Here is a 72089-nt window from a genome sequence, read left to right as displayed (position 1 = left end):
TCTGTCCCCGGGGAAAAAATGTTAAACAACAAAAAAACGGATTTCACTTTAAAATTAATGATAGAAGTTCATATTTTGATTGGTTTAATGGCTTTTTTTGAAAATAAGTTTTTAAAATAAATAAGCTTGTGATGGTAGTTAAAAATGATGTTGGGGGATCAAATTGCTCTAATTTAAAAATGCCCGCTTCATTAATTGATCAAATTTTGTGGTTAAACAAAAAGGAAAAATTGTTTTAAAATTTTAATTTTTTTACAAAATAATAAATTAAAAAAATTTTGTTTTAACATCTGAAAAATTTTGCAAAATCAACTGAAAAAATGAATTTATCTATTTAGATATAAAAAGGGTTTTGCTTTGGGGGCAGGGAAAATCAAGCTAAAAAATAATGCGGGGGTTTTCTTTAAAAACCCCCTTAATCGAAGGTGGTAAAGGGGGTAAACACTAAAATTTAAATTTAAAAAATTAAATTTATTTTTTTTTGGGTTTTTGAAACTAATTTTTTTACCTCCAAATTTAAATTTTTAAAAAAAAAATGCAGCTGACGATGATGTGAATTAATTTTTAGAGCTAATGCTGCTGATGCTGGTTTGATTTAAAAATAACAAAATTTTTTCAAAGGGTTTTTCCCCGTTTAAAATTTTAAAGAATTTGGGGTTTTATCTTTTTGCTTTCTGAAAAATTTAAAAAAAAAAGATGGGCTTTCCTTAGGGGAAAAGTTTTCGCAATCAAATGATACACGACAGAGGGCTAACTTTTTGAATTTAAAAGTGGGGGAAAAAAAACCCCAAACATGATTTTTTTTAAATTTTTTTCGACCCGATAAAGTAAAAGCACCAAAAAACGGAATCCACATTTTAAATTTGAAACATTTAAATTGATTTCAGCAGATGATAATTCTTGTTTTTTTAGCTCTTTTCGTCTTTAGTTGGTAATGGTGTTTTTTTTTCCCAAAACAGAATAAAAACCAAATTTATCAAGAATATATAAGATGTTAATTTAATTTTTTATTATAAAAAAAAATAATAAGACCCACTGGAAGTCTGCAAAAAAGGGTCAAAATTTTAAAAAATTTTGGGGTTTGTTTTATTTTAACTTGGAAATAAAAAGGAAGCAATAAAAGAAGTCCTTAAAAACCCTTACTTAAAAAAGCTAAAATTTAAAATTTTGGCCAGCACACAAGTTTCCTGTTTATGCAATTTTTATTGTAAGAGGGAAAAAGTTGAAATAAATACCATTTTGGAAAAGAACTTGTTAATTTTTTAATTTAAAAAAATTTTAAAAAAAATAATGTCCCTCAAATTTTAAAATTTAATAAAAAATTAACCTTTCAGATGGACAAAAGAAAATATTTTTCCCCAAACCTACAACAACAAAAATTCCCCATACTTTTAATTTTTAAAAAAAAACCAATTTTCGTGGAAAATTTTCCCTTTTCTATTAACAAAAACACAAAAATTTTTTTAAATTTAAAAAAACGTTTTCAAATTTTTTAAAAAGGGGTTAGAAATTTTTAATTCAAAAAAACAAAAAGTTTCCCGTCAAAGGCCAAAATTTGGGGGATTTTTAGGAGCTTTGGCTGGGGTTGTTAGGAAAAAACAAATTTTCCTTTTTTGGCCAAAAAAAAAAACAAAAAAAAAAAAAAGCTCCCAAAAAAATTTTTTTCCCCCCAGGGTTTGGGGGCTTTGGGCCTTTGGGGTCGCCAGCGGCGTTAGTTTTAAAAAAAAATTTGGGAATGGTTTTAAATTTTAGTTTGCTAATTTTAAGAGAAATTGGAAAATCACCATATTTACACCCAAAACAAAGAAAACAAATTTGTGGACCTGGAATGATTAAATTAACCAAAAACAAAAACAAGCGGTGGGGTTTTTAGGTTTGGTGCTTAATTTAGGAATACCCCTTTTTATTTCATCTTTTTTTAATTGGGGAAAAGGGGCTACCGTTGATTCTCAACGGAACCTAAAAAAGACGAATTCCTTAGTAAAAAAAAATAAAATTTTTAAACAAACCCATTTCAACTTTTAAATAGAAAAATGGGTAAAACAATTAAAAAATTAAAAACTTTAGGGGTTTTAATTTTGTAGAAATAATTTACCAAGATGAAACTTCGGAGAACCCGGTTTTACCAAAATTAAAAGGGAAAAGGACATGTGGGAAATTTTAAATTTGGGCGACTCTGTTGGTCCTGGAACACAATTTGGGTTTTTTTACTTTAAAAAAATTGTACTTCGATAAAACCCGGGTTTTTTGAAAATGCTTTTTATTTCGATCGTTTGGGCTTCCTCCACCCAAAAAAAGTAATTAAGTTATACCAAATGTTAAAAAAATTCAAAAATGTTCAATATCAAGACAAAACAAGTAGCTTTGCGGATATTTTTGTTTATTTTTCATTAAAAGGTTACAAAATAAAGAAACCCTTGTATGATTTATTGTATAAAAAAAACTAAAAATTAATAATCCAAAGGAGTAAAAGGGAAAAAACTATTAAAAAATTATTTTAATAAAAAAGGGGCATTTATTTTTTTCTGAAATTTAAAATGGAATTAAATTAAAAATTTTAAAGGGAAAAATTCAAAAATATAAATTTAAAAATAAAAAAATAGAAAAACAAATAGAAAGGCAATTTTTTAAAAAAAAACCCCCCATTGTTTTTTAAAAATGTTTTAAATCCAAAAAATTACTGAGGGGGGATTATTTTTAAAGGAAAAATGTAAATGCTATCCTGGGTTTTTTTTTAAAAAGGGAATAATGTAAAATTAATTTTTTTGATTTTTAAATTTTTTTGTTGAGCAATTTAAAATTTGGAAAAGGGGAAAACTAAAATTAAACCCCCCAAAAAAAAAAAAGAAAATTTTAATTCTTCAAAGTTACGATGTAAAAAAAAACCAAAAAAAATGAATCTATTTCTATTTAAATTTTGGGTAAAAAAATTTAAAATTTAAAAGGGTGTTTTTTTATATTAAAAAATTTTTTTTTAAAACCCTTAAAAATATTTTAGTTAACAATTTATGGTTCTATAATTTAAAAAATTTTTTAAAAAAATTTAATAAAAAAAATTAATTAATTTAAGAATAAGGGGGGGTAATGTATCAATACCATTATCAAGGGAAATATCTTTTTTTCCCTCCCTAAAATGTTTAAAAATTTTTTTTATAAAAAATGGAAAATTTTTGTTTATCAGAACGGGAAAACTTTAAAAGGTTGATTACTTTTGGGGTTTAATTAAACAAAGTAAAACTTTGTTTTTTTTTATGAACTATTGTTTTTTTTAAAAACAAGTTTTTTAATTCCCTTTTTTAAAATTTTTTTTTTTTAACTTCTTTTTTTAATAAAAAATTTTAAAACATTTTACTTTTTTAATCCAAAAAATTTAACCCCAAATTTCTTCACCACGCTTTTTATTTTTAAAATTTTTCCCAAATTTCTTTTTTGTTTTAATCAAAATAAAATTTGAATTTCAAAACGTAATTACTATTATCAAATAAATTTTCCTTATAAAAATCTTTAATTATCTTTTTTGGGTTTTTTTTTATAACATAATGAATCATGTCAGTAAACATTAATTTTCCCAAAATTTCCTCGTATTTTCCTTAATTTTAATTATAATTTTAAAATCAAAATTAAATAAAATTTTTATAAATCTAGAAAAGCACATTCGAAATAACAAGGGCTTTTTAATTTAAAAAACTTTCTTTTTTTCTATGAAAACCAAAAAGGGTTAAAAGTTAAACATCGTTGAACTAACAAATGAAAAGGGTTTTGGGTATGTTTTTAAAAAAATATTTTTTTCCTGAGTTAATTTAAATTAAACCCCCCCCCCCCCCCCCCCCCTTGGGGTAAATTCTCCATCGTCTTACCGAAAAAAAAGTTTTTCATTAACTTAAAAAAGTCCCTTTTTTAGTGAATTTTTTTCTTTTGTCTTTTTTGGTATTAAAATTTAATTTTTACTTTTTTAAAACCCGGCTTTCATCAAAAATTTTTATTTTATGTAAATTTTTTTACTTTTAACCCCAATTGTGTATTAGTTCAAAATTTTTTTTAATGAACTACATTTAATTTTTTTTTTTCATTTAAAATTGGAACCAACTTCTTTTAAAATTACTTTTTTCCCCATTTTAAAAATTTTGTTTTTAATATTTTTACCAATTTAAACGGAAAAACCCTTGATCGGTTTTTTTAAATTTTTTTAGGAGCTAAAGGATAAAAAATTTTTGGGTTTTGTAATTTTTTTTGGGGTATTTTAAAATTCACAATTTAAATAAAAAGTTAGTTTTTAAACCTTTTTCAATTAATTTCTTTAAATTTTTTTCGGATATAAAAATTTTAAAATTTTTCCCTGGGTAAAGGGTTTTTACATACCCCCCCGTAAAAAAATTATTGGCGTCAAAGGGAAATAAAGTATTTAAATTTCTTCTTTTAATTTTAATTTTCATATATTTATTGTTTTCTTTACTGTTTCTGTTTGAAAATAACTTATTCCCCCTCTCCCCGTCCCTTTTCAGTTTAAAAAAATACATAACAATATCAGTTATTAAAACTAACTTTTAAATTTCCCGTCATTTTTTTTCATTGGGATCCCAAACTAACCCCCGGACTACTAAAAAAAGGCCCAAGGTCAATTTGTAGTACTCAAACAAGTTTTCAAAAATTTTAAAATACATCACAAAAAGTAATAGTCATTTTTAAATATAGATCATGATATTCTCCCTTTTTTTTTTATTTTAAATTTATTCCAAACTTTTTTAGCATGTCGTATTCGTTGTAAAAAATATTATTTTTCTTTTAAAATTGAATAAAAACTTCTTTAAAGGTAATCTGTTTCTTTGAATTTTTTTTAAAAATCCATGTAATATATGGAAAACCCCTTTTTGTTTTTAAAAAATTTTAAGGTTTTCGCAAAAAATTCTTGAGAAAAATTTAAATTCTGGAATATTTTTTACTAGGTTATCCAATGTTGGACAAAAACTAAAATGAACAATAAAGACCAATCAAATCATAAATCCCAAAATCTTTTCCCAAGTTAGGAAAAAAAATTAATTTCTTTTTTGAATTTCCCTTTTGTTGATAAAAATGACCGTCATAACCCTTTAAAATTTTGTAAAATAACAGGAAATTTTGTTTAGTTTAAAATTTTAAAACATTCTGGTGAGCACTTCCCAAATTTTTTTCCCGTTTTTACAGTGACACGACTGGACTTCCCTTCTATATAGTCTTTTCACAGATATGACATAACTTTTGTTTTTTAAATTCGCTTTTCATCTTTTTTAGTCAATTCTTAGTTCTTTGTTAAAATTATCTCTAAATATTTCTTTACAATATTCCTCTACCTCAAAATTTTTTCAATAAATTACAAACTGCATTAGGAACTCTATATATCTGGGTTGGTTTAGTATATTTATCGGTCATAACAACAAACAATTTATAGCGTAACCACAATCTATATGATTTTGATATGGTTCAGTAAATGAAGGATTCAGTTGATGGTTAAAGCAGTTAATAAACTTTTTTAGTTATTGATTCAAAATCAGCATATATTACAAAAGGTTACTGCTAATTCCTTTATGTTAATTTTTATATTGTACTTTTACTTCCATCTTTTTGGCATTTTTACACCTTGGATACCATTAATAGCTAAACATTTTGGAATATGTTCATTTAATATTCTTTCTTGTGAAAAATTCTGTATAAATGATTTACAAAATGTTTTTTTTGTTGTCGTTGGTTTTATTAAACATTAATTATTAAAGTTCTTTTATCCAAATTAATGTTGGATGGGGTCTCTGGTGATTTTTCAGTTCGCAGTTTATTTTATCATTAGTAATTAGAACATGTTCACGGGTTCTTCGTATTGATATTTTGATATGTTCAATGGGATAAATACTATTTTCTTCTTATCCAAATATATTATATGATATTTAATTTAAAACTTCTATTTTAGGTATTGAATTTAATTGTAACAGGAAATTATATTTCCAGTATTAATCAAGTGCGTTTATTTGTTTTTTTATATTTTGAAATTTTTGGAGGATTTTTTTTTTCATACAGGAATTTGTAAAGGCTAAATGACACCATCCTAAACATTCTTTTCATCATTCTTTATATTTATTAATCCTTTCATGAATTTTGTAATGGTTTTGGTAATTCTAAATAACTTGATGCAGCCATTGGACTTTAATTATATCTATTTAATATATGAGCACAAATGACTCTTATTCTCAGCCACTTCCTTCTGAAATCCAATTACCAATTCTATTTATTATTTTCATCAAAGAGCTTGATGTAAAGTTTTTTTTATTTCATTTTTTGTTATAATTTCTAAGACTTTGATTGAAAATAAGCTGATTGATATATTGTATCAGTTTTATCCATTTTTGCAAAAGATATTTTTTAAACAACGTTTATTTTTATGGCCTTTAAATGTTTTAAGTTCAGATTTAAGTATTTCATAAGAGTCGTTTTACTATAGTTTAATATAATTGATTCTTTGGATCTTGTCTATATGTAATTTTAATTTCAAATTTCTTATAATTTGTTTTTGTAGATCTCTCGTTTTCTTATTTATTATATTAGAAAAAACATAATTCACTAAGGAATAAAAAGGATTAAAATATATTAAATTAAATAAAGTTTTAAATTATTTTAAGATGGAATTAAAATATTTAAAATTTTTTTCTGTTTCCGCTGGTTTTGATATTCCACTTTTTTATTTACTTGGTTTTTTCTTTGCAAGCTCATTGTTATTAACCCTGAATTAATATTAAGGTCTGTGGATGCTGCTAAGTGCTTTTATATGTTTTTTATTCAGTAGTGTCACAATCGGTTGCAATATACTTTTGTAGGATTGTTCGAATATTATTTGGTCTGGGACCAATCACATAAATTCATTCAGCATTTTCTTCTTCAGTTAAATTAGACAACCACAGTCCATTCAAATAAAGTTCTTTTCCGAAGATCCAAGGATCTATATCATTTTGTAATTTATCAAATACTGATTTTTTTATTCATCGCTAACTATTTGATTTAACGATATTTAATAAACATTTCTTCTTTTAAGATTTTTCTTAATGAATTTTCATCTGGTAGTCATTATTTCTCCTTAAGTGCTAGATTAATTTTGGTATAAGCATTCTATCTACTTTCTATTAAACATCTATTTAACTATACTTATAGAAAAAAATCTCTAAAAACGCATGTAAAAATTTAATACAAGCTCTTCTTCTTTTTTACTTTTATATCCGTTAAGTTTTAAATTTTTTTTTTCCCTTCTTTTGCATTTCAAGAGGGTTGAATAATTTTTTTCTTTCTGCATTTCTAATGTTTTGTAAAAATATCCTGTAATACTTTATTTGGATCTTCTTTAATTTACTTTTCCAATCAGTGCTTTTGGTTATAAGTTGTTTTATTTTATGATGATGTGATTTTAAAAAAATTTTCTGTCGTCAAGTTTTACGTCTGTTAGTAATTATGGTAATTACTGATGGATACAGCAGCAGCAACTGCTAAAAATATAGGAATAGTTGGAACAAGTGCTAATGCAGCTGAACAACCAAAAAACTCCTGCTGTAATTATAATCCAGGTACTTTACTCTCCCTCAAATTTTATAACTTTTTCGTATGCAGCAGATAGTTTTGTTAAGTGATAATTAATTGATCTATTGTTTTATTCCATTTATTTTAAGGAAATTAGATTTTTATAGCGCATTTAGATAATTAAACTTTTTATTTCTATATTAAATTTGTTAAGATCGTAAATGGTACCACAAATATTAAATTTTTCACTATATCTTTCCTTTTTACTAAAGCTTGTTTTTTCTTATAGTCTAGTCTAATAACTTTTTCAATTCTAAAAACTTCTTGTGTAGTAGGTAAAAGTTCTTGTCCGTAAAATGATCCTTGAACTATTTTCAATCATTTAAATCTTTATTAGAGGTATGTTTCTGGGATTTTATTATTAATTTTTTAAATTGTTAATATTTCCTCTGTCCAATAGGTGTATATCCTTTTTCAAAGTCTTTTAAAGTTGCTTAAACGAACTCGTATCACCAATTTTAAAGGTTGCTTTGCTCTTTGATATCTTTATATCACCATATTAATTAAAGTAAAAAAGTACATTTATTTCAAGTTTTTACTAGCTTCGGTTGGGTGTCTTTTATATACTATAATGTTTTGTTTTGTTATTATTTATCAACCATATCCTGCCAAATTATTTATATAAGTATATGTATTATTTGATGTAAAAATATTTCCACATTATTCTTTTTAACTCTATTTAATCTTTCATAAACTATTGCTTTTCCTTCATTAAATGTATGGTACATATTAATTGTATTTTTTTCTATAAATGATTCAAACTTTTTTTATTATAAAATTCTTTTCCTTCGTATAACCATAAATTTACTGGTAATCGGTCCTTTTTAAAAATTATTTTTTCAATTGTTGTTCAGTAACAGATTCTCCAGTTTTATTCTTTAATGGAATAACCCAAGCATATTTACTAATTATATCAAAAAACGGTTACCAAGTACTTTACTCCTTTTTATATTTTGATAAAGCTTGCTTGCAACTTAATCAGCTGACCATAGTATCATCATTATCATTTAACGATCACTCCTTCGGTTCCTGAATTTTCTTTTAATTGGTTTGTGTAATTCCTTGTCTTGCTAATTCTTCGCTCCAGCGGTAGTCAGAGTTACCGGCTCGGCAGTGATTTCGGGGGTATACTCTACCACCTTTTCCGTTTTTTTTTTTGTCTGGGTGTTTAACCCTTTGGGAACTGTTGTTCCTGTCCAACCCAAGTTTGGTATTTCGTTTTGTTAGCTGGTTTTTACAACTAAATGTTTTGCAATCTTTTCTCTAAATGTTTTTGATTAGGTTTTATTTTATTTGGAAAGCATTTTTTTGTCACATTCACTTTTACTTGTCTTGAGTCATAGCAAAAATTCATGGTCCTTACTACTGCTCCAGTTCATTGACAGGGGGTCCATTATATAGGGTTTCATGCGGCCCACAAATATTATATCATGGAAAGATGTTAAACCTTTCTTAGGTAATTAATGGTAATACATTGCTTTGTGAATAACTAAATTACCCTGTTCTTTTACAAACTTTGTATTTCATCTTTCAACAAGATGAACAGGTAGCTTTTATTCATTTTTCTCCCATTTTTTGTTATAACATAATGAGGGTTTATATTATCAGTAAATCTTCTTTCTTTCAAACAATATATTTTATTTTGTAAACTCATCTATATCAAATGTATTTAAAATTATTTAAAGACTAATAATGTAGTTATTAATTGAAAATAAGATCAAAGACCAGAGGCTTTGCCTCCGGGGGTCGTAGACCCACCTTACATTTTATTAATAAATATAATCTGCCAAAAGTTTGCCAAAAGTTTGTCAAGTTGGCAGACATTGTCACATTGCTGCCACTTGGCAGAAAAATGGCAGACTTTTGATTGGTTGAATTTGTGTTTGCCAACGTTCTGCCAAAAGTTTGTCAAGTTGGCAGCGACTGCCACATTGCTGCCACTTGGCAGGATTTTGGCAAATATTTGGTGGAAGTGTTTAAAATTATCTTTAATCATATTTTACTATAGTTTTCATAAAGTACTATGAAAAGTTGTTTATTTTTTGGTTTTAAATTGTCCGGCATTGGATTTTTTAGAATAGGGTCAAGGGGTCAGGGGGGTCAAAATCGGGCTCGCTGCGGTATTTCTAATACTACTACTCATAATAAACATGTAATATCGTACCGCAGACAAACTGTCGAAAACTCCTAATAAACATGTAATATCGTACTCCACTCATACTGAAGAAAACTCATGATTAACATGTAATACCTCAGTCATACTGGCAAAAACTTATAATAAACATGTTATACCGTACCCCAGTCACATTGTAGAAAACCCATAATAAACATGTAATATCGTACTCCAGTCATACTGTAGAAAACTCATAATAAACATGATATATCGTACCCCAGGCACACTGTAGAAAACTCATAATAAACATGTAATATCGTACCCCAGTCATATTGTCGAAAACTCATAATAAACATGTAATATCGTACCCCAGTCACACTGTAGAAAAGTCATAATAAACATGTAATATCGTACCCCAATCATACTGTCGAAAACTCCTAATAAACATGTAATATCGTACTCCACTCATACTGTAGAAAACTTATGAAACTGCAGTCATACTGTCGAAAACGTATAATAAACATGTTATACCGTACCCCAGTCACACTATAGAAAACTCATAAAAAACATGTAATATGATACTCCAGTCATACTGTAGAAAACACATGATAAACATGTAATATCGTACCCCAGTCATACTGTAGAAAACACATGATAAACATGTAATATCGTACCCCAGTCATACTGTAGAAAATCCATGATAAATATGTAATATCGTACCCCAGTCACACTGTAGAAAACACATGATAAACATGTAGTATCGTACCCCAGTCATACTGTAGAAAAGTCGTGATAAACATGTAATATCGTACCCCAGTCATACTGTAGAAAACCCATGATAAACATGTAATATCGTACCCCAGTCATACTGTAGAAAACCCATGATAAACAAGTAATATCGTACCCCAGTCATACTGTAGAAAACCCATGATAAACATGTAATATCGTACCCCAGTCATATTATCGAAATCTCATAATAAGCATAATCGTACCCTAGTCATACTGTAGAAAACTCATAATAAACATGTAATATCGTACCCCGGTCACACTGTAGAAAACTCATGATAAACATGTAATATCATACCCCAGTCATAGGATACGGTTGACGGCTAACACCTATGTCCCTCCGGGGGCCTGGTGGGGGCCTGAATAGATATCTGATAGGGCCTAGCCAGCTGGATAACGAGTTGCGTCGCCGCTCACTGCGCGGGCTCCCAAGGTCGCCCGCTGCTCATTTAATAGCTCCTTCATAATAAATAGATGTAGGAAGCGGACAGATATTGATCAACAACACTTCCACTGTTTTATTTTTCAAGAGAAACTAAAAAAATATAGATTGTAATTTCAACTATTATTACCCATACAACTGGAAACTAAAATTAAAGGACTGCACTAAAATAAACTAAATTTTATAAAACAACCCAAGAAAAACTAAACAAATAGAGAAATCTAGATAGTAATTTCAACTGTTATTGCCCATACAACTGGGAACTTAAATTAAAGAATAGAACAGTCTTCACTTAAAGAAACTAAACAATTTAGATAGAATCTTTACTTTATTGAAATATTCCATTATCCTTTGTTTGTGTCTTCTCCTTAGTCAGTGATGTCTGGTGTGCTGATTGCATTTTGAATGTTTGACATTAGAGTGCCGAGTGTTTCAGCTGAGAAAAACATGTTTAGAGCACCACAACATTTTCACAAGGAATGTATAATGTCATACATTTTGTATATTCCTGGGTTGTTTTGTTTTTTCCATCACAGGCTGAACCGAAAGATCAGTGTCTGTAATGCTGGCTAAAGATGCATGACACCTTATTTTTCTTTATTTTCGTTTCCTATGAAATTAATACCTTTTAAAAAATATATAAAACTCACTACCTTAGGACTGCTACTTTAAATTTTAATATCAATACTTTAAAATGTATGCAGATCGCTGTCTGTAAACTGCTACCTTAAAAATAATACAGCTATCTTAAGATGAATTAAGGTTATTTTATTTAGTAAAAAGGACATACAGTTTTGTTTTAACAGTGCTACGCCTTTAAAAACGAAAGTTCACCTTTAAAACTCTTGAATAATAAAGTGAATACAGAATGGATAGAACTGTTAATTCTAAATTAATTTTGTATTATAACATTATCGGATGGTGGAAGTGCTTGATGCATTATTTTGGTAGTGCTCAACTAAAGTATATTATACTTACTTCATTTGAAAATTCGGATGCGGTGACTTTGTGTTTACATTTAAATTTGGAATATTTGAATGGCACTTTTCTGCGTGCCAGTTCATTCATTTCATTATTACGGCTTGATGTTACAAGATTCATGAATACAGGGTGAGGGTCCCTGTCTATAAGGGCCACGCCAACCTAAACAAATACATACAAAGAATCGCTGCTTACATTCTGCTTTCTTTCAAATTTTACCCGACGTCATCCGCCGTTTCATTGACGTTATCAACCGTTTGAATCGTAACAATTGAGCGTTTTAATATTGTTGTGTTACGCGGACGTAACTATTTCACAGACATTGACTGAGATTAATTTGTTTGGCTAATAACTTAATGAAATTATAATCATTTAGAAAAATAGAAAGCACCAGTAAATTGCAGTAATGTAATGTCTAAACTAGATCACCGTAAAAGAGTTTTATTTCGGCAAGAAACTTTTACTGCCGTAATCCAGAGCAAACGTATATGAATGGTTGATTATTGTAAGTAACACTTTTGACATTTAAAGCTTACAAGTAGCAAACTGATTCACATAAAGTATGTGAAAAAAGGATCAGAACCAAAAGCTAAAGCTGTTATTGGTCCTGTCTTATTTCATTTCCGTTAAAAACACGATGTGTAAATATGTATGTTTGTGTCTGAAAAAAAACAACAGATAAGGTATCTGAATTTACTGAATTTGGTTTCATACAATTTTATACGGAAATGACACTCATTTACAGAATTGAAGACAATATAAAAACATAATATATTTTACCCTACGGTGGAAGATAACACAAAGCTGACGTAATTATGGTTACATATTGAGATTTGGCCTCCATTAATCAGAAAAGTAATGTCACTTTTAGCCAAGATATGAAATCCTATTATTTGTACTTATATATTTATATAACTACGGGATCGCATCTAGAGAAACGTGGCTGCCGATACTGACCTCAGGGTCACAAATACAGCCACAGTCATGTGTAATAAGAAATACGTATGATTGCAGACTAGGTTTTTATGACGTAAACTCATAATAGCACGTCGTGCAAAAAAAATCGCTATCGAATAAAAGAAATCATATTTTGCTGCGTTGTGTCATTTCCCATCTCCCTCCTACATTTGAGCTAGATGCATGTCAGAACATTGACCATCAAAAGTTTGGCTCTACCTCTGGACTTCAACAGCGTTTCATTTGCTTTGAAAAGTTAGAATGTATAAAATAGTTTCGACAGATCGCTACGCATCATACAATAGATTATATTTTATAATTTAACGCTTTTCGTTGGTCTTTATTAAAACATCCAAATATATTGTGTTAAAATGTAAATATAGTAATACGAAAATATTTGAAGTTTGAATACCAACCGATATTCATTTAATGCTAGCTGACTATTCCTTAGATATGCACTTACTCAGTCGACAGATTTACAACGTAAAAAACAACTCCCATTCCTGTGCATTTCATGGAAATTTAATGACGTTAAGTATTCATTCCTCAGCGTCAGCACATGTTCATTTCGTGTTATAACAACTTGAGAGACCCTCGGGATACGATGGTACCCCCGTCCTACCGGGCTCGAGCACCAAAAACTGTATATGTTATTAGGTGCGGACAATAATCCACTACTATGAGTTCAAAAGTTATTTCGCGTTTCGTTGTATTTCTCATATTATAACCCAGTTTATGTAAAAGACATACCAGAATCGAAATAATATATATGAGCCGCACCATGAGAAAACCAACATAGTGGGTTTGCGACCAGCATGGATACAGTCAAGCCTGTGAATCCGCGCAATCTGGTCAGGATCCATGCTGTTCGCTGTCAAAGCCTAATGCAATTGAGAAACTGTTAGCGAACAGCATGGATCCTGACCAGACTGCGCGGATGCACAGGCTGGTCTGGATCCATGCTGGTCGCAAATGCACTATGTTGGTTTTCTGATGGCGCGGCTCATATATCAGAGCCTGTATGTAACATATATATTTTAACATATATCAACAAAAAAATCGGATATATGCCACATGTATAATTCCGCAAACGTGTGGTCTGCTATATAGAATTTCTTAAATATCAAATTTAGAAACTTCGAATGGCTACAGCACACATGAAGTCCCATTTAAATGCCCGTGACTTACATCTTCTGGAAGCAGATAAAAACAAAAGACATCTTTAATGCATTACAAAAATTCAGGCAAACATGCACGCTGTATAAAATCAGCTAAATTGAGAACCTAGACTTTAATGGTGGCGTATGACCTAAGTTTCTATGACAAATTTATTAAGAAATTATTCCCAAGTTAATGTCAAGCAAAGATCTATCATATGATTTCAGCAAAAGCAGATGTGATGAAAGTGATATTAAGCGAATTCAAGTTGTATGTTCCCTTTAGATTAAGTAAAAATAAATATTCACAGATCGAATTCAGAAACAAATAAAAGTTGGGCTGGTATTAACTAAATGAGTTGAACTGTGTATCACCTCTCAGAATGGACAAAAATGCAACGTTTATATGTTTTTCAGAAATATCCTACTTAAAGTTTACGAACCGGAGCAGAACGTGGAGTTTGAACGAAAAGTAGTACCTGGTGTATCAACAACCTCTTTACGGCTTTTGAAAAACTGCAGATACCTATGCGAATATAAACCATGACAGAACTAGAAAAAGAGGAACTACATTCTGAGAGGAAGACAAGCTGGGACGCAGCTAAAACTAAGCCGGAATACAGCAACGCGTATCTAGCAAATGTCAGGGTCAACCTGATTTAAAAGTTGTGTATCTTAGAGCATTACAGTCATATTTCCACCAGCTACTCATAAAATGATCATTTTAAGCTTTGGAGTAAAGTACAAGGTAAAGGACCATTAACTTACAGTTGCTATTATGCCTTTGTTTTTTTTTCTTAAACGAGTAGAAGTCATGTTAGCGGCCGCTCGAATTGCATCACGGTGTCATAGATTTGCTGAAACGTCTGTCTTTTTTGTTGTTTTTACTGTTAATATAATCGAAGACATTAGGTGCAGATAAGGTAGCTCAATAAAATAAAGTGTCGTTACAGTCTTGTAATCTCTCAGTAAATAAAGTATGTAAATGGATCCTTTGGAAGCACAGAAAGCCGCCAAGCAAAATAATAGCAGACTCGGTTTGATTCAGTCTGTTCATGAGAGGTAATGGAAAGTGCAACATCTCTTACGCTCCTAGCACCGGCTTAAGTGGAATTCTATTATATAGATATTGAATGGACTCCATGATTCCAAACGACCAGAAAATATAACAACACTGAATCCAAGTACGTGGAGACCTTTTACTGTAGCTTCATGGGCACTTGAATATTGCTGTTGGGATATTTGATATAATCTGTAAAAAGATCCCTTTGAAGCATAGAATTCAATCAAGCAAAATAATAGCAGACTCGGTTTGACTGGGTCTGTTCATTAAGTACGTACTTCATAAATGAGTCGCATGTTTTGCACTACATTTGGGCATTAATTACGCGTAATGGGCGTAATACAAGAGCACCACCTTTGAGTACCCACGCTAGTCTGTATTCTGTAATATATGATATTAGCAATAGGCAAGAAAAGAGTTATGGTTCTTGATTTCACTTATCAGCAAAAAAAGAAATAACTTCTTAATAAATGCCATAATTCTTGTAAAATGCAAGAACGTGTTAAGGTTCTTGATCCACCTACTCAACTTTAGAATGATAAAAACGAGCACAAAGTTTCAGTTCTATAGCTTTATAGCTAATTGTACATAAACAAAAGTCATGATCAACTATGACGATTAAGATTTAAACTTATTAACAAAATGAGCTAAAGATGAGTTTGGAAAATGTAATCGTTCCTAAATCATACCATGATATACAGGAGTATCATTGAAAGATCTTTATCATTTCACAAAATATTATGTATTTCTAGAATAAATTCAGTTCATTATGTATTTGGGGCTTGTCGAACATTTCCTTCTCCACCAAGAGGAAATGTTAGATAGGACATTTGCCCCAACTGCTTACATTTAGCATGGACATACACCCATCATTAAAAACCAATGTTTAACCCCATATGCCAAAAGAAATAATTGTTGTTTACTCTTAAAGACATTTCAATCCAAAAACACTGTTCTACTGATATGGAATTGATGAATAAATGTTTCTTACGTTATCAATAAATAAAAGTGCTCTTAGCAACGTTATATATATTTTGTTTTCATTCTAACACTCAAGCCTGTTTATCTGGCAAGAAATACAAGATTATAAGAAACGAAGATATTGTTACCTCGAATAATTGTAATAATTAACTTCAACTAACATCCTACACAATCATTTGGGGACAATAACATCTAGGGGTGGGGAAGGGGGTAGAAAGTGTCCGTTTCAGAATAAGGCACTGAAAGTAAATGTACTATTTACCCGTTCAACATGGATAGGAAATGTGAAGCAGCCAATTTTTCATTGGGGGTGGGCAAATGTACTGCAGGGGTGGGGGAAAAGTGTACGCATTCCATATTTGCGTCCGTCTACCAAAAAGGTCATTTTCTTGGCAGCCAAAAATAAAGAGAAACTAAACGTTTGCTACTTCTATATTATTCTAATAAATTCCATAATGTTTGTAAACATACGTTTCCATTAAGTACACTGAATACAAAACGCATATATTTGTTGATCATATACTATTAACTTTTGAATCTTTATTGCATGATTATCATATTGCATGTATCTCTATCCAATGGATATACATACGTTTTCAACTTTGACAAAACATTCAAGTTAGTCTGATGAAACCATTTAAGATGGCAAATATTTTTACCAGGTAAAATCTTGTCTCCGTCTTTTTGTATGTTCTACATCATTCGTTCTGGACCTTTGCCTTTTATGCTTAAAACTTGCCTCTGCAACAGTCGACGGTTCTAACAGTCTGCCAATAAACAACGGAACATCAAGTCCATGATGCCAAATCATAAAAAGAAAAGGATGATCGGCATTGAATCTGTATGTTTCCTCTAAACTCCTTGATACTTCAACAGCTGCTGTAGCGGCGCCCGCTTCAGTACCCTCTTCGTTGACGTCAATAAATGTCTTGTGATATACTTCCGAAACAAACAGATCGTTTCCCATTCCTGACAAATCAGCTTTGTCCATATCAAACACATCTACCATTCCTAATGCAGACAGCAGTTGCTTGAGCTGGACTGACGATTCCAGTTTGAACTTGGGCAAAGAGACATCCGCGGTGACTAAATCAAGGCCACTTACAAGACCCCTCAGAGTATCCAAACTGGGTTTTCTTTCCAGGGCCAGCAATCCATCGTTCTCCTTTGGTAGAACAATTACCATTCCGATCTTGCTGTATTCATAGCTCAGCTTAAGTACTTTGCAATTCAGCTTCCGATTTTTACAGTAGCGGACATCTTCCATCTTTTTCGCTCTCATCATTCTAACGTTGACCTTATCGCCGTTCAATTTGACGAAGTCTTTTGTTTCAGTATATTTTGAATCAAAAGGAATCTCCCAGTTTCCTTTGAAGTATAAAGTGTTCACGATCACCATGGCTGTAAGTGAGTTCAAAGCTCCTTCTGGTAAAAGGTCTTTGATTTTTCCATTAGTATTTTCTTCAACCCATGTGTTTATCTCAAGCCTAGATTTATCTGGTTCGCTTGTGTAATCCTTTGGTTTTACATCTGTTCTGAAGTATTTCTTCACAGTTGACACATATTCTTCTAAAATTCTTTTATCAGAATGAGGAAACAAGCTATTTGCAGTCTTTATGGTAATATATTTACTCCCTTTTTCTACTTTTTCAACAAATCTCTCCATTTGCTGAAGTACATACCGCCTTTCCATATTGGTGAGTCTCAGTGTTTTAGCCATTTGTTCTTCTGATTGTTTTCTAGCTCCAACATATACCATTGTCATTACGACGGCCACATTACTTGGTGATATGAAGATATTTTCGGAAGGTTTGTCAGCTGTGATTTGCCGATACATAGATAAAGTGAACTCATTTACACAATCCGATATATCTCTTCTGGGTGACGCCATGTTTTATCTGAAAAAATTCGAAAATTCAAGTTGAACAAGTGTTTAGCATGTTATAAACATTGATGTCTAGTTCTCCTTTTAAATATGTTCATTATACATTTAGAGAAAAAATAGAAACGATGACATTAGGACTAGATATTTATTTCTTAGTCATTTACATTAAAAAAAAAAAACTTTTACAAATGTTTATTTTCATAAAGTTTTCTTCATATCAACGAATTTAGTTCTGATAAAGTAACATGAAGTATTTCTTAAAACACCAAGTTCCATAACCTAGGAAGAAATTGGTTATCTTGAATATACTGAAACTAAGCAAAACTATATCTGATTCTGGTATTTTTTCACAAGAACTGTAGAAATGCTTCATATTAATATTTAACAAGATTAATCCAAGACGACTGTCCTAATATTCATTGAATATGCTTAAAAATAGAAGATACGGTGGTAATTACTCTGAACGAAGCGTGACTACCACTCAAGAAGTTGAGAAATATTTAAGAAATTGTTGTTCATGAGTTTGTATGTACTACTCTCGCACGGTATTTGTAGCGATAACATGTTTATGTTAATATTGAGAAAAGCGGAATCGTGTAATGAAACCATTATCCGTGACAAATACATTGTACTACTTTTGAATCGTATTGACTATAAAGAAATGAAGTAAACCCTGAATTACCAAAAAAAGTTATAATCGACTTTTCCGATAATGTTTTCATTATCGTTTTCTATTTATGATAGCATTTAATTTTATACACGTGCGCACCTTAAAATAGTCATGCTTATATAACCACAAAAGGAACGACCATGAAGGATCAGAGTAAATGTTATGAACAATAATCATAAATGGAATAATTGCTATACATAAATGGTGTGTGTTTTAACGTACTTGTGTGCTTAACGTATTAAATGAAGAACTGATACTATATAAGCAATATAAATTTACATCACTGTCTTACATTAATGCAACCGGAATATAAAGAAGTTTTAAAAGTATACTCAATCATAATTATTCAGTATGTACAGACATTTTATAACATTAGATATATGTTTTAAAGTTCAACAAACTACATATAGAAATACTATGTTTTTCATTCATTTTTAACTTATAACAATGCAAATTTACCTGTCTCTATACCTAGCTGACAAATACACTATAAGTCCATACACTCAAACACTATAAACCAGATAATCTCACTGATAAAAATGATATCGTACTTTGGTGTTCCGGTTATCTTATCTGACCAATTAAACTTCGGTGACTTTGGGCTACCCAGTTACTTCAATATGCTACCGGCATCAGTTGCCATAAAAATCCTCTTTATTTGCATTTTTGAAAAGAAAATACAATATATCTTTATCTTTGACATTGAGGTAAGCCCAGAGAGAAAAGAATCTAAAATAAAATCTCTATTTACTCCTTTAAAACATAAAATATCTACGTTATTGCCAAGCCATCTACATCGAAATAAGTTTACAGCGCGCATACCCTGTTTTTTTATCATATGTACCTCATTCATTCACGGTACATTCGCGTCGTTGACTTCAAATCGCTTGCCGTCGAATATGGGGAAGCCATCGAGCTAGCTTATGGAAAGTGTGTGTTTCTACCTACTAAGGGTCCCTCCGTGCTTGGATAATTCACGGATGGGCATCTGCGGTTTTTCCCCATTATGAAAATCTGGAAAGTCGCCATATGACATACCATTACCGCATAAGGCATCTAATTTTATCAAGTAAAAAACAAAAGTGTTCGTTTTATTATAATTATAACATTGTAAATTTAGTCATTTTAAAATCTTTGATTTCTCTGTGACTGAGTCTGGACCTGAAAGTGAAATTTTCAGTTTTGGGGCATGTGATGTAGCTGCTGCCTGAGTTAAATCATATGTTTAAAAGTGTAAAAAAATAAACTGCAAATTTTGGTTTATTCGAGAGGATGATCTTTCAATAAATATTCATATTGTAATTTGTTTCGTTCAGATGTTTCAGGAGGGGATGAACTTATAAATCCGTAAAATTTGAATTTATTTTTATTTTGATTCAGAAGTCAATTTTACAAAATAAAAGATGATGACACATGTGATTCCCTCACCCCTTCCAGCTCATATCAACCTCGACCTGATAATATTGATATCAGAAGAGAGTAGCCTGATATGATACTATAGAGTGCATAAAATAATTATATAAATTGCAATAATAAAAGTGATTTTATGTAAATAGTAACTCGGACCAGGTACAAATCGAAACGAGAACAGAGCCTGAATAAAAACTTGCCAGTTTAGGAGCCCAAAGAAACTCTAATTTATCTGATGATAATTCATAAATTGCTACTGAGGCCGTGTCGAAATACGTGTACATTTGCGTAGTCGTATACATATATGAGCCGTGCCATGGGAAAACCAACAGATTGGCTTTGCGACCAGCATGGATCCAGACCAGCCTGCGCATCCGCGCAGTCTGGTCAGGATCCATGCTGTTCGCTAACGGTTGTTCTAATTGCAGTAGGCTTTAAAAGCGAACAGCATGGATCCTGACCAGACTGCGCGGATGCGCAGGCTGGTCTGGATCCATGCTGGTCGCAAACCCACTATGTTGGTTTTCTCGTGGCACGGCTCATATATTTACACCGAAAAAGTCTGTTCTGGTGGCTGATTTGTGCCATATAGTTATTTAGTTTTGCCGCAGCGACACACTAAAGCGCCCCACAAACTGTCGCCCCGCCGAACGTCGTTATGGCGCCCCGCAAAACGTCACCAAACCAAACGCTGCCCCGCCAAACGTTGTCTTTTCGCCGATTGTATTACAAGGGCGTGACCAGGGGATGTGCGACGGGTGCGATCGCACCCCTTTTTTCGGCAAAACTTGCATTTTCATTACACAAAGATACCCTTGAATGTCCATTCTTTGGGTTTTTTCGGCTCGCTACGCTCGCCAGCTTAGATATGTTTACTACTATTGACGTTGTAACCTTTGTAAAAAGTCTTGTGATGACCGTCTCTCAAAGGATCACTGGCTTGAGCCCCAGCAGCTTTTTACAGATTTTTACCTAATGTTTCAATATTGAATCTGGCGATTTTACAGAAGGTTGGTTGTATCTATCAATACAGAAACTTGTTATTACAACCATCATATATTTAGATTGATCGGCTATAACTGACAGATTCCTTCATCAAAGGAAACTCGAGCTCAAAAGTCTTACTTACTGAAAGTTCAAAAAGACAAGTGAATACGGATTAGATGCTGATATCACAAATGCATCACTGTATAAGTGTTTGTTTTTGTTATGGACTTTGTACGAATATTAGATCTAGCCTTATGAGGAATTATACGAAGGTACCACGAGTCTACAATCACCGTACGATTTCTTTTGGGCAATATGTCCATGAAAAATCGTGCGTTGGCTGCACGATCAGCGCAAGGCCTCCTAAAGATACCCGTGCGGGGATTGGCCAATGTCATCTGCGACATGTCTACGAGCTACGGACTTTTGATTTTTCTAATATTAAGTAAATTTATGTTCTCTTAAGAAATAAATTATTTTAATTTTGGTGGGTATCGTCTTGCCTAACATAACGCCTCACAGCTAATCCACACCTGTATTTGTATTTTTAGGCGTATCAGTTCAAATACTAGTCTGATAAGTTTTAATCCCACGGGTTTTTCATGGGCAAATTTAGTGCAGTGACAAGTACATTCTTTATCGTTAATCCGTAGAGGACAGATCGTTTACAAACATTCCCTCCAACCCTTCCCATTACAGTAACTTTGTTGTTTTTAACATATTTCTGCCGTCAAGTTAAATTTACTTCAGGGTCACAATGGTGTACCATACTGCTGAACCCTGCCACAAAATGTACTGCTGCACCAAACATGTCACGCCGCTTCGGTAATCTGTGGTTTATTGGAGAACAAACTCTTTACAGTATGTGTGTATAAACTCAATTTTGCTAGTATGCTTCTGTTGGTACATTTAATCACCATGGAACAATACGGTTGAATGGAACCGACTTGATTTTAAACTGCATGTATCCATTTATAAACATTCCGAATGTTACTATCTTTTTCTTTTTGGTACTTTATGGTTCTTTCTTGTTTTTTGTTAAATTTGGTTTAAATTTAAGCACGAAAATATCATGAATTAGCGTAGGTTTACTACACAAAGCGATAACATGCAGGTTCGTCAAATCCTGGCACAGTATTTGCAGAAATATGAAGAGATGGTCTTAAAGTCATTTATTCTGTAAAAAAACATAACTGAAATATTTCTGTAAGAAATTCATCGATTTATAATTCAATGACAGCTCACGAACATTACCCAGTTTTTTTCGTGTTGTTTTTGTTCTGTTTGGCACATTTATTTTATCTACTAGAAATACTGATGTTGATAAATACTCAGAAAGCAGGGGGTGGAGAGAGCCTGTTCGCTGGTCAGAGCCTCGGATTCTCCCTACCCCCACCCCTCAACCCCCAACGTTATAAAAAATAGAAAAGAGTTAGAGTCGGGGCAGCCGGCTCGCAGCATACGATGATTAACCTGTCTTTCTGGGTAGTTTTTAGATGAAATTAAAAAATATAAATAATAATAATAATGTGTAAAGATTAAGATATTATGACAAGTATTTGTCATATTACATATGAACTGTCCATTCTGTATTCTGTCTTATTGCATATGTTCATAAATAGTCTGGTATATTTTATCTTTCTTTCGGCATATTGATTGCTTAAGTACATGCATATTTGGAAAGAATTGTGGTATTTCTGTCTATATATATTTTGAAGGCGTTCTGTTGATGTATTGTGTTATTGGAATAACCACCATCTTTGAAACCTGTTTGTTTAGTATTAGTTATATAGTTAAAGAAAGAAATAATTTTTTTTTCGGTCGAACGAAGTGAGGGAGAAAAAAGGTGCGTATGTGTATATAAACTTGATTTTATTAGTAAACATACATTACTTGCATTGATCTGATTTCATCAAACTGGAATTATTTTATTGTCGTGACTTAATGGCGCTTACAAATTGTAATCTTTATTCGGGGTACAGTGAAGAAAGTCTTTTTTATCAAAATGTTTGGCTCAAGTCAATTCTAATTTCATTTTAATTTTTGTCCGTGTTGTGAGCAATATTTCATAATCCAAAAAATATTTTATTCTTGTATACTGCGGCAGTATCAAAAATAAAAGCTCACTTGTCTAGGTTGACCTTCTCGTATCTGCAACCTCGCACTCGGTAGGTCATCTCTTATTATTGGTGTTACTGGGCGGGCGCCCTTTAACCGTTAGAGGGGGCCTTGACCATGTTGTCGGCCATTCGCCAGGCCCATGGATTGACTGTGTCTTATATAAACAGGGTTATTCAACTTATCGGCCATTCGATTATTAGTGATCAGTCGAAAGTTGAATTTATTATATGTACGTGTAGGTCCGTACATATTATATAATTTGTGGATCACTTTGCTACAAACCTCTAACACATGTGTTATGTTGAAACAGACATGTAAACCCCCCTTTTTTACGTTTCCAGTCTGCCGGTTAGCTCAGTCAATCGCTTGGATGGATTATATTATTATTGTAGCATAGTTTGCTATAACCATTCCCTCGCACCGGGTCCGTTTGTTCATATAAAGATTATTACATTAAAACCAATTTTTCAATATTTTATTAATATTGTGGGTTTGTTTGTTGAAGACTTTCTCAACTTACATCGGATCTTATTTTGATCTTAGTGTTATATTTCATTTCGTATTTACTTAACCTAGGAAGAATATTTTTGTTGATATATCATCTCATGTCATAGAGATCTCAGAGCATCTTTGCCTCGTTTCTCATTAGTGCGATTTACTAGAACCTACAATTTCCTATTAGGTCTGGTATGTACTGCGCTTATTTTCATAGTTTTCTGCACCTTCGCGCTGCTATGTTGCTTCCATGCATTTTAGCTTTTGGAGCTTTGTCTTTCATATTTTCTCATCATTTTCCTATATACCATGCTACATATTTAAAATATGCCATAATTTTCATTTAGAAATTTATAATAAAGTCACGGCCTTATCCTACATAATCTTGTTTTGTTTTTGCTATATTACTTGGTACATTTACCCTTCTCTTAATAACCGATGAACTCCCTTATGCAGTCAGACCCGTAACTCCCAAATACATATAACCTGCATACTATGGTCATACGTCACCTGTCTTGAAAAAAAATGCTTTCACAAATACCAGCATTTTCAGTCCCCAAGGGAGGTTATGCAGTCTGGTTTGACTGCATATATTTGACCTGTATACGATAAACGGTACCGTTCCAAATGCCAAACAGTGTCGATTTTTCCCAATCGTCTGTAAAAATTAATTCCCAATGGCTATCCAAAAAATAAAACTGAAAGTAAATCGGCCGTGACATGCATCGCATTGTGTTTTTACGACTGCATAAATTTTACATGCACCGAATTGTGATTTTTTACAACTGCGTAAATTCTATAGGCGCCGAATACTTTCCATCTGTTTTACACTCAAACGTTTCATAAGTACCGATGTAAATGAATGCGGGATTGAGGACGAAACAGATTATTAGTAGGTTATTGGAGGTACGATCGTTATTTGCATCAGTTCCCGTTTTACTGATAAAGTGTCAAACAACAGCAAATTGCTACCAAAAAAGATACAGGCAGCTGGAAATGAAGAAAAAAAACGATGGAATGTTTTCAAAACTACAAAATGTTCAAGAAGAAGAGCAAAAAAGGGGAAAGAGAGGTCTGTCACTGTTGGTCTTGCTAACTGCAACTGCCATTTCCCACGAGTGAATCTACACATTCATCCTCACAATGTCATGAGATGTTATAGAAAAGACCAAGACTGCTAAAAACAGAGATAATGCTCTGTAAAATGATGTTTAAATGACTGTATTAATGATGAAACAGATTTTAGAGTCTTTTAGTTGTTACATTGAATTAATTACTATAAAATGTGCTTTATGAAATTTTCCAATTTGACAAAAAAACAACGCGATTTTTCCCAATTGCACAGGTACCGGTACCCTTCCAAAAATACTGAAAAAAAATCTGTGTAATATCCCACATCCCTCCTGACCCCCACCCTCAACCTTCAATCCATCAGCAAGTCCATCAGTGACACGATTTTTAACTTTTAAATATCAAGTGTTTTCATTGCATATAAATACTGGGCAATTTGCGTGAGAACGACTAATGTTTTGTCCAGATTATACTGACACTGATATGAATGTAAACACTAACTTTAAAATGTTATACCTACATGAGAATTCAAAGCAACTCCACTTGCTGAGCATAGTATGTGTACAAATTATACATGTTGAGCATAGTCAAAACTGCAGTGAACCTTTATATCTCTTACTGCTGGAGGTTGTCCTGAAAAATATAAACCAAAAAAATCATTTATTTAGTAGCCTACCAGCATGCTGTCTACCAGTACTGGCAGTAGTTAGAATGAAAAAAAAACAACAGTTTTTATGTAAATTGCATGTAGAAATTTTTAGAAATTTTCAGGAGGTCTATTTTAGTTGCTATTACAACAAAAAGTGACAATTTAAAACACCACTTTACCTATGTTATTTTACTTTTCTTTTCCAATTGTCATAGATTCTACTGTATGTGCATAATGACCATGTAATTATTCACCAGTTCTCATCTGTGACAGTTAAAACAGTGTACGATATCTTACAATATTCCTGTGCATTTACAATTTCTAGACAGAAAATTTAATACAGAATGTACTTAATATTGTAGATAGATGGCGGGCCTGACTGTCTTGGCTACACGTATATTCTGCCATCATTAAAATTTACAAATATACAGAAAAGATATTAAAAGTATTTCACAACAGACAGTCGAATCGAAATGTCAACACGGTCATTTTTCGCTGCCAAGTTTTATCTTCGTTACATCAACAAACGAAGCGGTCTGTCCATTTTTTTTACTTAAATTACGAATAAATTTATAATGAAAATAAACACTTACCATAACAATCAATAAATCCGCAATGCACTTTAAATATCCGCGTATATTCAGAGCAATAACTGCATGTTTTCTCTGACCCAGTTTCGCACATGTATACACCGTTATGGGCGTGTAGATTTCAAAGGGAAACAATTCGCTAATTCACTCATTATTTGTGATATTTCACTACCAGTGCGATAACTAAATGTTGAAACGTTTAAACTTAAAAATCTTCGTCCGATATTATTGATTGTTAAAATCTGTTAAAGTAATGGCTGTTGACGTCAACTTCAACGTCATTTTACCGAAATCGAGGCTTGTGTCATTTGGGATAAAAATTTCATGGCGGGACACGTATATATATATATACGAAATCCGTTACAATTAAGTTATCTGATACAGTTAGGTCTACGCTTACTTAATATAAATCGACCTTGTAACAAGCACTTACAACTTCTATAAATCACGGTTGGTATCATTTGAATTAAAGTATAAGTTACCACAATTTCAAAATAAGTTTTGCCAAAACAGAAACTTCCACAAAGATGTTTTCAGTTGCATTGTTTTTGTTTTTGTATTGTTTTTCGTTTTTTTTTTTAATTGTTAAATTTACCTCTGTATGGGCTATATTCCAATCCGACTTACAATCAATTGACTGAAATGTTATGAAATAATAAAATTCGACACATTCTCCGAGCCAAGCGGGTATTATCATTAACTTTATTCTATGTGTGTCACAAATTGACATACGGGCCTTATTTTATCTGTAGTGTAAATGCAGATATTGCATCATGTTTTGTAAATTTTTGAGTTATTGAGGTAAATGTCAGATTTCACGCATGAAATACCTCTCATGTTTTTCTGTATTTCATAACTTAAATTTCCATGTAAATTTCATTAAATTCTGTTCAGTAATAAGAAAGTTGATATTTTATAAACTTCAGTAATTTATGTTTTTATCCCCAAAACCACTATAATGGGCCTCAAATTGTCAATTTAAATCCGCGCCAAAGTAGTTAGATTCCCCGGCTATATCGTGAATCCCGTGGAAACACAAATAGTCGGAGTCCACGGATTAGCCGTGAATCCCATGAAATTTAGTATTTGGCGGGACATTATCCTTTAAATAGACTGGACTAGATATGCCTTAGGCACACCACCTTACGACTTTATAGACGAATCTATGTCTGAATTATTTTCTATTTATGCTCGATCGAGCTTCTTCCGCCAGACGATTTACCTGGTGATGTCATAACCCGGAAGTACAATGCCCGAGGTTCACTTGTCTTCACTCGCCTGGATGTGATATTCCCAGCGCAGAGCTTTCGTCCCATGGTTGTGCCGTAAACCGCAAAGACGATGATTTTTGTTATCCTCTGAAGTCAGCTCAGGGATGCAATCACCTACCACCATAGGGAGCCAACACGGAATCAACGTATTCACGGTTTAAAGGGACTGGATTTTGAGCTACGTTTTGTTTGTGCTACTTAAAGTTCACAATTGAATTAAAGAACTGTGTCACGTCAGATTAGAATGGAATTTAAGAACTTTTGTATCTAGAGATACTAAACTTTCTTTTTTTTCTTTCTTATAATCAGTTTTTTTTTCTTTTCATATCTATTCATTGTTAATAATCATCTTTTGTAAATAAATTTGTAAATATTGTAAAGGGTGTTGATTTGTTCTGATGGTTACTGTCGCCGGTACGGCCTTTCCTGTCACAATGGTGTCAGAAGTGGGATTGGTCGACCAGACACAGTAGCTATTCGAACATTATTAACACCCATTTAACTGCAGCAATAATTTGTAAAGATTCCTCTTGTTTTGTTTTATTGTTACACATATAATAGTTTTATTCATTTTTCAGAGTGACGTCTTACCTCAGACAAGACAAGACAGATCCGTAGCTTCAGCTAACCAGCTTTTGTGGTCACAGACTGATAGACAGTTGTTTACGACACTTGGATTCTGGGGTGAGTTCGTTCCTTTTATTTTTCTTTTGGGTTTTTGTGTCACTCTATGATTAAGCCATCATATATCTGTGCTGAGAGTGACCGCCCTTGACAAGGAGAGTTATCCTACTCACTCTTACTTGTGCGTCGCCCTACTTCTCCCAGTGACCCTATTAGGTATTAGTGTGCTGTATACATACCAGATACAGTATTATTTTTTTTTTATTTGTGTGTGTTAGCAAGCTTGTTTACTTGCATATACTTTTACCTACTTTTAAGTTTTAGTGCTACACAGTTGTGTTATACCTATACTTTATCTTAGGATAAAGCACTTTGATTTATATTTGTTTTATTTGTTACACTAAAGTGTTACAGTTGATTGATATTTGATAAGGCTAGGGTATTGTTACAGCCTACTGTCACTGTACTTTGTTGATTGTTGCCTATGCAACCTTGATTGACACATAGTACTGTTGCGCAACTTAGTGTATTATTATTTTAGTGAGGACGTTTGGTGTAGTATATACGTAGAGTATAGTATTTTGTTTTGGCTCCAGTGGTAACTGTAGAGCTTTAGTGTAAACTAGTGTAGTCTAGTATTCCCTCACGATTGTTTATTTAGTGTCTCAGGTTGTTATAGTAGCTGTAGTGCGTAGTGTTATATAGTGTTAACGTAGTGTAATCATGACTAGTGTAGTAGAGTTAACGAAGGTAGGAAAGGAGTTAGGTTATGAAGGAGAGGAGTTACGTAACTTTGTTAAGGAAGAGCAGGCTAGGGAACGTGATGAAAGACATAGTAGATTAGAAGCAGAGAAAGATAGATTAGAGTTAGAAGCTAGGTTGCAGAAGGAAAAGATAGAATATGAACGACAAAGTAGTTTAGAGACAGAGAAGGAAAGATTAGAGTTAGAAGCTAGATTGCAGAAGGAAAAGATAGAGTATGAACGTAAGTTAGAATTAGATAAGTTAGAATACGGACGTAAGTTAGAACAGGATAAGTTAGAAATGGAAAAGGAGAAGTTAGTGTTAGCTAGGAAGTTAGAAACAGAGAAGGAGGAAGCAGAAAGTAGGAAATTAGAAACAGAGCATAAGTTTAAGACAGACTTAGAAAAGATGAGTAAGAATAAGGTAAAGGTTAAGATGACTCCCTTTGATGAGAAAATTGATTCCATGGATGCGTACTTGAATGTGTACGAAACGTACGCTGTTGCGCAGGATTGGTATAAAGAGATATGGTCACTTAACTTACCGTTCCTTCTAAAGGGTACGGCAAGAGAGGTTTTTGATAGGCTTCCGTCGGAAGATAGGAAGGATTATGATAAACTGAAAGCCGCTTTGCTACGTCAGTTCGAACTCACTGACGATGGCTATAAGAAAAAGTTTAGAACTGAGAGGCTCGGGATAATGAGACCTTTGTGATGTTTCTAGCCAGAATAAGTAGATATTTAGATGGTTGGCTTAGATTGAGTAAGGTAGAGAAAACGTACGAAGGATTGTTAGATTTTATTCTTAGGGACCAATTTTTAGATGTATGTAATAGAGAACTATACCAGAATTTGAGTAGTAAGAGGTTAGTTAAAGCTAAAGATGTAGCAGAAGATGCAGATTTGTTTGCAAAGACTCGAGGAGGTCCCAAGTATGTCGTGAATCGAACCAATAAGGACCGAGCTATAAACCATATGAAATACCTCAGAGACAGTATCCTAGTAGTCGTAATGTAGGCACTAGTAATAGAGGTAGTAGCAATGTTGCTAATAGAGGTAGAGGTTTTCACCCTTGGTGTACTGAAGTGTAATAAGTGTGGTCGAATAGGGCATAGCTCATATTACTGTAGGAGTGGAAAGTACGGCGGTAATAGTGCCAATGCAGCAGCAGAGTTAGAGGTAGAGCAGGAACAGGAAAGTAGTAAAGGGGAGAATAGAAATAGTAAGGAAAATAGAAATAGAGGTAGAGGCCGTGACCGATCTAGGAGTAGAGGTAGAGGAAGAAATAGAGATAGAGATAGGAGTAAGTCAAGTAGGTCAGAGGGTGGAAATAGTATTATAGAACTAAGTGATGTAGAGGAGTTAGGTATGCTTTGTGTAAGTACATGTCCTACAAAACCCGGTACTTGTAATGGTAGGGATGTAATCGCTATGCGGGATACAGGTTGTACATGTGTGATAGTGAAACGGGACTTAGTAGAAGCAAGTCAGTTTTTAGAGAAAACCCGTAGATGTAAGTACATAGATGGGAGTGAACATAGGCTAGATGTAGCTAGAATAGATATTGATTGTCCGTATTTCAAGGGTACAGTAGAGGCGTTGGTTGTAGATAATCCTACCAATGATGTTATAATTGGTAATGTAGAGGGAGCTGTAGAACCTCAGTTTAGTAGCTTAGCGTCAGCAGTAGAAACTAGGGCGCAAGCCAAAGTTAAGAAGCAAGTAAAGCTTAAAGTTCCGTCTCAGATTTTAGATGTATCTAGAGAGGAATTCTTAGAAAAGCAACAGAAAGATAGCACTTTTGATTTGTGTAGAAAGAAGGCTGAGGAAGGTACGATTAAGCAGTGTAGAGGTAAAGGTTCAGTTAGGTTTGAGATAAAGAATAGATTGTTATATAGAGAGTATACCGCCCAGAATTTAGACAAAAGTAGACAGTTGATTGTACCTAAATGTCTTAGAGAAACTGTAATGAAAGTTGCACATGATTCGTTACTGTCAGGCCATTTAGGTATAAGGAAAACTAGTGATAGGGTATTAGGCGAATTTTACTGGCCAGGAGTAATGGCAGAGGTTAGAAGGTACTGTCAGTCATGTAGTATTTGTCAACGTACTATAGCTAAGGGTAGAGTAAGTAAAGTTCCGTTAGGAAAAATGCCTTTGATTGATACTCCGTTTAAGAGAGTTGCCGTCGATATCGTTGGTCCGATCGAACCTATGACTGATAGGAAAAATAGGTACATTTTGACTATGGTAGATTATGCTACTAGATATCCAGAAGCTATAGCACTACCTAGTATTGAAACTGAGAGAGTAGCAGAAGCATTAGTAGATATGTATAGTAGATTAGGAGTGCCAGAGGAAATGCTTACCGATTGTGGATCGCAGTTTACGTCAGACCTTATGGCAGAAGTTAATAGGTTATTGTCATTAAGGCAGTTAACTACAACACCGTATCACCCTATGTGTAACGGTTTAGGAGAGAAATTTAACGGTAGTTTGAAGCAAATGTTGAAGCGTATGTGTAGTGAGAGACCTAGAGATTAGGATAGGTATTTGAATGCTATGTTGTTTGCTTACCGTGAAGTTCCGCAAGAAAGTTTGGGATTTTCTCCCTTTGAGTTACTTTACGGTAGAACAATCCGTGGACCGATAACTGTGCTAAGAGAGTTATGGGCTGGTTAGACGGAGAATGATGAGGTTAAAACCACTTACCAGTATGTTATGGATTTGCAAGAAAAGTTGGAGGATACGTGTAAGATAGCTCAGCAACAGTTAGCAAAAAGTAGTGCTAGATACAAGAAGTATTACAATAGGAAGGCTAGAGATAGGAGGTTTAAGGCAGGTAGTAAGGTACTTGTATTGTTACCTACGAAACATAATAAGTTGTTGTTACATTGGAAGGGTCCTTACGTAGTAGTAGAGGTAGTAAATAGACTAGATTACAGGATAGATGTAGACGGAAAGTTGAAAACGTTTCATGCAAACATGCTGAAACAGTACTGTGAAAGGAAGGATGATAGTAAGTCTATACCAGATAAGGGTATTTTAAGTAAGGTTGGAGCAGCTATTGTAGAGGAGGATCAGAGAGATTATGACAGATTAGATCCGAATGAAAGTAGTGATGAGTTTTCAAGTAGAGTAGAAAAGGATATAGCTTTGTGTCCTATAAAGCAGGGTACAGAAACGTACAAAGATGTAGAGATAAATCCGGAGTTACCAGTAGAATGTAAGCAGGAAGTAGTAGACTTGTTAGAAAATTTCTCAGATGTACTGACAGATATTCCTGGAAATACTAACTTAGTTGAACATGATATTCAGTTGTCAACTACAGATCCGATAAGAGTAAAGGGTTATCCTATTCCTTTTCATTCACAGCCAGTAGTGAAAGAGGAAGTAGATAAAATGTTGGAGTTGGGAGTAATCGAACCATCAAATGCTCCATTTTCCTCCCCTATTGTCCTCATAAGGAAAAAAGATAACAGTATAAGGTTCTGTATAGATTTTCGCCAGGTCAACAAACTGACGGTTTTCGATGCGGAACCTATGCCAAACATGGAGGAGATGTTTTCAAAGCTATCTAAGTATAGGTATTTTTCTAAGCTAGACTTGAGCAAAGGTTACTGGCAGGTTCCTTTGTCTGAAAAGGCTAAACCCATGACTGCTTTTGAAACCCCGAAAGGTTTGTTTCAATTCCGTAAGATGCCCTTTGGATTAGTTAACGCACCAGCAACGTTTTGTAGACTGATGCGGAAGGTTTTGAAGGACCTAGGGCACTCGGATAGCTTCATAGATGATATCCTGGTGTATACAATCACATGGCCTGAACATGTAGTAGCACTTTCTGAGTTGTTAACCAGACTAAGAGAGGCTAAGTTAACCGCAAAACCGACTAAGTGTTTTATAGGTTTTCAGAAGTTAGAATGTTTAGGGCACATGATAGGAGATGTTCAGACCCTTGAACCAGTTCCAAATAAGGTACAGGCTATACAGGATGCCGAAAGACCGAAAACCAAGAAGGCAATACGTTCATTCTTAGGTGTAGTTGGATTTTACAGAAAGTTTATCCCAAATTTTGCCGCCATTGCAGTTCCGCTCACAGATTTGACGAAAAAGGGTCAGCCAAATCTTGTAGAGTGGGGTGAAAGTCAAGAAAAGGCTTTCCAGACTTTGAAGGCTAGCTTAATGGGTCCGCCTATTTTGAAGTTGCCAGATTTAGATCAGACTTTTATATTGAGAGTAGATGCTTCAGATTTAGGTTTAGGCTCAGTATTGCTTCAGGAAAGTGATGGAGAGAAATTACCTGTAGCGTATGCTAGTAGAAAATTGCTACCTAGGGAGCAAAAGTACTCAGTGATAGAGAAGGAGTGTTTAGCGATAGTATGGGCAGTAGCTAAGTTTCACCGGTATTTGTTCGGTAAAGACTTTGTATTAGAGACAGATCATCAGCCGCTCACTTATTTGAATAAAGCGAAACTTAGCAATTCCAGGCTGATGAGATGGGCATTGGCATTGCAGCCATATAGGATCAGTATTAGAGCAATTCCTGGTAGAGAAAATGTAGGCGCAGATTATTTGAGTAGAGTGTAGACAGGTGGCTATATTATATGATGTACAGATAGTGACAGTGTGTTTTTTTTTTTTTGTTGTGTTTGCTATTTTCAGTATGTCACTTTGTTTTCATTTAAGAAAATTATAAATTTTCTTTTTAAGGGGGGACGTGTGTCACAAATTGACATACGGGCCTTATTTTATCTGTAGTGTAAATGCAGATATTGCATCATGTTTTGTAAATTTTTGAGTTATTGAGGTAAATGTCAGATTTCACGCATGAAATACCTCTCATGTTTTTCTGTATTTCATAACTTAAATTTCCATGTAAATTTCATTAAATTCTGTTCAGTAATAAGAAAGTTGATATTTTATAAACTTCAGTAATTTATGTTTTTATCCCCAAAACCACTATAATGGGCCTCAAATTGTCAATTTAAATCCGCGCCAAAGTAGTTAGATTCCCCGGCTATATCGTGAATCCCGTGGAAACACAAATAGTCGGAGTCCACGGCTTAGCCGTGAATCCCATGAAATTTAGTATTTGGCGGGACATTATCCTTTAAATAGACTGGACTAGATATGCCTTAGGCACACCACCTTACGACTTTATAGACGAATCTATGTCTGAATTATTTTCTTGCTAGAAATTTATGCTCGATCGAGCTTCTTCCGCCAGACGATTTACCTGGTGATGTCATAACCCGGAAGTACAATGCCCGAGGTTCACTTGTCTTCACTCGCCTGGATGTGATATTCCCAGCGCAGAGCTTTCGTCCCATGGTTGTGCCGTAAACCGCAAAGACGATGATTTTTGTTATCCTCTGAAGTCAGCTCAGGGATGCAATCACCTACCACCATAGGGAGCCAACACGGAATCAACGTATTCACGGTTTAAAGGGACTGGATTTTGAGCTACGTTTTGTTTGTGCTACTTAAAGTTCACAATTGAATTAAAGAACTGTGTCACGTCAGATTAGAATGGAATTTAAGAACTTTTGTATCTAGAGATACTGAACTTTCTTTTTTTTTCTTTCTTATAATCAGTTTTTTTTTCTTTTCATATCTATTCATTGTTAATAATCATCTTTTGTAAATAAATTTGTAAATATTGTAAAGGGTGTTGATTTGTTCTGATGGTTACTGTCGCCGGTACGGCCTTTCCTGTCACAATGTGGCGTTACCTTAGAATGCATTTTAGCTAAACTATACGAAGTATATGGAGAGCTTACCGACTGGACCCGGCGTCGGAGTCAGCCACCGTTCTGCCTCCACGCCTTTTTTAAAGTTTTGATGCACTTTCTCTTTATCTCTGGAAATACTTACTGGATTTGCTTAATGCTTAAAATATATCTCATCATCTCCGCATTATATGACACAAGGGCCATGACTCTGACGCCGTCATTACAAGATGTGCCCGCTTTGAAAGAGTCGAGCGCGCTGTCTATTGTGCCAGCTATTCTTTCTATGTATACTTGTCGGAGAAAACTATGTTATATGATAATTAAAAATGACATTTCCACAGAAATACCAAGTTTGGTATCCATCGATTCTGCATCTCCTGGATAGTTTCAGACATTCAGTTTCACTCAATACCAGTATACCACTGACTGATCAGCAAATTATTCTTTGACCAGTAAGAGGATCATGGCGAAGTATGTAGTCCTCAGATTTGGTAGGTGGTTGATCGTGACAAGTGGATGACCCGTACTTATTTTTGGTTTTCTTGATCAAAGACCATAGTCACTGTTGCCTTGAACAGCATTTTCTAATTCGACCATTCGGTCAAGACTTAGGCCCAGAATACTAAAAATTGGTATTGCTGTTCTTTATTAGCAGTAAATAATCCATATTTATTTTGGGGTTGGGAGATGAATTTACATAGCAGCAAACCTTAGTCCAGTCAATAAGCAAACCAATGGTTAGAGCTAGAGAACAAGAACTTGGTACGAAGGTTGGTACCACTGCTTATTTTGGTAGGACAAGGTAACTGGGAACATCAAAACGTCTGACAAAATACCAGATTAGACTTAGGCCTAGACTTCTCAATCTGTAAGAGACATTCGTAATGACCGTAAGATGATCCTCTTCCTGTTGAGGGTGTTGTTTTAAGATAAATGCTCGAGGTCTTGTCTTGCCAATATCCAGAAATAAGAAAGGTTTGCGTTGAGTCATTTAACTCTGTGGATATGCTCCTCATGTGATGCCATCTATGGGTTGAAATATCATAGGTCAAGTTCAAATTGACCTTGAATAGCAAACTCAAATCCAACCAATTACTAGAGAAGGGTTAATCCCAGAGTGCCCAAACTTTTTGAGAGGTTCTCCACGGCTATTAGATGATCCCTATAATTTTGAAGGTTTCAGGGAACATACTCATTTCAAAGTAAAATTTCACCCTGTAAATTATATTGAACAACGTTTCCAGTTGACCTAATATCACCAGAAAGATGTTCGTCTGAACAAAGTAATTTCAACACTGACAACGGTTAAAATGTAAAGAAAACTAACGTTAAGGTGCGTAAGATGCACCGTATTCAAAATATGTGCGCAAAACGTGTCCTTAACAGACAGGAGGAAATTTGACAGTTCCAAACAAGCATTATATGACTTACATTGGTTGTCGGTGAAAGCAACAATTTAGTTTAAGATACTTTCGTTCATGTATAACTGTCTCATTAGCAGATCACCTATCTATTTAACATCGCTTACAGAGTATGTTCCAAGTAGACAAGGTTTGAGATAGACAGACAGTTCTGAATGTAGTTATGTTGTTCCATACAACAAGTGCAAAATATTTAATGATGGAAGTTTCTGTACTATTGGTCCAAGACTATGGAACACTTTTGGTCCAAGACTGTGGAATGAACTGCATTGGAACTACGCAAAAGTAATTCACTTGATACATTCAAAAAAGTCTTAAGACACTGTATTTCAGAGACTTCATGACATTGTTTTAATTTTTATGATAATTGTTTTATTTGCGATAACAGTAGGTGATAGTTTTTAAATTTTTGTAAAAGTTTTTACATTTCAACATTTATATTTTCAAGGTTTGTTTTGCTGGTACAGGCTCTATGGACGGGGTAGTGTGTAGTATTTGTTTTGTTTAGAATAATTAGTAATGGCACCATTACCCAGGGGGTTTGAACCTCTATATGCAGCCCGTCTTGGCGTACTATGTAAGGTTTTAAGCACTGTTATTCTGCAATAGGGGTAAAATGGCCTCGGGGACAGGGTGCAGGGTACGGTCATGACTGTTTGTTAAAATAAAGTTATTATCATCATCATCATCATCATCATCATTATTATTATTATGTACAACGCCACTGAATATGTCATTGTATAGAAATAGGCGTTTATTCAAAATAATCAGTAACTGTTTCAGTTTCTGTTTCAACAACAGGATGTGATTCCAGATGAAAGGTGTCGTTACCGTATTGTTTATAGTACTTTTAGTGTAATGAATATCTTATATAGTGTATTTTGATTCCGTTGTTATTAATACGACATAGTCAATAACGAACTCCATTTGTTACCCATGAAAAAAAAGAGTACAGTACGAGATCCAGACTCGTCATTCATTAGTGAGTTGACACAAATGTACCGGCCGGTAAGGAACCTAAGATCATAAAACACTGTATTAGTAGTGCCACATACTGGAATTTTGGTGTACTGTTATTGGAGCTTTTTGTACACTACTATAACTATGGAATAGATATTTAAGTTGAACCTTCTTTACTCAATATATACAATCTATGAATTTCACCAGCAACAGACGATATCGCATATATACTGCTAATAGTCCTCAAATTAATTTTTACATTTCCTCAAACTTCTAGATATTTATTGTCTACTATGAGACATAGATAATATATAGGCAGGAGCAATTTCTCTCTTTCCGGTGCTGTTATTTCATGAATACTCTCTTTTTATGCATTCAGGCTCATCTTTAAGAGTATCAACAACAAAATGAGAGTTATCTTCTAGATTAAGCATTCTTCGGGTATTAATGTAAATCGTAAAAAAGTAATGTTTTCCTTGAGAACTTTAGGATGTCAAAATAGCACACAGGGCGCATAATTCATCATCTACTAGTACAGACACAGAGCGATCTGACTAGACGGACAGAGTGAGATAAAGCCCCCAGAACAGATAGAGAGAAATCCTTTTTAGATACAGACTTGTCGGGTTAACTTATCCTAACTCTTTGTGAAAAGACGACTAGTCTAGTCTGGTTGTTTAACGTGCCTGGCGTATAGCATCGATAAACGCGAGGCAATCTTTCCTAGGAAGAACCAGTACATGCCTCTAAGTTAGGTGGGAGACACTCAAGAGCATATCCCAAATTTCCAGTACCGGGATTCAAACCCTGGACGTCTGGATTGACAGTCAAACGTCTAACCACTAGACCACCGGTCCACCTATATCGCAGATATACTTTGCATATTTCAGGCTTTCATCAACGTTACAAAAAACATCTTGGATAAACTTCCAGTCAGGACTACACGGCTGTATGCACAGATTAGGCGAAATAAAATCAAACAAAAACAAAATGTAAATATTCTCAGTCGAAATGATGAACGAAAGTCATCTTTCAAATGATATTAGATTCGAAATCTTAATACAGTTAAATATTGATATCACTTGTTTTAAACTCGCGGTACTTTTTGGATTATATGAACATAATCATATCAACCTTAATCTACTAATAAACACTGTCATTTTTGAAACGAAATGGGCTATTTGGAAATACCGAAATAATTGCAAATTCAATAATAAGCTTTAATCAAGAACAAGTTTTTATAGAAAACTTTTTGCTAATATCTGTGATCAAATTCATTTCAACTTTTCTGATAAAGAGGACAACATCGTTCCACGATTTTTAAAACTTTTTCAGATAATGTAATGGAAGTAATTCAATTCTCATTCGTCTTATCTACCTTGCCATATTCGCTTTAGGACAAGCATGATTTAAAAGGCGACTATTGATACTGTTTGTTGAAATGATGTTTTTACATAACATATAGCTGATACGCTGATACGTTTATGAATTGCTACACTTCAGTGTCATTTTTTTTCAGTATTACTTAAACATTTCTCTTGGAGATATGAAATTATATGTGTTTCATTTTATTTATGATGTAATTTTATTGCTTGCATTACTATATATGATTGTATTGATAATGATTTATTTATTGTAAGGCGGATAGACTCCCCGACCCCTATCACGCCATCGGCGGGGAAAATAAATGGAGTAACCCCTTTCAAGGGCGCCTGAAAAGAAAGATTTGAAATCATACAGTGGTACACATCTGTATTGTTTATTTAATTCATTTTGCAAATTTATGTTGCATATACAAATAGCGTACACGTGTAGTTAAATGGCGATTGACATCTATTTCATTATTATTAATTGTTTATTTAAAGTCCTTTCCATTGGTCTAGATGTAGTCACATGATCAATGATAAAAAGTCGTATTGACTCGAAGGCGGAGCCAAAAACACATATTGACCGCCGGCTGTGACGTCATCACGGTGTGACGTCGCACACAATTTACCACAAAAAAATAACAAAAGGCTGCAGATATTTGTATTTAATGTTTATAATACTTATGAGGAGGCTGGATTTGATAATAAAACAATTGTTGCCTTTTTTATTTTGGTCGATATGTGGATTTATCGACCTAATAGAAGCGATATCAACCTCGGGCTGCGCCCTTGGTCGATATCGCTTTTATCATGTCGATAAAACCACATGCGCCCTCGGTCGATATCGCTTTTATCAGGTCGATAAATCCACATACCGACCTCACCAAAAGGCAATAATTGTAAAATATCATCCAATCAGAATAATTTTAATGTCTAAGCTGAAGCTTAAATAGGGAAGTTCATCCAAGTTGAAAATATGCAATGTCTCTACCATATGAAATATTAAGGCAGTGTCGCCGATGCGCGATGGAAGATAAATTACCACTTATTCAATATACGTAGTACCCATTTACGGACCTGCGCGTTTAAGATATTACATAAATACTTGAATATCGTACTGGCATTGTTTCTAATATTGAATAGAATTTTAAGAATAATAAGTCTTTATAAATACACGTGGAATGACGATAAGTAACTGTAACTCTAAAAGAGACTTTTAAAGAAACATTACTTAAATTAAGGGCATTAATATTTTCTTCAAATAACTGCATAAAAACGTAAAACTCCCCATACATTCAATCAGGACTGTAATATTTCAGCACGACTTTTATGTTGTGGTATTGGAAAAAGGTTTTCAGCTTAAACATTTTTTCCTTGGTGGTTCCAGTACTCTTTGGGTATTGTATAATCACCACTTGGATAAAGTTCCTGCTTTTTTATTTTGGCTTTTGACAGTTTCTGTGATGTGCAGACTCCATAACCTCAGATCCCCTTTCTGAACTCCAGTTTGTTTAGTTCTGCTCATTGTTTTCCCGTTTAGTGCAAGCCAATTATTTTAACAGAGGACATAACGCCGCTTATCATGAAATTACACACTAGCATGTCATTAAAGGTTCCATTGCACCGCCTTATAAACACATCTGCGGATGTCTCTAAATTGTTTTTTATTACTTGTACTATGTATAAATGTTGGGTCCTGCTCAATCGGGGGCTAGAGGGCGTGGACGGTCGCATGCATTTCCACTGCTGTCCGTAAACAGGCTCTTTTAAACCGAGTCTGCAACATTTCATTTTTGTCGTGTTCAGCTGATTTTCAACTTTTTTATTTTCTTTTCACAGCAGTTCCCCGTACATTCAATCAGGGCCGTTATATTTCGATCTTTTCAGATCGTTCAGCACGACTTTTATGTTGTGTAATTGATACTGTTTAGTTTTTCAGCTTGAATTTTCCGGACTGTGTGGTTTCAATACTCTTGCTTTCATATCTTTAGGTATTTTATAATCACCCCTTTGATATGGTGTTATGACTCCAAAAAGTCAGACCTCGTTTGTTTAGATTGATTTCTCGTTTAGGACAAGCCTATAATTTTAACCGGGGACCGTACGCCGCTTGTCATGGAATTACACACTAGGAAATTGTACAACCCGACCTCTAAACTAGATCGGGGCTTCATGTTTATAGGATACAAGACGTCCAGGTTAAATCTGTACAACTAAGACTCCAGTAGGGAGAGCGCAGATCTACGGATTGCGAGGTCGTGAGTTCGATCTCCGGGCGGAGTGTTTGTTCTCTGTGTCGATTTTATAAAACGCATTGTGTCTGATATCATTTGTCCCACACCCCTGATTCAAGTTGGGAAGTTACTTGCAGAGAACAGGTTTGTATAGGTACAGAATCCAGAAACACTATTTTCTAAAAGAAACCTAGAATTCAATGTCATGCAGCTTCAAAAGAGTTAAACTATTATCATACGGAATAAAGGACCCAAAGTCTATCCCCTCCGCCCACCCTACTCACTCACGTTCTTTATGAGCCATACTTATTTGATGAATCAAACATTAGGAAATACGCGAGCACGTATTAGTTTAAAAATATCTACACATGTATTGGTATATTTTCATAATAGCAAATACGTGCGCGCGTATTACTTTTAAACTTGCATAGATGTTTTCTCAGGTACTAGCATGTGTACTGATGTTTTTTTATACTAAATTGTGCCCAGGTATCAGTTATCGAGCACGTATTACTATAAAACGTCTATTTCACCAGTTCGATGCAGATATCGGGTACCTTAGATTGACCTTATTTATATGTTTAGGTATTTTGTCTTTATTCAGCGGGGAGCGCTTCAATTACACTGTTTAAAATACGGTAAGTTCGAGGTTGGCATGCTCTTAATATGTTTCAACCCTCAGTTTCATAATAGGTTAATCACAGTGCACATATTTTCAACTTTGTTTTTGACCATTTCTTAATATATGTAACTTATATTGTCTTGTTTGTTGTTGGTGCATCTTCCCCCCCCCCCCCCCCCCCCCCCCCCCCCCCCCCCCAACCACACAAACGCACACACAGCTACTAATTGCCCCCATGCATTTACACACTCTATACTTTTACTATGAGTGGGGTTAGGCGCCAATTATATTTTTGCCATAGGCCTTCCCTAGGCTGTGTTGTTGTTTTTCTACTTGACTATTTGCATGGTTTTTCCCTGGTGAATTTTCTGATTTATTCCCCTGTCCCCTACACCACACCCTTTTTATATCCCTTTCCTATTTTTTTTTTTTTTTTTTTTTTTTTTTTTTAATTTTGCACATAATTTGAATGTATCTGTTATTGGATTTATTGGATCTTTAAAAAACAGGTCTGCTATAAACTTTTGCTAAAATTTCTTTTTGTGGTGGTCCTATTTTACGATGCATGACTTTCTGGCTGTATTTGGGATGCTCTGTGCTTCTGGGAAATCTATCCTTACCTTTTACTTTTTAAAGACCAAGCACCAATAATCAACGACTTCCTACAGAACTATTACATTATGGTATCAAACTGATTAGGATTAGGTTTGACGGAAGATATAGGATATAAAACGCATATACATGTTTTGATGTTTTGGCTTCTGGATAATAAATGCTAATGGTTGACAAATGCTGAACAACAAGGATAAATTAATTATTTATTTACGTTTATGGAAATAATTAAACAACACATAATTAAATAATCATTAATTATACATTGGAATACAGTTTACATTAATCAAGTTTAAATAGCATCATACAAGTCTTATTATAAGGTATAACAGTTATTTCCACTCACATGAATTATTTTTTAATACATGAATGAAATGTAATAAATTCTAGGTAGCAGATATTATGTCACTTTATACCTTATTCGTAAAATGTAATGATCGTCTAAAATTGCAAACAAGATTATTACAAACAAACACAATATATTAAATGCAATATATTTCAATCTTACATGTTAGAAAATATATAATGTTAGACTAATGATAGCTGATTTCTGTTGCTAGACTAAATCTTCAAGGAACTTTCCTTATTATTTGATGTACTACAACTGATTTATATCTCGAAGTTACAGATCCACTTTCGGCTTGTTTTATAATGATACATTTTTGTGTATTTAAGAAATGAAATCATTGGTCTAAATGTGTATAGAAATGACAAAAAAAAACGTAGATGCGTGCTTCTTAAACTACAAAAGAAAGAATTAAAGAAATAAAGTACAGTATTTATCAACTGAAAATGAATAAAATACCATCCCATGTATTTAAACCATGTTCTATGATGATCAAATGTCATTTAAGTAGCGGGGATATATTTTAAAATAAGGTAAATGTAAAGCAGAATTTAAATGTTAATATAACAACAACTTCATACCGTATCAAAGAAAAAATAGGAAGTTAATTAAGTGCTAAAATTTATATCAATATCATATAAGGTTTTGGTCAAATTAAGAAAATATACAATAGTGAAGATCTGCTGTAAAGCTATTACAAAAATAAAGATATGATAATGAGAAAAATGCAAGTCAAAGTTTAGTATTTTGTTTTAATGTGTGTTGCATACTCTACTAAATAAATAATCCATCATTTTAAAATGTATATCTCTTCCTAAAGAGTGATAAACAGGTCCAGCCCTTTGCAGCTTTATTATCAGGTTTTGGTTATAGTAGGCAAATGTACCCATATTGAAATATTAAAGTCACATAATAACAGAATAATGCAGAGATACCAACATATAACATTGAACAGCCATGATAAAATTCATTTCAAAACGTATTTACTGAAACAAATATGTATAAAAGTTCACTTGAAGACATTATCATACATATTTTATCACAGTCAATGATAATTATTTTATCAGAATATAGCAAACTGCATCACCTATACAATATACGTACATAAATACACAATCTTGTTGCATTTGCATATACAAAAGAACTTGGCATAAAATTACACAAAAAAAAACACATCTATCTTAAGTTAGTTTGCCGAAATCTGTTTATGCAGTTTTTCTTTTTTAAATTTTAACAAACAATGACCTGATTAAAAACTAGTGAGTTCTAAATTGTAGCCGATCTCTTACTATGTAAGTATCGGAATAACAAAATTAGAAATAATGACAACTGTCATATCACAGCAAAGTGATTTTAAATTACAAAGAACACAAACTGGAACATTTCTGCGTACTCTTGAATAATATAGCATATCAAATAATACATAATAGATACAAAACAATATGACGTTAGTAATATTTACACTTTGGTGTTCAGCAAACAAGATAAACCCTGCACAAATACCCACAAAACCGTAACTTTCAGAAAATGATGTATAGTAAAATGCATATGTACATGAATGATCAATTACCTGAACAGGAGCAAAGGCAAACAAGCATTTGTTTTAAGTAAAGTAAATTAACACATAGATAACCTTATCGTATACTCAATGTTCCTCAAAACAGAGATACAGAAGCAATTTCATCGTTATGCTACTTGAATCAATACAGGTACAGGTATAAAAGGATAAAATGTTAACCTTTATTTTCAGAATGAAGTGTTGTTAACAAAAAGGTAACAGGTAATACTAGTCCTTTGATTCTGAGTTCTGGTGAGTAATACTTGATTCTGAGTTCTGGTGACTAATATTACATAAACGTAGCAAATTTTATATGGTTTTAACTTATTAATGGCACTGACCTCCAGATTTGGCTGAAAATAATCTTTCTCTCAAATTGAAGTTTGGTCAGATTATCAACATTAGATTATGAGTTTTTGTTTCTAAAATATTTTAACAATTCCAAATCAAGAAAAAAAGATGACCGCGTCGGGAATCGAACCCCGGACCGCCGCGGCAATAAAGACATTTTCCCGACGTCGTTAACAATAGCGCTATAGCTAAAGTAGTGAATAATGACTTCAAAATATAGATATTTATAATCGAGATAGTTCACCTGGAGTATAAGCGTGACAAACGCTTTTCGATTTTCATCGTAAAAAGTAGTAAAAACAGCAAATTCTCATGTATTTCCGTAACATAAAGTTTGTCACTTATTTGGTTTTATAGCCTTCATAAATATAGCATTTATTTCAAGATATTTTGAAGTTGTACTTCACTAATTCCGCTACAACTCTATTAGTAACGGCGACGGGAAACTGTCTTTATTGTCGCGGCGGTCCCTGGTTCGATTCCCGGCGAGGTCATCTTCTTTTCTTGATTTGGAATTTTTGAAATATTTTAGAAATAAAACATCATATACTTATGTTCATAATATGACCAAACTTGACTTTGAAAGAAAGATCATTTTTCAGCCAAATCTGGAGGTCAGTGCCTTTAAAATCGATTTGAAATACTTCTCATACATTTCTCAAAAAGATGTGTCAGCCGCTAATAATCTACCCATGACGTTTCATTCCAAAGACCTATAGTTTTATAGGTATTGTATTTGATACTCCTTTTACAAGTTAGGCAATATATTCAAGCGGTTTTCATTTGTTTGTTGTTTGTCGAATGTACCCTTTCATATATTTTCCATGAGAAAATTTATCACATCGTCTAATGTGCGGTTGTTGTCTAACATGAAGGACGGAGAAATCCGGTGACCTGTTACATTTAAATGACTTTCTTTTCAACGCACGCCAAGACTTTACCAAAGCGGACCTGCACGCATGCCCACTCCCCGCTCTTGGCTCCATTTGTACTACCGGTATTTATATATTCATTTTCGGCAAATAATCCATGCACCATTAACATAGAACACTGTTTCATATTTCGATAAAAGAATAAAGTATCTAACAATATTATTAGTATATAACTGAACTGAACCAAGCAAGTGTAATATTTTAGGAACAGGTCGGGTTTATAGTTTTACGTATTTAAACGCGTTCTTAAGCTTTACTTACGCTAAGGAAATGCGATGCAAATGAAAGTAGTTTAAATATCTTTTCTGTTGCATCCATAAGTTTTTAATTATAATGATAATATTTTGTTTCATTTAATATACATTTCTTTCGATATGTTCTATTTGTTTATTATTGATGTTCACCTCAAGACATATCTATTTCAACATCCGACCTCAAACTGATTTAAATAGCATATGACAGCTCTTAAACCTTTTTGCAGCTACGACGTTCGTAATCTCATCAGTAGGTGCATTGCTATATTAAATCTACATATGAGTGCTGTTTTCGTTTGTTTCTTTTTTGCCGGATGTACCCTTTCCGTTTAATATATTTTCCAAGAGTAGGTGTATCACATCGTCTAATGTGCGGTTGGTGTCTAACATGAAGGACGGAGGAATCCGGTGGCCTGTTACATCTTGGACAATATTTATGAAAGTGACAGTAGACATCGAGTCAAGCGACAATTCAGCCAATGTTGTGCTTGTTTTAAGTTGATTAAAATCACGCCAAATTACTTTTCCAGTGATCTTCAGGACAACTTGAGTAATAGCATTAGTTTGGTTTTCTCTGTCAGCAGATTGCAATGCCTTTACATCAATGTACAGGTTATCAGCTTCATTGCTGTCACGTTTAATTTCCGTGACAGCTTGCTCGAAGAAAACAGACATTCTCAAGCGAAATCGTTTCATGTATGGGTTTTCGTAGTCTTTTGCGTGCATATTCCAGTTTACATCAGTGTAAATGATGTTTGTCGAGTTGCACATCAACGCCTCTTGGAAACAGCTTCGCATGTCCGGAACTGATAGTAAGTTGAAACCTCGCTTTTCAAAGTTTTCAACAAATTCAGGCCTTGCAGCCATACCTATTGCAAGAGCACCCCAGTTGATTGCCTGACCAGTGAGTCCTAATTTACGCCTCCATTCCATGAATGTATCGAGAAAACAATTAGCTGCTCCATAGCTGCTTTGACCAGGCGACCCAATTATGCTATTTATAGACGATGAAACGACGAAATAATGCAAATCATGTTTCATTGTAGCAATGTGCAAATTCATTGTTCCTATAACTTTTGGTCTTAATACATAGTCGACCTGTGACTCTTGTAGCTGTGACAGTAGTTTTCCTTCCAACACACCTGCACAATGAAACACACCTCGAATTTCATTGCCATGCGATAAGCACTCAATTTCGGATATGGCATTTTCAACAGACTGAAAGTTTGTAACATCCGCTCGTATGCAAATAATTTCACATCCAGTTGTTCTTTTAACATTTTCAACTTCAACTATTTTTTCGTCAGGAACTTTCCTCCTTGACAAAGAGGCAATAATACCAGCGCCCATTTCTGCAAGAAGAACTGTCAATTCCCAGCCAAGTCCAGTCATTCCGCCGGTGACTATATAAGCAGCAGATTTGATGAATAACTTGTTAAGCGGATTTCTGACAGGTAATAGGAAACGTCCATCTCTCATAATATTAACCGTTGGACAAGGAATGCAGCACTTTTCATCCATAGTACTATGATCCGATCCGCTGAACTGAAATTTGGAAGTTATCCAGTTGTTATTCTTTTGCATCCAATTGACAATCTTTCGCAAATATTTGCTAACATATCTTCTCTCTAGTAGTGTAGCAGCGCTCAAGCAAATCATCGTTTGGCTTTTTGATCGGGACACTTTGAGTCGAAGAGATTCCGAAATACAGTCTTCGAGGCAAACAATCTTTTTACATTTACCAATAGCAACAAAGCTTGGGTCAAGCTTATCAACTGAAATAAATATATCAAAATCCTTTCCAGTTCCTTCACTCTCATTTCCTGAATAAATAGTACAGTTTTTATGCGTCTGAAGCATATACTTTAGCATCATATTTGGCGATGTAGGCTCATGATGGTTGCATATAACCACTCTCGACCGACTCGGTACATATTCAGTCATTCTCCAACAAAGCACAGCATACATAAGCAATCCTGGCTTATACATTGGAATATCCTTTTGCAAGACCGTGCAATCTTCGGGAATGTACATTTCTGTTGACAATTCCGATGGATAAATACAAACAATTTCCCATCTATTCGAGAAGTCGTTTTCATTTTCAGTTAGTGTCTTTGGTTCTCTGCAAGAATAATTTCCCTTTCTGCTCTTCAGCACTTGGTATCCTGTATATTCAAAGCCGAACAGTTCGTGTCCGTCTCTTAACGTTTCTTCCCAAATGTCCTGATCAAGATCAATTCCACTTAATGTTCTGGGATAAATACATACTGGATGAACGCACACACTTTTCAGTCTGAACAAGACACTTTCTTTTTCAGGTTGTCTTTCAGTCTTTGTACTATCCGATAGATATAATGGCTGCATTCTTTTCGACCGCTTTGCTAAAACCTTGTGTGATGAACCTGACTTCTGAAATACGGACTTTTCATTTCTAAGAGTAGGGATAACTTCTTTTCTTGGTACTTTTGTGAACTGTGCTCCAAATATTTGATTCTTGTGAATAACGATTTCAGGATTGACTGCTTCAATATTGGCACAGGAACTTGTTATAAATTTCACCAGTAAGTCTTTTGTCTCCTTGAGTGACGGCTGAAGGTCTATCAGTGTGATAGAACCATGTATGAGCTCGGTATTGACAGATCGAACAAAGCCCCATAACTCCTCTCCTACTAAACTGATTGTTTGGACATTGACGGAAAATGATGTTTGGGTGTTTTGTGATACTACATACAGTGGTACCTCAATACTGTTATTCGTCATATACTTCACGACTGAGCTTAAAAGCATGCAATTTCCCTTAATGAGAGTGTGTATTTCTGTAGCCATAACATGCGTTACTGAGCTTGCTTCGTATGTGTGAATAAGTAGTAACACGGCATCAATGTTGTTTCCTGAATCCCAATGCGACAAAGCATATTTAAAAGCCTTTTCAACATATAGTTCGTTTGTCGTTCTGTGCGTGGTCTGGTACAGTAAAACGTTTTTGTAGCGCTCGAAGTCTGCTTGTATGCCGTCCTTGAATTCGTTCGTAAGAACTAAAATATTGGCATCTGAATTCTCTGAACGTAAAGGTAGTTCCAAGTTTTTCCAAGTTAGCTGGTATTTGAGCTCACATGGGGCTGTAAGGCCATTTCTTTTGCCATATGTTGTATAATTCCTGAGGTCAGCTATGATGACTCCTTCGGAATTAATCAGCAAAACATTGTAGTGCAGTTGAAAAACGGCATCGAGCAAAGTTGTATTGATCCTTTTTGTATAAATGTACATTTTCTTTTCAGGTTTTTTTGTTATGTGTATTCTCCCCATAGCCACTGGCAAAAACGATAACTTTTCCGTCATTATTTTGTCAAATAATTCTCCTGTTGTAGTATTTATCGTTGACTGTACCATTACATCCAGAATACATGGATGAATTGTCGTTGAACCCAAATCCTTCATGATGTCACTCGGAAGTTCGATTTCTGTAATACATTCAGTGCCATTTGTAAGACAACTTTTCATCAGTTGAAAACAGGGCCCATATTCGAATCCTAGCGACTTCAAATATCCGTACATCTCTTCTTCATCTATAGTTCTGCATTCCGTATTTGAAACTGAAGTTTTTATGTGTTCAACGTCTACTGTTTTCTCAAAATCGTCTTCTTTTTGGGCTGAATGAACCCATCCCTTGCACATAGTTAAATCATTCTGTTTAACATGAAAAAGAATTTCATCTTTTTGTGTAACTGTTGAAATGTCTAGGGTAGTTTTCACTCCGCGCTCAACTTTGACAGGGCGTAGAAATTCCAAAGAAACAATGGTTTCTGGGACTGAAAGGCATATTATAGAATTACCAATTTCAAAACCAATGTCGGCATATGTTGCACCTGGAATAACAACATTCTTCTTTACAATATGTTGAAACACAAATGGGGTTGACGTTTCGCTGATCTCTATTCTAAATTTGGCATTGTCATCTTTAACTGGAAGTCGCTTTACATACAAGTGGTCTTCATTTGGTACATCTATACCCTGAATCCTCATTACGGCATTGGGACTCTGATAAAACTGTCGACGTTTATGTAAGTTGTACATAGGTATGTCCGTATGTTGAGTCTGACAGGGAAATATCCCTTTCCAATTTATGTCTACACCTTGCTCGTAGAGTATACAGATTGATCTGGTCATTGTACTTATTTCTTCATGCCTCTTCATAGATGGGATAATCGAATAGTTTTCGTTTAATATACTGCCAATATGTGCATGCAAAACTGGACTAGGCCCTATTTCAACAAATATGCCGCGGCTCGTTTTTGAACCTGCTGACTGTACAGCTCTGGAAAATAAAACAGGCATTTTGACATTTTTCTCCCAATATTCGGGTTTTCCAAATGTGCTGCTAGGTTCCATCTTACCAGTAACAGTAGAAAATACCTGAATGTTGCCTTCCTGAATAGATATATCTTCAAGTTCACCTGTCAGTCTGTTCGCAGCTTTCTCAACATAAGGGCTATGATATGCACATGGTACGTCCAAGTTTATTACTTTTGCTCCATTGTTGCTTGTACTCAAAAGTTGATATTTCAATTTGTTCAGATTTTCTTTTTCACCCGAAACAGTGCAAGAGACCGGGCTGTTATAAACAGCAATAACACATCCAAATGTCTTGCAGGATTTTTCAACAAGATCAATTTTAACGTTGTTGACAACAGCCATGCTGCCTTGTTTGACCGATGCAAGAAGCTTAGATCTGTGATATATGATACGTACTGCCGTTTCAAGGTCGAAGGAATTGGACACGAAGGCTGCAGCTACTTCTCCAACAGACTGTCCTACTACAGCATCAGGTGTGACGCCAAAATGCTTCCAAAGTGCTGACAAACCTACCTGGCAGGAAAATATTGCTATATGAGCCATCATCGGATCAGCTTGAATATCAGTTGAGTCAAGAAATATATCAGCTATTTTCCATCCTGTCAAGGGTTGTAGAATTTCATCAATTTTGCAAATCGTTGTTTGAAAAGGTTTAAGCTTCATCAGCGAATTGCACATACCTTTCCATGAAGTACCGACACCACAGAAAACGAACACAATCTTTTTAGATTCAGGTGAAGGTGGGGAAGAGCTTTCAAAAAATGAAAGGGCTTTATTAAAAGCCAAGATCATTTCTTCCTGAGTCTTTCCGAAAACAGCTTTCCTTAGCTGCTTATGATCTCGTTTACATGTGGATGTGCAAGACAGTGCTGGTAAGCTGTAGGGCCTTGAACGTAAAGCTTCGTGGATATACTGCATATTTTCTTTCAGAGTGGGTTTATCAACGGCCGAAACAGCTACTATATAAGGTAAAGTGTGCAACTGTTCTGTGTTTGACTTTGAAGGCGCCATTTCTTGATATTCTTCAACAATCGCATGAGCATTTGTTCCGCCAAATCCAAAACTGTTCACACAGGCAAAGCGTTTCTCAGACTGTGACTTGCTCCATTTCATACATTTTGTCGGAACAATGAAGCCATGATCAGACATTTTCAGTTTAGGATTTTCGTTATGATTTCTATACCATAATGAAGGTACAATCATTTCATTTTCCATCATCAGCAAAACTTTAATCAACCCTGCAACACCAGCAGAGGCTTCTAAGTGACCAATGTTTGTCTTTACAGAGCCAATAAAAACGGGTGAACGGGCATGACCTTTTTTTCCAAAATGTGCTCCTAATGCACTTACTTCTGTTGGATCTCCTATTCGTGTTCCCGTTCCTACAATTTATACAAACAAAATGGTTTACACATTTTGGTGTTTCATTTTGTGTTCCAATTTACTTCATACATTAAATACTTACTTCATATCTCCCTTTTTATATGCAAATGAGATTCTTATCTATTCAGTCGAATAAGAAAATAATAGAACTGCATAATACCATCAGTTGACTAAAGTGCTCACATACTTTTAATTGGTGGTTACGTCTGTTTACAATGTCATTCAATCTGTACATAATTTAAACTTGTTGATTGGTGCAAAATATGGCAATGAATAAATTAATACATAACTGTGAGTAACAGTAAGCATTATTATGCAAGAGATTATTACACTTAATAAAACAAGACAATTATGCAACGCATATTTACCATGCGCTTCGATGACTTGTATCTTGGATGTTTCAACGTGATACCGCTTGTATGTCTGCTGTATCAATCGTTCTTGTTGTAGTCCAGACGGAGCAGTAATTGGTGTAGTCATATGTCCATCTTGATTTGTTCCTGTTTTAATTATACTCCATATCTTGTTTCCATCTGCAATAGCCTAAAACATAACATGCATGATTGTATAAGGCATTGTTGGAAAATGCTTTAAATTACATAAAAAGCAATGATAAATATCCCCTCGTTAAGATTTTACCTCCCAAAAGAAAGAGAAATATGTAACCGGTCGTTTTTCTCCCCCTTGTTATTCCCTACCCTATTTAGTTTACCCCCTTACATAAAAAGGGAGAAAAAACTAACAAGTTGTTTTTACTACCCTTGGTTACACCGCCCACACACCCACTCCCCTCCAAGTTAAAGGGAGGAAAACTAAAAGCTATGTTTTCTTCTTCCTGTTTATTTTCCCCACTAGGTAGTTTTTCACCCTTACTATTTTGGAGAAACAATAATCGGTAGCTATTTCCACCCCCTGGCTATTTCTCCTTTCACAGGCCTGGAAGTTTAAGGAAGAATTAACTACCGAGCTAGAGACGAAATGGTTATAAGTATAAACGAAACAAAAGCAAAAACAACAAAGTTGTACGCTTTTACTGATGCTGACATGAAAACACATAAAGGACCTTAATATATATAGACAAGATGTAGTGCGCTCGAGATAAGATATCACGCGAACGAGATAAGATTTCGTGCGGTCGAAATAAGATGCCGTGCACATGGGTTAGGATGTTGAGCCAAAACAGGCTATTCAATAACCGTTTTCTTTCAAACATTGAACACTGGGGGCGTCTACTAGGAGAAAGAAAATTTATAGAGCATATCAAGATAATAAAGGAAATTAAGCTTACATGTTTTTTCGAACCGTAATTTGATAAATCACTAAAAATGTGTAGTAGCAGAAGGCAAACTCATAGATAAAAATAAGCTTACATGTTTCAATTTTTTTAGTATAACGATGCCGCATCCTTCACCTCTTGCATAACCGTCCGCCTCATTGGTAAACGTTTTACACTGACCGGACGGTGATAACATTCGTGCTTTTGATAATGCGATAAACATCTGAGGATCGAGTAGAACGTTTACTCCTCCACATACAGCCATATTGCAGGTTCCTATATAAGACAAAAAGCATATTACAATTTATTGTTTGAAATGACCTTTAAGGAGGTAGGTTACCTTGTTACCAGGATAAATTCAAATTAGTTGAACCGCAGTGATGTTTTGTATTTCGTGTAATTTAATGTTTTAACTGCTACAATTTCAGTTCCGTTTATCTCTGTCCCTTCAAGTACAGTTTTTATCCAGGTTTGAAGTACATGACCCTCTTAAGGTATTTTATATAGAAAGAAGAAGGAAAATACGGATATTTAACACCTTTCAGTTTATTTTGGTTTCATTGTTATCCGTAGAAGTCTGCATAATTAATAATTTTACTAGTATGCGCATTAGCTTTCTAATAAAAGCTTAAAATGTATATGTCGCGGGGCTCGTGTTTCCATGGTAACGCATTTTCTCTCATTTTTCAACAATTATGTATGAAAACGGGTTTTTCGACGGCTTCAGTGCCATTCTGTTATTGACCAACATGGAATATTTGGGTAATATGATTAGCAAAATACCAAGAACTTTACATGGTACTATGTTTTTCTTAAAGTTTAGAGTAACCATGGCAACAGAGATGTTTAAAATAGCTTATATGTTGCTTTTTATCGTAATTTCTTATAAGAAAATATTATATAAAATTATCTTTCTTGTTAATGTAGCTTTAAAACATCTTATTTCTAACGTTAGTAATATTTTCGTGTGAATTGCAGTTAATTTAACAAATTTCACAGCTTAAAATACTTACAGCAGTGCCCGTCGTCTGACATTTCTATTGAAAAATCGTTCTGCATGCTGCTATTATTCTCATGGGTATTGTTGAAATGAAAATAAAAAGCCGAAGCTGTGTTCCTTAAATGGACCAGTGTCAACGCTTTTGAATTTTACAATTAGACATATAGGTCACGGGCTTCGTTTCCATGGTAACATCAATTTAATTCAAGACATCACAATTTTATACTGAAATTTGAACAATTTTAGAGCTTAGTTTTAGTATTTAAGTAACAAATTATCAACAGAAACTGGGAAATAGGTATAACAAATCAAACTGCCCAATTTGTATTTGTAAATGACCGTAATAAGTTACATTTCAGCCAACTATATTCCCAATCACATCAGTTACCATCATCTATTTTCTTACATTCCGCATAACATTTCAATATAATTACATAAAAGAAGCAAAATATTGATCATTTTTCCGAGCAAAAGACTAATAAAAAGTATTTCAGCAAATAATGGCTGTTTAAAAATAGTTCAAATAAAGAAAAAGCACAGAATAACGTACTTTCAAAATAAAAGCTATTAATTTTGCGCGGTAACTGACACGTAACGTCATGACGTCAATGACGTCATTTTAAGGCAACAATGTTTTGAAGCGTTTCTGCGGCAATTCATTCATTATTTCTGCATTATTAAACCATTAAACATAAGATTGGAGGCAGGTTCAACATTTATTTCCAGAAGAATGGATATACAAACACATTTAGTTTGTCGTAAACGTCGTCGTAAATCGTCACGTTAGCTTCCGGTTGGACATGCGCACTTACAAATATCAAGGTAACCTACCTCCTTAATAATGTAAAACAACAAAACAAAAATCAAAATTGAAACTCTATGTGCTTAAACCAATTTGAAAGTTCTTTCATACAAAATCCTTGCGGCAGTCTTTATATCAATGTAGATAATGTGCTTATTTTGAATATATATACAGAAGCCATAGACGAAAAAAGCATACAGATAATGAAGACAAAACAACAAAGGAAATGAACACAATCTTTTAAGCGAGGTGTTGCGCTGGGGCCGGCGAAGGTGTTAAACAGATTAATGAGATTGGCCCACCAAAAGATGTTTTAACGTTACAAGACAGTCTAAATAAATTTATTCTCACAAGGAGGTCTTTAAAATAGCACAAATCATCATGTAATAGATGGTAGCTCATAAACACATATACTATAACTTATCATCTTTGTTTTGTTTGTTTTGGGTTTAACGCCATTTTTCAACAGTAGTTCAGTCATGTAACGGCGGGCAGTTAACCTAACCAGAGTTCCTGGATTCTATACCAGTACAAACCTGTTTCCCGCAAGTAACTACCAACTTCCCCACATGAATTATCAGAGGTGGAGGACGAATGATTTCAGACGCAATGTCTTTCATCAAATCGTCACGGAGAACATACGCCCCGCCCGGGGATCGAACTCACGAAACTTCACATCTAGTCAAAGAGCACTCTGCGACAATTGAACAGCATCTGAAGTTTATACTTTTCATAACATTTGTTTATTTGTCATCAATGTAATTTGTTTAATGTAGAAGTATAAGCCTCGTCCAACGTCTTCAGCTACAGACAATTATGCCATTTTATTCAAAGTTATAAATGTTTGCTGTTACATTTAAAACGTCACAGTCAATGACAATGTTAACGACAATGAAGAAAATGTTTGTAGTCTTTTTGTTTGATTTATTAAAAGCAATACCGTATTAAGGAAGTTACCTGTGAGAATAGCTTGAGATGCTAAATCGATAGCTACAAGGGAAGAAGAACATGCTGTATCTAATGTTAGGGAGGGTCCGAGAAGGTTGTAGATATAGGAAACTCTTGCACTTATTATACTGCTATGTGTGCCAGTCACAGAGTAAGCACTGCTGAGTCCTACATCGTCCATCACATGTCCTTTGTAATCATCTGTCATGGATCCTGTAAGGTTTCAAGTCTCTTCATATACAAAAACTAATTAGGTCTACTACCGGTAACTAATGTGTCACATTTCAAGATTTAAAAAAATATTCGCGCATATTATAGTAAAATGCACAGGTGATTTTAATACCTTCAGATACGTTTAGCGGCAGGTTAAATGTTTTGAGATAAAATATCACTAAACATCCGATTAGAAGAATAAATGCTAATGGCAGCCATGCAGTCATTCATTATAGAGTTAATTCAGTGTTAGAAACTATTTTGCTTAGAAGTTGTTTGAATTTGCAATTCAGCATGCCGAAAATGGCGAACACTGATTTGCTATAACCGGTTCCGTCATTAATTACGAGCGCGCATGCTCGCCAAATAAACGAAATAAATAAATCAGAGGTCTGTCTACCTCTGTTGAATGAGAATGATCATATTACTAAAATATCAATATATAGATATTATTGATTAATAACTGTTCTTTGAAAAAGTGGTTGTTTTCTGCTCTAAAAATAATTAATAGTTTGATACTGTAAGGTAGATTTCTGCAAACAGTCACTTTTCTATATTTTCAAAATATCTCCTTAATTACAAATTCTGTAAGTTATAAGAGGATATTATCAAAATGTTGATACATGTATCATCAACTGCGTGCTTAGACATATTAGTGCTTCACTAATACTATATTGGACAGCGCTAGTGATTACACGAGGTAACATGAAATCTAAGAAGGGGAAGCGTTATTTAGGATGCTAAATAACTTGCTGCTCATCGCTATAATGTTTGAAACTTTGTTTTGGATACAGAAATGTGTCAAGTAACGAAGTCATCTATTTTGCTTACTTAAGTTCGATGGTTCTACACAGGTGCCCACCAGTGCAAGAAATAATGTCAAAAGATGCACCTGGTGTCTTCCTTTTTGCAAAGTCACCAAGAGACCTATAATTGTTTAGGTGTCACTTAAGACCCTCAAATAAATAAATACAAACCAAAATGAAAATAAAAAAACGCCATCCATCAGATAGGGAAATTATTATATCTAGTGATAGCTGGTGATTAAATCAACTAGATGGTTTCTTTACGTTTACCATCGAACTTTACACAATGTAGCCTAACAATAGATATTTAGATCAAATTATTGGACGGAAACACTTGTTTCAAATCATTTTTAGGGTTGCATTAGGAACGACGTTTCAGATGAAGAATACATATTCACGCACTTCAAAATGAATCATTATGGAAAAAAACTGTTTGATTGAGTTATATTGTCAATGTAAAGTATTCTTTATCTTTATCCACATTTATCAAATGTCTCACCAATGTAAACTCCAGTGTCTGAGCCATCAATGTCTTTTCTGGTTATTCCACCATCCTCTAATGCCATATGTACGCATTCTAAGACCAGTCTCTGTTGTGGATCTACAAGCTTTGCTTCCATATCATTAATACCAAAGAAACGGTGGTCCCACTCTTCTACTCTAAAAATAACAATATTTGTATTTTACTTTCTTTCTCTTAACTTTTATTTTAATCGTAAATCTACAACTTAAAACCACTTTTACCAGTCAATTCATTCCTAGTGGTGTCTACCGCCACGAGAGTTTACGAGAAAAGAAGTTCGTTATCTTTGTATTTTATGTGAGCGAAATAGATTAAATAATGCAAGCAACAATTGTCTGGTCCAAACCGTCTCGACGGGTCAGTATTAAGCTAGGATATTTGTTTAAAATCAGCGAAAAAGACGGAAGTCATCGAATGCCATAGAGACTTTTTTCCTTCCTTTCTGTGCGAGTAATTACAATTGCACTGGAACGATGAGAACCAGTGTGGGTTACTTGCGACTTCTACATCTTTCGTCGTTGCCTTGTCTATAATTCTGTTTAACAGTGTGTCGACTTGCCGTTGTATTTTCGAATGAGCACTCAGAAACGTATAAAATATTTCCGAATATCCTCTTCAATTTCTACGTTTTTCAGTGAACTATGTCAACAGAATGTAATTTGAATGAAAATGTTCTGTATTTGCAAGACTTAAGAAAATTGGATGCGATCGGACCAAAGAAAAGAAGAAAGGATTTACAAGTTTGACCAGATTAAAATTGAGATTACAGAAACTTAACAGAAATAAACCTAATAAGTAAGATCTATAGAATTAAATTACATAGTAAATAAAACCATTGAACAATCAAAGCGAGATCTACTTGATATTAAGGAGAGAAAAAAATTTAGTTCTCAACAATTAACGGATTTATATGAAACAATAAAATTACCTAAGACAATCTGAGAATTAGCTAGTGCAATAATATAAACCCAAAGAGACTGTTTCTATTTGAAACTTGTTTTCCATTTTGTGCAACTGCTCTGTGGGAGAACACTGATCTACAGATCGCGGGCCGTGACTTCGATCTCTGGAGTATGTTCTGCGTGACGATTTGATAAGAGACATTGTGTCTGAAGTCATTCGTCCTCCACCTCTGATTCATATGGGGAAGTTGGCAGTTACTTGCAGAGAACCGGTCTGTACTAATACATAATCCAGGAATACTGCTAAGGTTAACAGGCAAAAACTGTTCGATGGTATACCTGTATTATGTACTTCACAGAGATATTTTTTATTTTCAGTTATGTTTAGCATAGTAAACGGTCCGCAGACTATTTTTTACCCGATGATGGTACAAAGCGTATACCTTGTATCAATTTTAAGTTTTATAGATTCAGCTTTATCAAACTCCCCCTACGTGTTTCAGCGGAAAATATCTAGGAAACAATATTATTTAATTTAAAAAAAAAAATTAAGTAAAACGTATATTATTCATTATTACAGACAACTCTTCGACTGTGTCATTACAGGTATTAGTCAAAAATAAAACTCCAGCTGCCTTACGGAAGGTCGGCGTTTCTACCCAGGTGCCCGCTCGTAATGAAATAATGCACGGAGGGGCATCTGGGCTTTTCTCCACCATCAAAGTCGGAAAGTCGCCATATGACCTATAATTGTGTCGGTGCTACGTTAAACCCCTTCTATCAATTCAAAAAGGCCTAATGATCAATGGAAGTAACTTTTTGATAGTAAGAATGAAAACGTTGTCACATATTTAACTACATAAACTGTTCCTAAGACTAGTGTCCAATGCTTGGTACGTCTTCAACTTAAAACAATCAGTATATTACAAGCAATCACTTAAGTTAAAAGCAGATTAAAATTTACCCTTTTACGAAACCTGCAGTTCGTACGTAGGTCTTTCCAGGTGCGTTTGGATCTGCATCATAAAATGCGTCCAATTTCCATCTATCGGGTGGAACTTCCTTCACGTGATTTTCTCCATTGCTTAATACTCGCCAAAATTCTTTCACATTGTCTGCTCCTGGAAATCTACAACCAATACCAATGATAGCAATTTCATCGTTATCTGCCATTTTCGCCAGTCATACTATTCTGCAAAGTTTGGACTCTGGATAAAATAAAAAGAAGCACATTTAATTCATACGTAAGCATATATTTCGTTTGTTTATTCAAATATTTTAAATGCCCCAATTTTTCGGGTGCATTTATTTCTATCGAACATGTGACTAGATAACTGCAAGAAAAAAACGCATCTTGTTCGTTTTTTTGCTGATAAAATGCTATTCTCGACTCAAAGCTGGTTGTATCAAATGATCACACATAATTACTCTAATGTCTTCATAGGAGTTGACTAAGTCAAAAATATATTTTCGTTGACAATTCTTACTATTTTTCAATAATATGCATTTACTGGCCATAAAACATTTTTGGAATATGATTGGAATTTTGACCTTGGACGCTTCCCAGACCCTTTCTTCTCAAAACAATTTTCGGTCTCAGCTGGGTTTTAGATTGAAATATTTACAGCTAGTTATACTGGCATTAAAGATTAAATTCCAGTTGAGACTGACAACTAATACTGAATAGTCACTTGAAAATATTCATGAATTTAAAACTTAAATTTTAACATGCAATTTTGATATCAATGACAATGTTTCATTATCAAAATCAGCTGAGACTCAAAATGTTTTGAAAACTGATGCCCAGGAATTCTGTCTTGGAGTGATCTCAGTCATCAAGATCGAGCCTGTTTTGATCACCATTTTTCAAAATCTGATATCAGATTATGTTAATACGAAGTGGATATTCTTTCTTTTCAATTTTCAAACATGCTGATACATAACTGATTCAGGATGTTGCCGCCAAATTATGGAAATATATCGGATCACGTTTCGACGGGATTGAAAGATGCATGTATGAGAACTTCCCGTATGTTTTGACGAAGTGTTGAACTAAATCATTTAAGATATTTCATTAAAACTTCTCATGATTTTATGGAACATTCTACAGTAGTTAATGAAAAACAATGACTTTTTCCGTACAGAAGTTTACGAGAACACAGTATTTATACTAAACAACAAAAATTAAAGGGACTTTCACAATAATATTTTGTACTGCTATTTATCTTATCTTGTTGCTAGGAAATACATGTCTAGACATCGTATGGACGGGCACAAATTAAAACCAAACTATTTTTTATAGGAATCGCCGTTATCTTCAAATCCATGTTTCAAGTCGCACTTTTTAATGCATGAAAATATTAAGGTGAAATATTATATCGTTGCACTGTGAGTTCGAAGTTGTTCCAGTCGCCCGGAAGAAATGTCTCAATATCAAAACAAAATGTTAAAGCATACGGATATTTGAAGAACATGCTAAAGGCAAGTAAAATGCGACAGGGTATTTAGCTGAATCTAGAGGCATCCTACATGTAGACATTTATAGCCGACGCGTTTAAACGTGACATGAAAAAAAATAGAGTATGACATCTAAAGATTGAGATTATGTGTTAAATGTAGCCTGTTCAGTATGTATTATATAAGCGGATAATTATATCACAAAACACTAATTTCTATAATGAAGGCAAAAGTAACTACAAATATAGGTAAAAGAAACATATATACCATATATATTATTTCTTGCAAACCTTTAAATATTTTGAGAACACCCCTACAGTAAGTACGCAGTCCGCTGTCCGCAGTCCGCAGTCCGCGTCGAAGTAAGTTGAAAATCTCTAATAGCAGTTTAAGGTTTGCTTCCTCGAAATGATAAAATAGGCAGTCTTATAATGTCGATGTCAAACATCTTTAACAAACGTCAACTTGAATTTATTGATACTCATAAATAAGATTTTATGCCTGCATCGGAGTTACCAACATACTTTTTCACTCGGACAGAATAAACCTTAGACAAACAGGTAACGGGAATAACGTGATTGAAAATCTTTGATATATTTCAGTTTCATATGTAACGATTTATTTATCGATATTAGTTCATTGTACTTTTTTCTTTTCGGTTTATTACCATAGATTATACACTCTTTTAGAAGATCCGTTCAAAGTATAGAATCAACAAAGCAAAATAATAGCACACACGTTTTGACTAAATCTTTCCATTGGATGTAATGAAATGTGCAACACCCCTATCGCCCCTTAGTCCTCTTTATCCAAAACATATAATTTGATCAATACGTAAGTCAGATTTCAATCCGTTTTTGCTTTGTCTATGCTTTTGTGTAAATATCAGTCATTCGCAAGTCCATATAATTACAGATTCTCGCAGGGTTTATTTTGGGGAGACTACTTTCATGGAAAGCACTAAGTATATTTGAACCTTTCCTAGTTTTCAGACAAATCCATTCCAGCAAAACTGCTCTAGTTAACTTTAAAGTTATTTTTTGAGTTCAAATATAAATAATTGAGAGGAACTGTATGGTATGTTCTTAGAGTAAGAAAGGCTTCCTTTGTAAATGTTAAAGTAACCAATTAAGAGTCTCTACTTTATATACCATTTAATAATTGACAAACTATGTGCTTTAATTCAAAATAAGTTTGCAAAATACGCCACACTACATTCAGTTATTTGACAGAGCGTTTTGTGAAAATAGATGGATGTACGACCGAGTTCATTTTTATACTTTGCAATTTTCTAAATACATACTATTACTATTAAGTATTCCTCAGAAATTTTATTTTGAAGTCCATTGTTTTTAAGGATTTTTTTTTTTTTTTTTTTTTTTTTTTTTTGTTATTCAATATTCTGTAAAATTTTGAAGGCCTTATTGAAAATAAGAATTTCTTCTATATGTATTTACACTTTCATATTCTATCTTTCTGAGCTTCCCTAATTAAATATAGTCAAATCAGGTTCAGATCCAAACATCTAACAAAATAAAGGTTTAAAGTAGCATGATTTGTTTCGGTAAAGTTTCTACAAATCTATGTTTAAGCAATAGGTTTTGTCCATTTCGAACGCAAGACTGACCGATTGCTTGTAATGTCGAAAATTACTCATTGAATTTTAATTGATTCTGACTGAAGAAATATTTTTTTTTTTGCAGACCCTTTTTGTTCAAATGGAGCTTCACGCTCAGCAAGGTAACATGCAAAATCAATTTTGTAAAGTTCACCAATCATGGTGTACAGACTTTTAGAAATTATAAATCACAATACCTGGTATTAATACACTTACCATAGCCCGATGGCAGGATAACTCTATTTCAATTTCATAAGAAAGTGATATGTTAAAATATTGATACGTTAGAATTAATTTTAGATAGTTGGTCATATTTTGATATAGCACAAATATCTAAGATAAATGAAAATATCATTTCAGTTTATGAGTAATTAAAGTTACCTGTGTTCATAAGCAACTAGTATAATTAAACAATTTACTACTTGGCAATCTTCTAAAAGACTTCAGTAATTTCCAACATCTTATTGATCACTATTTTTAAGACTAAAGTAAATAAACATTTGAAATGAAACAAATAGATCTGTTTCCTACCTTACTCATATGCACCTTCTGCCACGTCTTGTAGACGAACGTTCCGAATGCGGCCTTTTATAGGGTCTAAACAATAAGCCAATCAAGACAGCAGACAAGAAAAAAGTGCAAATGCAAGCATATTTGCTCCAGGAGGCCGCATAAATCAGTGGATCTAGTACTTACGTTTCAAAGCTCTTGATATTTTCAACAACATTTTGCCATCGTTACACAAACAAAAACAATGATATATGAAATTATATCAAATTCAATGATGAGGCATAAGTGCTTCCTTGTTTGGTCATCCAAACGCGTATCTCTGATTTACAAGTTTTTGGACTGGCTTATCTCTGAGATGTTTCAATAGAATTGTAAATCGTCTTGTTTTATTTTTAAATCTTACGTGTTCTTTCTCGATTAAACGCAATCTCGAGATATCACTAGTTAAAACTTTGCATGAATTTTTGAATGGGTCTTTAATTTCTTCGAGAAAATCGAGTTCGAGATACTTATTTTTTCACATGTATATAGCGCATTCCAGCCATTTTGCCATAAACGGTAATTACGTGCAAAAATAACTTTATGTCGGTTTAGGGTAGTTTGCCTGTCTCATTTTCCTTTATCTTTTTGTTATTGATTAAATTCATTTTCCTGCATGTCACAGATATAACGTTAATTTATGGATAAATTAAAACAAGTTTATTTACACGCAATATATCACGATCACTAGGACGTTTTTGACCGATAACTTGTGTATGAGTCACCAACATTTTCGTCAAGCTGATTGTTTGGATGTCAGTGGAGATTTGAATCGAGAAGGCGAAAGACACGTTCAGGAACTGGGGCTTGTAAGTAAGTTATTGATGTGTAAAGTTACAATAATTTTATCTAAAATTTTCGACATATATATTTACTGTTGGTTACATATATTTTACAGCGAACATATTTGGTATATTTACTGAGTGACTAACACATTTCTTCAAAGAAAAGAATAAACGCTTTTAATTGTAATGCAGACCAGTTTGGTAGATTTTATTATTTTATATTAGGATAATTATGTAAGGTTAGAAATATATTTATATTATTAACACTATCAGCAGTTTTTCTCCTACCTTTTGGTGCAAGCGTCTAATAATTAAGGCACATTTAACACAACAGTTACTGTTCGTCGAAAACTTTTTATTTGTAGATATTTAAGCTGAATTATAAAATAAGAATTTACATAAGAAATGAATCAAGTGTTCCATCACATTGTTGTGAAAATATAATCGGAAGAAAACAGAATAGAAATCAAACCTAAGTAAAATGTATCTTTAAACATTTCTTTTGTGAAAATACGAGACTGATAACGTAAATTTTGCAGTCTATAACTTTTTGTGTGTTCCAAAATCTGCACAGGTGTATCATATTAATATATTTAATCTTTTATATGTTTAATTTCTAAACATGCTTGCAGTAAAACTTTATTAAATATTCTGTCATTTCCTAAAATAACAATCAACATGTATCTTTGGCATTTATGAAACAGAATTGGCACGTAAATTAAATTGTTACTTTTTAGTGTGCGTCATGATTTAAGTTCAGTATTTTCGACAATACTAATTGAAATCACTTAGATTTCCTGCTTATCAAGCGAAAACAAGCTTATTAAGTATTTCGTCGTGTCTATAAAACTAATTCTTTCATGATGGCTGAGTTATTACGAAACTACACGCACATCTGCACGGCTAGGCGCTTTTCCGTTATTGAACTTAGTACCTTTTAGTTTTCTATGATTGATTTCAATATACCGCTAGTAAACATGTGAATTTATATCCTGAACGTTTTTATGTATTTTACTATATGCTTAAATGGAATAGTTTATTTTTATAATTAAGCTCCATCAATTAATGTGTACATTGTACACGTATATTAGCATATATTTCATTTTAGATTTTCAATGTGAAATATTTATCGTGTTTTGTCATTCGATTTCTCATACTTTTATATTCAGCCAGTGAATGACTTCTTTACATATTACATGTATTTCGTAAAATAGTATAATGCAAATTAACTCGAAAAACAGAAATGTAGTTTGCACCTCGAAGCATACATAATAAACATAAAAAAAAAACATTTATAAGTATTTTTATAGTTAATGTACTGATATATCAATAATACCGTATTACATGTATGAAAATTGCAGTGGTACAAGTATGCGATTTGAATGCAGAATGAGAGCTAAGTTACAGGTCAAAAAAATGAATTATATGTATATACACCGAAATGTTATTTTATTTTATTTTATTCATTTTATCTTTTTTTTTTTTTTTTTTTTTTTTTTTTTTTTTTTTTTGATTTAACGTCGCACCGACACATTATAGAATTTATATAATGATGCGATATTTTGAGTAAATTGTTTTCAGGTTTTCAGAGCATTTCAAACTGCCATAAAAAGCAAAGAACGTTTTTACCAATCAACACCTTTTTGCAAGTTTATTGCTTGTCAATACGTTTTTATTAGGGTACTAGGGGTGATCATGTAATTAATTACACGGATAAGAATTATCCCGGTGATAGCAGCGAAAGCACTGCGTCTATTTTAATATTCAACTTCTCGAGTATTTTATCAAAGTCTTTAATAAAATACAAACGTTGGACCATCAGATACATAGTCTGTATTAATAACCGTTTAGTTTAGGATAGTGCGACAGTGATTTAGTACGAGATGTACGCAGAGCTAATCTCAAGCAGGTATAGCACGCGCTAAAAGAAAAGAAAAATTCCTTATACATAAGTAATATTAAATTATATTAATGATGATGATTATGATTATTATTTACTTCCCGCTACATAAAAAAACTGATTGAGCTGTTAAAGAGTAACATGAAACAGAGCAAGTATTCAAGAATCAATCATGTAAGATTGGCATTTTCCTGTGTTCCGAAAATGTCGGTGCAACAGATTCATTACCCTTTAAAATAAAATAAATCAATTTTTGTTGAACTTTTTTCAATGCTGAGATAAACGCTTGTTAAAGGCCTAGATTTACTACTATATAAGTGCCAAATAATAATGATAATAATGATAATAAAAATAAGCATAGTCATAATCGTAATTATTATTGTTATTATATTACATATTATGCCCCCTTTTAACTTAGATTTTTTTGGTAAAAGTCAAATATCTGTTACTATTAAAGTTTTTGACTTGAAACTCTAAATAGTTATTTACAATCAAGGTCTACACCAGGAGACACAATTCCCATAACTCTGATTAGAGTTCTGTCCCTTTTTAACTTGGAATGTTTTTACTGGCAAAGCTAATTCAGAGTCAAGCACTGAGAAAAGTCGAGCGCGCTGTCTTACGGACAGCTCTTGTTTTTTAGATAGTCTCTTGTAATTCGATATAGAATGGCCATTTACTGATGATATGTATGATTTTTATTGTTTGTATATATATATAAAATGTAAATGGATGAGACTCAAATAAAATAAAATAAAATATAGGATGATAAAAGATACATAAATAATACTGATAATAATAATAATAAAACACAAGTATAATGAAACTTCATGAGCTCTTTGTGGTGACGAACAATAGTTTTGAATTGGAAATTGGTTTTCTTGTATTCATGTAATCAACATTATTTGAATATAAAATTATTGTGTTCCATCTATACTCAATTTTCATTTTCATTATGTTGCCAAAAGTGACTTTTTTCATGCTTTGCTTTGTAACTTTGACATGCACAATTTGTTTTCAATTTTAGACAAACGTTATTTACATTATTCTGTAAGCTTTAGATGAGTGAAAATCACATTTTTCTGAAATATCACAATTTGAAAAAAAAAATAAAAGCTTGTATATTTCTTTAAGTAAGTTTCTTATTATTTCATTTTTCTGATTATTTTATTATTCTGTTTGATCAACAAATATTTTCCTTTACATAGAAATTCCAGAAAAGAACTAGTATAACTTTAAAAGTTATCAATTATTTATTTATCTAAAATAAATTACATTGTTTCTCCTAATTGATACACTTGTAAAGTAGACCGACTGTCCAATAAACAATGACCCTTGTTTATTGAAATCATACTGTGATGGTCATTAGCCCCAAACTGTGCCGGTGAAGACAGAAATCCCTTGGCCCACTGCCAAAATCTAGGCCTTTAAACAATCTAACATCTATTAAATTAGTCAGTCATAATTCGCACCTACCTTACTCTTCATGACTGGCTCGATGGAAAACAGGTCACACTTCCAATTAATGACGCTGGTGTCATAAAAACTGTGTATTTGTTAGTTTGTTGTTTCTGTTTATTCTCATTTGTGTTTAACAATTAGTTGTTACTTACATAAATTACTTTTTGCAAGTTAAATCTTACTAATTAAATTCAAATTCATCAAAAATTCTATTTAATGAAATAAAAGTACGCAGCAGACTCACATTAAAGTATGATCTCTGAAAATGAAATAGCAGGTTTGTAAGCAAAAATTTAAATTTTAAATTGTGTATGTAGTGATGCCTTTTCTGCATAAGTTTCTAAAATATTTTGATTTTTAGGCGACAACGGGATATATATGTTAATATAAGGTTTGGGAAACAGGGATATTTGTGTAAAAGCGCAGAAACTAATATAATGCAAGAACAAAAATCAGCAATATGTAAAAAAAATTGTATGTGGAATAGGCCGGGAAAGATTATCTGAAGTGAAAAACTTTTAATGCGGTTAAATAATATATTTGATACACCTTTCTCACACATTCCTGTAATTGACTCAACATATTTGAGACAATTATTTTAATAAAATAGGTTAGTAAATTTTGTTCCAGCACAGCAGAATTATGGAAAGTAAAACATGTAATATCAAATATTATGTTTGTACTTTACTGCTATAAATTGTTTAGTTCACTTGAGATTTTATATCGAAGAAAGGGCAATTACCTTTACAGGATTTTCAGACAATTTCATCTCATCTTTTGAAAATTGATAAGCATTACCAACTTTTAGTAACATCGATCTATCGGAAAATCGATAAATTTGCCTATATAAACAAAGAAGGAAAAAAGTACTCAAGCTTAAATAGAAAAAGTTCTATTTGAAAATCAAAAATTCGATACCCCACAAATTAAAGTTTAATTTATTTCGGATATTATGAATATTTTTTCTTTAAATATTTTAATATTTGGTTGGTCCTTTTTGACTTTAAATAGACCCACCTCAGTTCATATAGACTCTGTAGGAAACGGGTAAAAAAACTGACCTTTTCAAATATAACAGATAAAATGAGATATTTTCCGCAAATAATAAAAAAATCGATACCCCTAAAAATGTAGAAACATTATTCAATTTTCGTTACTGGTACTGATGATAAACCCGAACATAATATGAGGTTTTTTACCTGTAACTTTTTTATTTCTGCAAATTTAAATCAATGGTCGGTATCAAAATAAAGCTTAACCTTTGCTGAAAACTTTACATAATTCAAATTTATATTTAGTAAGCAAACTCACACGAAGTGAGGGCCTGAAAGGGGTATGTAAAAAGGGGACTTTATGAACGTTGACTGATGATAAATTCGAACCCTTTGTCATTTACAAAATTTTCTTGGTATTATTATATTGAAACTTTCCCCAAAAAGCTGCAACAGTCATTCCTGATCAAGTAATGAAAAGTTAACAAATGTCAGGCCTTCATGTTTCGACAGTGAGCATGCGCAAAAAAACACCCTCTTCCCCAGTAATTTTGGATAAATATTTTTTATACAAATAAATGTAAGTCATTTATTTATACAGAATATTTACCAATTTTGTTTTTGTTTACACCAGTTGGTGTTGTAAGTGGAAACTATTAGATGGTGTGTTCAATTTTATAAATAACCGATTGCAATCGAATATTTCCAAGGTGTTCGACTTTATCATCTGTCCGGGTTTATCATCAGTACCAGTATGTGTAATTTGTTTTAAATTTTATAATGGTTTGTTTGGTCCTTTTTGCATTTTAGTGTGTACAGTGAACATTTCTTAAAAGATTCCGGTTTTTTCCGCCGTTATCCGTAAGTACTTGAAAGCTGTTACGGAAAATATTGTCGTCTGCTCGTCTGACTTAGTCGGTACAAATTGTTATAGCTCAAAGCCTATGAATTGTAGGCAATTTCACATTGACAAAAAAAAAAGAAACAACAACTGAGATTGTAATTAGACAAATTAAAACAAATTAATTGTTGAACTCAGAGACGCCGAAACCTAGATCCGCTGTCGTTTAGAATAATGCTATGGAGGATTTAGTGTTCAATTCGCATTAAATATACAAATGCTTTTAATTTTCATCGCAAAAAATACTTAAAGCAACTAATTCTCATGTGTTTCCGTAAAATATAGTCTGTCAGTAATTGAGTTTCAAAACATTCTGAAGAAATATAGCGGTGATTAATTACCAGATACCTATATTATTTTTTGCCGAACGATCTGGAGACTTTTTTATTGCCGCGGCGGTCCGGGTCCGATCTCCGACGCGATCCTCTTTTCTTCCTAATATGGTATTTTTTAATAATTTTGAAACAAAGAAAAACAACATTTTCTATTATTCATAATATGACCAAACTTTATTTTGAAAGATAGCCTTGACGAACTGATAATTCTGCTTCTTTCCGAACCTACTTTGTATATATTATTCTGTATTCTGAAATTAATGCATGTTTTTGGTACATTCTTTCATCATTCGTTTTAAAAAATTGTGATATCTATAATTTGTTTTAGTCTCAAAATTGCATACAATCACATTAAGCATTAATGATTTAATAGTTTCAAATATCTTAAAATTACCCTTTGACTTTTATTGTGTATTACAATGTTGCCTAGGGGTAAACAATATCCGGTCAGTGTTGTTCCAAGGCGGGTCATAAAAGATATGTTACCCAACTTACTATAAGTGATAGGTATTTTTATGGTTTTATGGTTTTTGCGTTGTAACATATGTCTTTCACTTTCTTCTGTCTTTATATAGTCTTTTCCCTTTCTTTCAGGAATTTTGTTTTTACGATTTTTACCCTTATTTCATGAATCGTATGACAGCAGGAAGAATCAGTACAAATTTAGAATTCACATCGTTAATAGTGTTGTTCCGTAAATATTTACTGAGTAAAGATCCTGGCCCAAATTTCACGAAAAAATCTTAAGTTATTACTTAGTTAAGTCTGCTATTTTAAAATTGAGATATTGATGAAGTTATTGTTCTTTAATGTTGTTTTTTTCCTGTAACAATATATTCATAATTAAAGTATACTATGGTAGTAGTATTTGTCAACAGTACTTATTCAAGTCACGCAAATAGGATATTTCTATTTAGGCACGATATAAGAAACTTAATGCTTACCATGCTAAATTACAATAATGAACTTGTCTATCTTTCAATTTGGACAGTACTAATAATTATAAAAAGGGGTGCATACCAAAAAGTTACTGGCTGAATGGCAGACAGTGCATATCATGATCTACACTGATCGCAAAGGAAGAACCAATCGTGTCCAGCATGGTAAGGGTTAGGTATTTCCTTTTAAAAGTATAAGTCTTATTTCTATACTTCTTTTTCTTTAAAGCGACTGACCTCCAGATCGTTCGACAACAAAAATACTTTTTAGATATCTTGAAAGAAAAGCTATATTTCTTATGAAGGCTTCAAAACTAATTACTGACAAACTTTATGTTATGGAAATACGAGAATTTGTTGTTTTTACTACCTTTTACGATGAAAATCAGAATTTTGGAAATATTTTAGAAACAAAAGCTCATATTCTAATGTTCATAATATGTGAAAGAAAGCGCGTATAGATGAAGTATATACGCTTTTTGTATATTTTAGATAACATATTCATATTCTTGAATATTTATTTTATTTACAGACAGTTTCTTGTGCGTAAATATTTCTTTTCTGTACATATATATACGTTAACATGATGTTTCATGTATTTAAAAGAAAGTAAATCTATGTGTTCCATGTATAAAATGTAACGATTTCTAAATATTTTAGATAACATATTCATATTCTTAAATATTACTTTTATTTGACAATTAATAAAGTATTATATAAATTTTCGAGTTGTTCCGATTTTCACTTTAATAATTATCAAAACTTCATTCATCGTTTAGCAAACCGCCCGCCGGTAAATGCATCAGATAATGACCAAAGCTGTTAATTATCGATTTTTCCCCCGTGTTACTACAACAACAACAATTGGTACGGAAATCAATATACATCATTCATATTTTGCTGATATCTCATATTTTTTAAGTGTTTGTGATATTAAAAATGCAGTTGATTTATGCTTGTTAGGTTGTAATTTTTAAGCTCGTGCAGCATTCTATAACTAGATTCAAGTCATAATTCAAAAATAAACTAGCGGATATTTGATATAAATCAAGAAAATCGTCATCAAATATAGATCCCATAGCTCAATATATAAAATATGTTTGTATTAAAAACTTCTATCATGATATACCGCGGTAAAAGATTAAGTCCGTAATACTTCTTGTCCTAACTACTCAAGTGATTTTGTAACCTATTCACAAAATGGCAGAGGCAATAAAGAAAAAAATAGGCAATATCTGTCGTATCGTATCGTCGAACGTCGACTGACATTATCATGTGTCGTTTCGCGATGTCACATTGCCATATTGCATTGTTTTCAAAATGCGTTAAAGGTTTTTTTACGGGGAGGTGCAGTTTACAATAAGGCGTAAAAAAAATTGTTTGTTTCCGGTATCCCGACCTACCCTAAATTTTTGGCCCGACCCTAAATGTTTTTATGGCCTTGGAGAACATTTTTTCAACTTTTTAACAAAAAGATGCAAAACTGCACTTTTTATGCTTTAAACATGGCCAGTGATGTTAGAAATCAACTTACTGATGCTCTAAAGGCAAAACCCCCTTATTTGTAATCATTTTTTGACAAAAAAGTAATTTTCGAAAAGTGTCCCTTAATAAAAAAAATTTCCAAAAAAAAAAAAAAAATTCCGACCTACCTACCCTAATTTTTTTGAGCATGTTACCGGAAACAAAGAATTTTTTTTAGGCCTAACAATAACTCTAAAGACCTACTTTTTAAAAACCGCCTTTATGTGAATTCCTCATTTCACTGTTGTTCGGAGCAGAACTTTAAATCTACGAAAAAGATTATGTTAAGGAGTATCCTTCGCAGAATCTTTGCAAAATTTTATAACTGCATGAAAATATCTTGCACAACTGCACCTTCTTTATGTAAGAATCAATGACCTTATTTTACCAATAGATTTAATCTTAAAACTCTTTGATAACACAACATTGCCAATAATAACATCCTCATCTGAAATATGGGATTATGAACAAAATATATACTAAAAATTAATCTAAGAAAAAGCATATCACTGTACATGTTTTCTGCTGAACTAGGAAGATATCCAAAATAACTATAAAGTGCAGAATGGTTGCATTTTGGAATAGGTTAATGGCAGAAAAATATATGATTACATGCTAAATGTACCAAATTTTAAATCTACATGCAAATAAATAAACTATATACAAAAAAAAAACATTTTAGACAAACTGGCAGAATGGATATTTGGTTAACTCAGCTTAAGTCCAAAGTAAAAATTTATGGTACATTATAAACACTTTTTATTCCTTTTGAATTAACCTAAAGAAAATCTATTTTTTACGAATAAACTGCACGCTTTTCATCCACATCACGACTGACATACTTTAGTTAATCAAAGCCTTGAAATGTCTGATGGTTGCGGGTTTTTGGTAGATTTAATTTCTGTTTAAATGCTATTCTATGAATATACATGAATGAGAAACAAATACAAATTCAATGTGCCTTATATCTAAGATGAACTCTGCCTGACCCAGCTTGTGATGTAACCATGGGCTGGAATACCTTATCATTGATAGATCTTATATAATCTAAATGGTCAGTGCGAGTGGATACAGGTTGAATAAGAACTGCTTGTTCATTGAAAATTCATCCGCATTGTTCATGAATGGGACTATTTTGTGTAGCACATGAACATCCTTTGGATGTGATTCGGAATCAAATAAAGATGATATGATTGTCAGAAATGCACTTTAACTTTGGTAGCGGGATAAACCCGCAACCAAAAATAGAGATTTTCAGCTTACTTCGACGCGGACTGCGGACCACGGACTGCGAACTTACTATAGGGGTTTTCTCAAACTGTATGTACATTTTTTATGCAAAACTGAACAGCGGCATATTTAGCATGTAATACTATCTGAGAAAAGACAGATATAAGATTTATTAATATCCTCTGTAATGCATATTTGAATTACCGATTTACATGTAT

At 33.3% G+C, this 72089-nt stretch overlaps 3 protein-coding genes across 6 annotated transcripts in view; 1 reads left to right on the top strand and 2 right to left on the bottom strand.

Moving 5' to 3' along the window:
- Positions 1-16486: 16486 nt before the first annotated feature.
- On the bottom strand, positions 16487-26061 carry LOC123556892 (leukocyte elastase inhibitor-like). 3 transcript variants are annotated; one of them, XM_045347954.2, is made up of 3 exons: positions 25952-26061; positions 25226-25342; positions 16487-17968 (listed from the first exon to the last, which is right to left on the bottom strand). In XM_045347954.2, exon 3 carries the CDS (start codon positions 17959-17961, stop codon positions 16726-16728), a length of 1236 nt encoding a protein of 411 aa, XP_045203889.2. In that variant the 5' UTR covers positions 17962-17968; positions 25226-25342; positions 25952-26061; the 3' UTR covers positions 16487-16725. The 3 variants fall into 3 exon arrangements, with proteins under 3 accessions (XP_045203889.2, XP_053399176.1, XP_053399177.1); XM_053543201.1 differs by having other exon boundaries at positions 25230-25342; XM_053543202.1 differs by lacking the exons at positions 25226-25342; positions 25952-26061 and adding an exon at positions 19085-19241.
- Positions 26062-41727: 15666 nt separating this feature from the next.
- On the bottom strand, positions 41728-58385 carry LOC123558293 (phenolphthiocerol/phthiocerol polyketide synthase subunit C-like). The gene is made up of 6 exons (XM_053543193.1): positions 58146-58385; positions 56256-56416; positions 54747-54950; positions 52082-52263; positions 51080-51254; positions 41728-50710 (listed from the first exon to the last, which is right to left on the bottom strand). The coding sequence occupies exons 1-6, from the start codon at positions 58352-58354 to the stop codon at positions 45249-45251; spliced, it is 6393 nt and encodes a 2130-aa protein (XP_053399168.1). The 5' UTR covers positions 58355-58385; the 3' UTR covers positions 41728-45248.
- A 4071-nt stretch (positions 58386-62456) lies between these two features.
- Positions 62457-72089, top strand: part of LOC123556891 (patched domain-containing protein 3-like) — a 20132-nt gene continuing 10499 nt past the window's right edge. The window contains exon 1 of one of the 2 annotated variants that reach the window (XM_053543199.1): positions 62457-62614. The gene's annotated coding sequence lies outside the window, so the exon portion shown is untranslated. Of the gene's footprint in view, positions 62619-72089 lie in introns of both variants that reach the window. The other variant, XM_053543198.1, reaches the window with a different exon arrangement.

The sequence above is a fragment of the Mercenaria mercenaria genome, chromosome 5 (genome assembly GCF_021730395.1).
Source record: "Mercenaria mercenaria strain notata chromosome 5, MADL_Memer_1, whole genome shotgun sequence".
Taxonomy (NCBI): Eukaryota; Metazoa; Mollusca; class Bivalvia; order Venerida; family Veneridae; genus Mercenaria; species Mercenaria mercenaria.
The sequence above is the reverse complement of the archived record's forward strand: the minus strand, read 5'-3'. Positions and strand labels throughout refer to the sequence as shown.

Coding starts and splice junctions, on each gene's coding strand:
- LOC123558293 (XM_053543193.1), bottom strand. CDS start 58,354: ATGGCAGATAACGATGAAATTGCTATCATTGGTATTGGTTGTAGATTT. Junction 54,951..56,255: donor AGACACTGGAGTTTACATTG/GTGAGACATTTG, acceptor GAAACCTTACAG/GATCCATGACAGATGATTAC. Junction 50,711..51,079: donor ACAAGTCATCGAAGCGCATG/GTAAATATGCGT, acceptor TATAAATTGTAG/GAACGGGAACACGAATAGGA.
- LOC123556892 (XM_045347954.2), bottom strand. CDS start 17,961: ATGGCGTCACCCAGAAGAGATATATCGGATTGTGTAAATGAGTTCACT.